The 65,303-nt window shown below is 48.4% G+C and overlaps 1 protein-coding gene across 2 annotated transcripts; it reads left to right on the top strand.

Moving 5' to 3' along the window:
• The first annotated feature begins 28,719 nt into the window (after window positions 1–28,719).
• STIP1 (stress induced phosphoprotein 1) lies at window positions 28,720–61,839 on the top strand. 2 transcript variants are annotated; one of them, XM_077287611.1, is made up of 14 exons: window positions 28,720–28,852; window positions 31,418–31,627; window positions 32,955–33,096; window positions 33,177–33,318; window positions 40,091–40,259; window positions 40,884–41,010; window positions 41,526–41,628; window positions 42,689–42,809; window positions 43,262–43,358; window positions 44,553–44,677; window positions 57,347–57,383; window positions 57,992–58,095; window positions 58,305–58,477; window positions 61,463–61,839. In XM_077287611.1, the coding sequence occupies exons 1-14, from the start codon at window positions 28,844–28,846 to the stop codon at window positions 61,533–61,535; spliced, it is 1,632 nt and encodes a 543-aa protein (XP_077143726.1). In that variant the 5' UTR covers window positions 28,720–28,843; the 3' UTR covers window positions 61,536–61,839. The 2 variants fall into 2 exon arrangements, with proteins under 2 accessions (XP_077143726.1, XP_077143727.1); XM_077287612.1 differs by having other exon boundaries at window positions 28,845–28,923.
• Window positions 61,840–65,303: the final 3,464 nt, after the last annotated feature.

The following is a 65,303-nucleotide window of genomic DNA, read 5'->3' as shown; positions in this document are numbered from 1 at the left end:
ATAACGCAGAGCCGTGAAAATAAAAAATAATTTTTCTTTCCACAAAAATTATTTTTAGCCCGGAATTTTTTATTTTCCCAAGGGTAACAGGAGAAATTGGACCCCAAATGTTGTTGTCCAGTTTGTCCTGAGTACAATGATACCCCATATGTGGGGGTAAACCACTGTTTGGGCGCACGGCAGGGCTCGAAAGGGAAGGCACGCCATTTGGCTTTTTGAATGGAAAATTAGCTCCAATCATTAGCGGACACCATGTCACGTTTGGAGAGCCCCTGTGTGCCTAAACATTGGAGCTCCCCCACAAGTGACCCCATTTTGGAAACTAGACCTCCCAAGGAACTAATTTAGATGTGTGGTGAGCACTTTGAACCCCCAAGTGCTTCACAGAAGTTTATAACGCAGAGCCATGAAAATAAAAAATAATTTTTCTTTTCTCAAAAATGATTTTTTAGCCCACAATTTTTTATTTTCCCAAGGGTAAAAGGAGAAATTGGACCCTGAAAGTTGTTGTCCAATTTCTCCTGAGTACGCTGATACCCCATATGTGGGGGTAAACCACTGTTTGGGCACACGTCGGGGTTCGGAAGAGAAGTAGTGATGTTTTGAAATGCAGACTTTGATGGAATGCTCTGCGGGCATCACGTTGCGTTTGCAGAGCCCCTGATGTGCCTAAACAGTAGAAACTCACCAAAAGTGACCCCATTTTGGAAACTAGACCCCCAAAGGAACTTATATAGATGTGTGGTGAGCACGTTGAACCCCCAACTGCTTCACAGAAGTTTATAACGCAGAGCCATGAAAATAAAAAATAATTTTTCTTTTCTCAAAAATGATTTTTTAGCCCACAATTTTTTATTTTCCCAAGGGTAAAAGGAGAAATTTGACCCCAAGAGTTGTTGTCCAGTTTCTCCTGAGTACGCTGATACCCCATATGTGGGGGTAAACCACTGTTTGGGCACACGTCGGGGTTCGGAAGAGAAGTAGTGATGTTTTGAAATGCAGACTTTGATGGAATGCTCTGCGGGCATCACGTTGCGTTTGCAGAGCCCCTGATGTGCCTAAACAGTAGAAACTCACCAAAAGTGACCCCATTTTGGAAACTAGACCCCCAAAGGAACTTATATAGATGTGTGGTGAGCACGTTGAACCCCCAACTGCTTCACAGAAGTTTATAACGCAGAGCCGTGAAAATAATAAATGTGTTTTCTTTCCTCAAAAATATTTTTTTAGCCCAGAATTTTTTTATTTTCCCAAGGGTAACAGGAGAAATTTGACCCCAAGAGTTGTTGTCCAGTTTCTCCTGAGTACGCTGATACCCCATATGTGGGGGTAAACCACTGTTTGGGCACATGCCGGGGCCCGGAAGGGAAGTAGTGACGTTTTGGAATGCAGACTTTGATGGAATGGTCTGCAGGCATCATGTTACGTTTGCAGAGCCCCTGATATGCCTAAACAGTAGAAACCCCCCACAAGTGACCCCATTATGGAAACTAGACCCCCCAAGGAACTTATCTAGATGTGTAGTGAGCACTGTGAACCCCAACGTGCTTCACAGAAGTTTACAACGCAGAGCCGTGAAAATAAAAAATCATTTTTCTTTCCTCCAGAATGATGTTTTAGCAAGCAATTTTTTATTTTCAGAAGGGTAACAGGAGAAATTGGACCCCCATAGTTGTTGCCCAGTTTGTCTTGAGTACACTGATACCCCATATGTGGGGGTAAACCACTGCTTGGGCACACGTCGGGGCTCGGAAAGGAAGTAGTGACGTTTTGAAATGCAGACTTTGATGGAATGGTCTGCGGGCGCCACGTTGCGTTTGCGGAGCCCCTGATGTGCCTAAACAGTAGAAACCCCCCAAAAGTGACCCCATTTTGGAAACTAGACCCCCCCAAGGAACTTATCTAGATGTGTGGTGAGCACTTTGAACCCCCAAGTGCTTCACAGAAGTTTATAGCGCAGAGCCGTGAAAATAAAAAATAATTTTTCTTTCCTCAAAAATTATGTATTAGCAAGCAATTTTTTATTTTCACAAGGGTAACAGAAGAAATTGGGCCCCAATATTTGTTGCCCAGTTTGTTGTGAGTATGCTGGTACCCCATATGTGGGGGTAAACCACTGTTTGGGCGCACGTCAGGGCTCGGAAGGGAAGTAGTGACATTTGAAATGCAGACTTTGATGGAATGGTCTGCGGGCATCACGTTGCATTTGCAGAGCCCCTGATGTGCCTAAACAGTAGAAACCCCCCAAAAGTGACCCCATTTTGGAAACTAGACCCCCCCAAGGAACTTATCTAGATGTGTGGTGAGCACTTTGAACCCCCAAGTGCTTCACAGAAGTTTATAGCGCAGAGCCGTGAAAATAAAAAATAATTTTTCTTTCCTCAAAAATTATGTATTAGCAAGCAATTTTTTATTTTCGCAAGGGTAACAGGAGAAATTGGACCCCAATAGTTGTTTCCCAGTTTGTCCTGAGTATGCTGGTACCCCATATGTGGGGGTAAACCACTGTTTGGGCGCACGTCAGGGCTCGGAAGGGAGGGAGCACCATTTGACTTTTTGAACACAAGATTGGCTGGAATCAATGGTGGCGCCATGTTGCGTTTGGAGACCCCTGATGTGCCTAAACAGTGGAAACCCCTCAATTATAACTCCAACACTAACCCCAACACACCCCTAACCCTAATCCCAACTCTAGCCATAACCCTAATCACAACCCTAACCCCAAAACACTCCTAAACACAACCCTAACCCTAATCCTAACCCTAATCCTAACCCTAATCCCAACCCTAACCCCAACTTTAACCCCAACACACCCCTAACCATAACCCTAACGACAAGCCTATTCTTAACTCTATTTCCAACCCTAGCCCTAATTCCAACCCTAACTCTAATTCCAACCCTAAGGCTATGTGCCCACGTTGCGGATTCGTGTGAGATTTTTCCGCACCATTTTTGAAAAATCCGCAGGTAAAAGGCACTCCTTTTTACCTGCGGATTTACCGCGGATTTTCAGTGTTTTTTATGCAGATTTCACCTGCGGATTCCTATTGAGGAACAGGTGTAAAACGCTGCGGAATCCACACAGAGAATTAACACGTTGCGGAAAATACAACGCAGCATTTCCGCGCTGTATTTTCCGCACCATGGGCACAGCGGATGGTACTGTAAACCTGATTGAACACTGCTACGAATCCACAGCGGCCAATCCGCTGCGGATCCGCAGCCAAATCCGCACCGTGTGCACATAGCCTAATTCTAACGCTAACCCTAGTTCTAACCCTAACCCTACCCCTAACCCTACCCCTAGTTCTAACCCTAGTGGAAAAAAAAAATATTTTCTTTATTTTATTATTGTCCCTACGTATGGGGGTGATAAAGGGGGGGGGGTCATTTACTATTTTTTTTATTTTGATCACTGTGATAGGTTTTATCACAGTGATCAAAATGTAGCTGGAACGAATCTGCCGGCCGGCAGATTCGGCGGGCGCACTGCGCATGCGCCCGCCATTTTGGAAGATGGCGGCGCCCATGGAGAAGACGGATGGACACCGGGAAGCTCGGTAAGTATGAGGGGGGGGGATCGGAGCACGGGGGGGTGATCGGAGCAGGGGGGTTGGGATCGGAGCACGGGGGGAGCGGACAGGAGGACGGGGGAGCGGACAGGATGATGGAGGGGAGCGGAGCACAGGATGGAGGATTGGGGAGGTGATCGGTGGCGGTGGGGGGGTGCAGACCAGTGTTTCCAGCCATGGCCGATGATATTGCAGCATTGGCCATGGCTGGATTGTAATATTTCACCAGTTTTCATAGTGAAATATTACAAATCACTCTGATTGGCTGTTTCACTTTCAACAGTCAATCAGAGCGATCGTAGCAACGGGGGGGTGAAGCCACCCCCCCTGGGCTGAAGTACCACTCCCCCTGTCCCTGCAGATCGGGTGAAATTGGAGTTAACCCTTTCACCCGATCTGCAGGGACGCGATCATTCCATGACGCCACATAGGCGTCACAGGTCGGATTGGCACCGACTTTCATGACGCCTACGTGGTGTCAAAGGTCAGGAAGGGGTTAAAGGGTGATACTCCGGCAGAGGGTTATGGCCTTTGTATCTATGTACAGTGCCTTGCGAAAGTATTCGGCCCCCTGGAACTTTTCAACCTTTTCCCACATATCATGCTTCAAATATAATGATACCAAATGTAAATTTTTGGTGAAGAATCACCAACAAGTGGAACACAATTGTGAAGTTGAACAAAATTTATTGGTTATTTTAAATTTTTGTGGAAATTCAAAAACTGAAAAGTGGGGCGTGCAATATTATTCTGCCCCTTTAACTTAATACTTTGTTGCGCCACCTTTTTCTGCGATTACAGCTGCAAGTCGCTTGGGGTATGTCTCTATCAGTTTTGTACATCGAGAGACTGAAATTCTTGCCCATTCTTCCTTGGCAAACAGCTCGAGCTCGGTGAGGTTTGATGGAGATCGTTTGTGAACAGCAGTTTTCAGCTCTTTCCACAGATTCTCGATTGGATTGAGGTCTGGACTTTGACTTGGCCATTCTAACACCTGGATACGTTTATTTGTGAACCATTCCATTGTAGATTTTGCTTTATGTTGAGATCATTGTCTTGTTGGAAGACAAATCTCCATTCCAGTCTCAGGTCTTTTGCAGACTCCAACAGGTTTTCTTCAAGAATGGTCCTGTATTTGACTCCATCCATCTTCCCATCAATTTTAACCATCTTCCCTGTCCCTGCTGAAGAAAAGCAGGCCCAAACCATGATGCTGCCGCCACCATGTTTGGCAGTTGGGATGGTGTGTTCAGGGTGATGAGCTGTGTTGCCTTTACGCCAAACATCGTTTGGCATTGTTGCCAAAAAGTTCAATTTTGGTTTCATCTGACCAGAGCACCTTCTTCCACATGTTTGGTGTGTCTCCCAGGTGGCTTGTTGCAAACTTTAAAGGGACTCTGTCACCCCCAAAATCGGATATGAGGTAAGCCCAGCATCAGGGGCTTATCTACAGCATTCTGTAAGGCTGGAGTCACACTAGCGAGTTTTACGGACGTATGAACGCAGAAAATACGTCCAGAAAATACGCATTGCACACGGCCCAATGATTCTCTATGGGGCAGCTCCTATCTGACGTATATTACGTATCCGTATTATACGGTCTTGTACGGCCGTAGAAAATCGCAGCATTCTGCGTTTGTCAGCGTATTGCGCAAAAAATCCGCCAATGAAAGACTATGGGGGCGAGAAAATTACGGATTACACACGGACCATGCGTGTGACTTGCGAGAAATACGCACCGGTGTTCTATAGAAAAGCCGGCAATTCAGTGCGGTGTACAGTAAAATCACACTGACAGGTTAGAATTGGTAGAATAAATGTGTACACATAGAATAGGTATATATATATATAAATATATATATATATATATATATATATATATATATATATACACATATATATGTGTCATTGAGACACATATTTATATTTAATTCAGCACTAGATAGCAGAAAAGCCGGTAATTCAATTGCCGGCTTTTCCTATCTCCTTCACAAACCCGACAGGATATGAGACATGGTTTACATACAGTAAACCATCTCATATCCCTTCTTTTATTACATATTCCTCTTTACTAATCTAAGAAGTGTCTCTGTGTAAAATTTTGGGGCTCTAGCTATTAAATTAAAGGGTTAAATCCCGGAAAAAAATTGGCGTGGGCTCCCGCTCAATTTTCTCCGCCAGAGTGGGAAAGCCAGTGACTGAGGGCAGATATTAATAGCCTAGAGAGGGTCTATGGTTATAGGACCCCCCTGGCTAAAAACATCTGCCCCCAGCCACCCCAGAAAAGGCGCATCTGTAAGATGCGCCTATTCTGGCACTTAGCCTCTCTCTTCCCACTCCCGTGTAGCGGTGGGATATGGGGTAATGAAGGGTTAATGTGACCTTGCTATTGTAAGGTGACATTAAGCCAGGTTAATAATGGAGAGGTGTCAATTATGACGCTGAATTAAATATAAATATATATATATATATATATATATGTGTCTCACTGACATATATATCTATATATATAATTGTCTAAGGGTTTTTCTGTCTGTCTGTCTGTCTGTCCTGGAAATCCCGCGTCTCTGATTGGTCGAGGCCGCCAGAATCGGGCCACAGTCTAGTATATATATATATATATATGTATATATATATATATACAGTATATATATATATATATATATATATATATATATATATATATATATATATATATATATATATATATAGACTGTGTATATGTTTTTAAGAATATTTGAGCCGATGGATCCATGATATGTCCATTTTGCAAGCCTGCGAGAAAAAAACGCCGCACGGAAGCCATACGGATGACACACGGATAAATTTGTGCGTAAAAAACGCATCCTCGCATTGAATACGGAACAGTGTTTTGGGACAATTACTGCGTATTACGGCAGAAAAAAAAGGATCGTATTTCCATACGCTGAGTGTGACGCCGGCCTAATGCTGTAGATAAGCCCCCGATGTATCCTGGAAGATGAGAAAAAGAGGTTAGATTATACCCGCTGCGGTCCGGTCCGATGGGCATCGCGATCCGGTCCAGCGCCTCCCATCTTCTTACGATGACGTCCTCTTCTTGTCTTCACGCTACAGCTCCGGAACAGGCGTATTTTGTCTGCTTTGTTGAGGGCAGAGCAAAGTACTGCAGTGCGCAGGTGCCGGGAAAAGTCAGAGAGTCCAGGCGCCTGCGCACTGCAGTACTTTGTTCTGACCTCAACAGGACAGACAAAGTACGCCTGCGCCGGAGCCGCAGCGTGAAGACAAGAAGAGGACGTCATCGTAAGAAGATGGGAGGCCCCGGACCGGACCACGACGCCCATCGGACTGGACCGCAGTGGGACCGCCTGCACAGGTGAGTATAATCTAACCTCTTTTTCTCATCTTTCAGGATACATCGGAGCTTATCTACAGCATTACAGAATGCTGTAGATATACCCCTAATGCCGGTGAGCTTAGCTCACCTTCTATTTTGTGTGTTCCCTTTAAACAACACTTTTTATGGATATCTTTGAGAAATGGCTTTCTTCTTGCCACTCTTCCATAAAGGCCAGATTTGTGCAGTGTACGACTGATTGTTGTCCTATGGACAGACTGTCCCACCTCAGCTCTAGATCTCTGCAGTTCATCCACAGTGATCATGGGCCTCTTGGCGGCATCTCTGATCAGTCTTCTCCTTGTTTGAAATGAAAGTTTAGAGGGACGGCCGGGTCTTGGTAGATTTGCAGTGGTATGATGCTCCTTCCATTTCAATATGATCACTTGCACAGTGCTCCTTGGGATGTTTAAAGTTTTGGAAATCATTTTGTATCCAAATCCGGCTTTAAACTTTTCCACAACAGTATCACAGACCTGCCTGTTGTGTTCCTTGGTCTTCATGATGCTCTCTGTGCTTCAAACAGAACCCTGAGACTACCACAGAGCAGGTGCATTTATACGGAGACTTGATTACACACAGGTGCAGGGCCGGCTCCAGGTTTTCATGGGCCCTGGGTGAAAGAGTCCCATTGCGCCCCTTTAACACATACCACAATTCATAATGCACCGATACGGCAGAGAAATAAAGGTATAGTACAATGACAAAGATTTCACTTCTTACATTACATGAGTGATATCTATTGTACATTCTACATTAGCTCAGAAACCGGACAGTATAGTCCTCTATACAGAATAATGAGCTCCATATATTGCTCCAAACAGAATAATGAGCCCCATATATTGCCCCATACAGTATAATGGCCCCATATAGTGCTCCATACAGTATAATTGGCACCACATAGTCCTCTATACAGAATAATGAGCTCCATATATTGCTCCAAACAGAATAATGAGCCTCATATAATGCTCCATACAGTACAATGGGCACCACAGAGTGCTCCATACAGAATGAGCTGCATATATTGCTCCATACGGAATTGACCCCATATAATGCTCCATACAGTATAGTGAGCCACAAATAATTCTCCATACAGTATATGATGGACCCCATCTATTACTCCATATATAATGGGCCTCATATAACGCTCCATACAGTATATTATCGGCCCCATACAGTATACTAAGTCCCATATATTGCTCCATACAGAATGGGCCCCATATGATGCTCCATACAGAATAGGCCCATGTAATGCTCCAAAAATAATTGGCCCCATAAGATGCTCCATGTATAATGGGCCCCATATAATGCTCCATATATAATTGGCCATATAAAATGCTCCATATATAATTAGTCCCATAAGATGCTTCATATATTACTGGCCCCATATACTGTTCCATATGTAATTGGCCCCATATACTGCTCCATATTAAATTGACCCGTATAATGCTCCCTATAGAATTGGCTTCATAAGATGCTCCCTATATTATTGGCCCCATAAGATACTCCATGTAGAATTAGCCCCATATATTGCTCCATATATGGGCCCCTTCTGATGGTCCCCATATATTGCTCCAAATATTTAAAAAAAAATGAAATACTCACCTCTCGTTGCTTGTCGCTGCTCTGGACTCCTCACCGTCGGTGTCTTCCTGCTCTCTGTGCTGCGACTGCTCAGGCAAAGGGCGCGCACTGGTGACGTCATTGCGCCCTCTGACCTGAACGTCACAGTCAGAGGATGGAAGACGCTGCAGCGCTGGAAACGGGAGAGGTAATTATCGCAAGTGCCGGAGCCCGGAGCAGGCGGGGGGTCCACTCGCGGGGGCCGGCACTATAGCGTGCCAGTGTTCCCGACGGTATGTCCCGCTCCCGCATGGTCACAGTCGCATGCTCTACGACCGCGATCGTTAGCGCCCCTGTTTACCGCTGTTTCGCCTTATTCAAATAAATGTCCTAGGACCTTAAAATATAATTTTACCAAAGTGCGGTATATCTTACATGTGTGAGAAGACCTGGAAAATCACATTCAGAGGCATGGACGGCAATAGGTGCACTTGATAATGCAAAAGTACAGTATGTTTAGGATTTTTGTTATTACTTGTACTACAGCCCCTCCTAGTGGACGCTCTCTGTCCGTACCAAGTGTTAGACTACTGTGTTCAAATCTGAACAAGAGGATTTGGGGGGGCGGGTTCTTCATCATATCTACGGGGAAAAAATACTCTATAAAATGATTATTTTTGCACAAAATACTTTGAAAAGGAAAACACTAAAGTGGCCAGGAAGAACTTCTGGCAATACAGCAACTTTATAAAAGCTCAACTCAAAAGTGTTGGCATCCTTGAAATTGTTCCAGAAAATAGAGTATTTCTCCCAGAAAATTACTGCAATTACATGTTAATGTTTTGTTATACACATGTTTATTTCCTCTGTGTGTATTGGAACAACAAAAAAAGAGGGAAAAAAAAGCAAATTGGAAATAATTTCACACTTAACCCCAAAAATGAGCTGGACCAAATTGTCACCCTCAATGTAATATTTGGTTGCACACCCTTTGGAATAAATATCTGCAATCAATCGCTTCCTATAACCATCTACAAGTTTCTTACACTTCTCACCTGGAATTTTGGACCACTCTTTTGTAAACGGCTCCAGGACTCTCACATGTGAAGGCGCCTTCTCCCAATAGCAATTTTAGGATCTCTCCACAGGTGTTAAATGGAATTTATATCTAGACTCATTGCTGCCAATTCAGAATTCTCCAGCGCTTTGTTTCCATCCATTTCTAGGTGCTTCTTCTTGAAGTGCTAGATGGTGGCCCGATTCTAACGCATCAGGTATTCTAGAATATGTATGTATGTATGTACGTATATATATAGCAGCCACGTAGTATATAACACAGCCACGTAGTCTATAGCACAGCCAGGTAGCATATAACACAGCCCACGTAATATATAGCACAGCCCACGTAATATATAGCACAGCCCACGCAGTATACAACACAGCCCACGTAGGATATAACACTGCCCTCGCAGTATATAACACTGCCCACACAGTATATAACACAGCCCACGCAGTATATAACACTCCTCACGTAGTATATAACACAGCCCCCGTAGGATATAACACTGCCCACGCAGTATATAACACTGCCCACGTAATATATAGCTCAGCCCACGCAGTATATAACACAGCCCACGCAGTATATAACACTACCCACGTAATATATAGCACAGCCCACGCAGTATATAACACAGCCCACGCAGTATATAACACTGCCCACGTAATACATAGCACAGCCCATGCAGTATATAACAGCCCACGCAGTATATAACACTGCCCACGTAGTATATAACACTGTCCACGTAGTATATAACACAGCCCGCATAGGCTATAACACTGCCCACGCAGTATATAACACTGCCCACGCAGTATATAACACTGCCCACGTAGTATATAACAGAGCCCACGTAGTATATAACACAGCCCACGTAGTATATAACACAGCCCACGCAGTATATAACACTGGCCACGTAGTATATAACACAGCCCATGTAATATATAGCAGCCACGCAGTATATAACACAGCCCACGTAATATATAGCAACCACGCAGTATATAACACAGCCCACTGTCACACTCACGCCCTGGCTGATGGGCGTGAGCTCGGGGGATTGTGGCCCCACTGTGCCACAAACCAGAGTACCCTGGAAGGAGCGTCACTCTGACAGCTGCCTGGGTTTTCACTGGAGCCTCTGATGGTGAGGTCAGGCTTGTGCAGCAGGCAGCTGCCAGGTGCTACTCCAGGGTCGTGTCTGGCTGTGGCTGATGATCCCACTTGGGAGACAGGAACACAAGGATTGGAGCTGACATCAGGCAGGAAACACAGCACTGGCTAGAACGGCAGGAACACAGGACTGGAAGGCACAGCAGGAAACACAGGACTGGAAGGCACGGCAGGAAACACAGGACTGGCTAGGACGGCAGGAACACAGGACTGGAAGGCACGGCAGGAACAGCAGGACTGGCAGGAACACTGGATTGGAAGGTACGGCAGAGAACACAGGACTGGTTGATGTGGTGTATGAAGCAACAGGTAGGGACCTGTTCACATTGGAGGTGCAGGTACGGATATGTAGTATGGAGGAACAGGTAGGGACCTGTTCACACTGGAGGTGCAGAAACGGATATGAAATATGAAGGAACAGGTAGGGAGTGGGACCTGTTCACACAGGAGGTGCAGGAAAGGAAACAAGCAGAAAGGAATGAGGTATGAAGGAACAGGTTGGGACCTGTTCACAAAGGAGATGTAGGTACGGAAACAAGCCAGAAGGAAAGGAGAATGAAGAAACAGGTTGGGACCTGTTCACACAGGAAGAGAACCACAAATCTGCGGATAGGAATGGTAGAGCAGCAAGAGATAGTGTAGCAACAAAAGCTAAGCAGAGCAGAACCACAAGGAATACGGAGAGGAGCTGCAGCGAGAGGTTTCTGCAGCAAAGCAGAGCGGAGCCACAAGGAATGAGGAGAGGAGCTGCAGCAAGGGATAACTGCAGCAGCAGAAGAAGATAAGCAAAGTAGAAAGGAGCAGAACCGCAGGAGTGCGGAGCAGAGGTAAAGCCACAAAGGTACAGAGCAGGCAGAGCCGCAAGAGTGAGGAGTGTAAGCAGACTGAGAACACGAGGAAAGACACAGCAGGGAAGGAAGCCACAGACGAGACCGAGATAAGACTAAGTTCAGACAAGAAAATGGAACAAGACAAGAAACAAAGACAAAGACACAGGGACCAGGATATTCTGCCTCCTGGAGGGCTGACAACAAGATCAAGGCAATAAGACAGAGAAAAGCCTCCAGAGAGGGAGTAACTCAGAGCAAGGCCTGGCAAACTCAGAAGCTAAACACAAACTGAGCTAACACATTGCACAGGCCCAGTCCACTGGGTGGAACTGCACTAAATACTGGAGGCCTCCTGGCAATTGGTCAGGAACAGATTAGACAGATGCACCTGATTCCTATAAGAACCAGAGAGTTCAGGCGCTGCCCCCCTATACACACAGCCATGAAGCATGCAGAGAGCAGAGACACAGAACATGGAGCTGGCATGAAACAGAAACCACATCATGACCTGGAGCAGTGGGTAAGATAGTGTGAGAGATGAGAGGCCATGCCGTGATGCCAGCAGAGTTGTTACACCCACGTAGTATATAACATTGCCCACATAGTATATAACATTGCCCACGCAGTATATAACAAAGGACACGCAATATATAACACAGCCCATGTAGTATATAACATTGCCCACGTAGTATATAACACAGCCCAAGTAATATATAGCAGCCACGCAGTATATAACACAGCCCATGTAATATATAGCAGCCACGCAGTATATATCACAGCCCACGTAGTATATAACATTGCCCACGTAGTATATAACACAGCCCACGTAGTATATAACATTGCCCACGTAGTATATAATATTGCCCACATAGTATATAACAGCCCACGTAATATATAGCAGCCACGCAGTATATAACACAGCCCACGTAGTATATAACATTGCCCACGTAGTATATAACATTGCCCACGCAGTATATAACACAGGCCACGCAGTATATAACACAGCCCACGTAGTATATAACATTGCCCATGTAGTATATAACACTGCCCACGTAGTATATAACACAGCCCACGTACTATATAACATTGCCCACGTAGTATATAACATTGCCCACGTAGTATATAACACAGCCCACGTAATATATAGCAGCCACGCAGTATATAACACAGCCCACGTAATATATAGCAGCCACGCAGTATATAACACAGCCCACGTAGTATATAACATTGCCCACATAGTATATAACATTGCCCACGCAGTATATAACACAGGCCACGCAGTATATAACACTGCCCACGTAGTATATAGCAGCCTCGCAGTATATAACACGGGCCAAGTACTATATAGCAGTGTGGGCACCATATCCCTGTTAAAAAAAAGAATGAAAATAAAAAATAGTTATATACTCACCCTCCGGCGTCCAGCGATGCTGTTCCGATGCGCGCGATGCGGCCGCCAGCTTCCGTTCCCAGCTGGGAATGGAAGCTCGTGGTAGCCTCACGCGCATCGGTGGATGATGGAAGGTGAGAATAGCACGATTTTTTATTTTTTTTATTAATTTTAACATTAGATCTTTTTACTATTGATGCTGCATAAACAGTTGGTCACACAGGGTTAATAGCAGCGTTAACAGATTGCGTTACACCCCGGCATAACGCGGTCCGTTAACGCTGCCATTAACCCTGTGTGAGCGCTGACTTGAGGGGAGTTGGAGCGGGCACTGACTGAAGTAGGGAGGGGCTAATTTGCGGCCGGGATTTGCGCGGGATTTCCGTTACAGGCAGACAAACAGACGGAAGTACCCCTTAGGCAATTATATAGATAGATGTTTGGGGTCATTGTCCTGGTGGAAGACCCTTGACCTAGGAAGCAAACCCAGGTTTCTGACACTGGGCACTACATTGCAACCCCAAAGCCTTTGGTAACCTTCAGAATTCTTGATGTCTTGCACACAGGCAAGGCACCCAGTGCCAGAGGCTGCAAAAAAAAAAAAAAAACATCTTTGCACCTCCACCATATTGGACTGTAGGTACTGTGTTCTTTTCTTTGTAGGCCTCATTCCATTTTCGGTAAACAGTAGAATGATGTGCTTTACCAAACAGCTCTATCTTGTTCTCATCTGTGTGCAAGACATTTTCCCACAAGAATTTTGCCTTACTCATGCACATTTTGGCAAACTGTGTCAGCAGTGGGGTCCTCCTGAGTCTCCTGCCATAGCATTTCATTTCATTCTAGTGTAGACGGATAGCTCGCACTGACACTGATGCACTCTGAGCTGTAGGACAAATTGAATTTCTTTGGACCTTCATTGGGGCGGCTTATCCACCAGCCGGACTATCCTGCGTTGCAAAACTTCCATCAATTTTTCTCTGCCGTTCACGTCCAGGGAGATTAGCTACAGTGCCATGGGTCGAAAACTTCTTGATTATGTTGCGCACCATGGACAAAGGAACATCAAGGTCTCTGGAAATGGACTTGTAACCTTGAGATTGTTGATGTGTTTAAACAATTTTGTTTCTCAAGTTCTCAGACAGTTCTCTTCTCCTCTTTATGTTCTCCATGCTTAGTGTGGAACACACAGACACACAATGCAAATATTGAGTCAAATCCTCCCCTTTTCATCTGGTTCAGGTGTGATTTTTATATTGCACACACCTGTTACTTGCCATAGGTGAGTTTGAATGAGCATCACATGCTTGAAACAAAGTTGTTTCCCTGCAATTTTGGTAAGGTGACAACAATTTTGTCCAGCACATTTTGGGGGTTTTGTGTGAAATGATTTCCAATTTGCCTTTTTGCTTTGTATTTTTTTATGTTAGTCCAATAACACACAAATTAAGTAAACATGTGTGTAAGGCTACTTTCACATTTGCGTTAGGATCCGCAGCGTATCATCTGCAACCGCAAACGCATGCAAAAACGTATGCAAACGTCTGATAACGCAGCTTTTTTTTATCCGCATCAGCTTACACATGATGGTAAAAAAATGCAGCGTTTGCATGCGTTTTTACATGTGTTTGCGCTTTTTATGCACCTGCATTTGATATTTCCAGGAGGGTGTGTCTTTAATGGGCATGCGCAGTCCGAAGTACGCAAACGCATCAAACGCATGCGTACGCAAAGACATGTGTACGCATGCATTCCCATAGAAAGCAATGCGTTTTTTTGCCGCATTCCTTGCGCTAACAACCGCATCCGTTTCTAGTCGGCAAATTGACGCCTCTAAAATTACTACATGTTGCGTTTACCGCGCCAATCCGCAGACGACGAAACAACGCATGCATCGTCAAACGCGGCAACACGCAACCTATCACAGACTCATGCGTCCCTAATGTTAAATATAGGAAAACCCAACGCATGCGGATTATTGTGGAAGAAACGCTGCGGACACAACCGCAAATGTGAAACCGGCCTAACAAAACATGTGTAATTGCAAAAATTTTACTTAATTTTCTGGAACAATTTCAAGGGAGCCAGCACATTCGGCCATGATTGAATAAGAGTTGTCAGAATAAGACAAACTCAGATAAAACTACAAGAAGACCTGGTGGGGAGCTGATTGCTGACAGGACCGCTTACCGCTTGCAGTTCAGAAAATGAGTTACCATTTTGTTCTTTTCAGTGGGAAAGATTCCCTTTGTAGAAATCGTTCATCAGTTGTAAGGGCTGTCCTTTTTGAAAAATTTACTAGTGCATAAGTTCAGTGATCTATATAATAACAAACTGAGTTTTACTCAACCTCCCCGGGTCCAGCACTGCCTCGGTGACAAAGCTCCGGTCTTTGTTGATCAACTGCATCACTGAGTTCAATGACTCATCAAATGTGGACGGCACTAGCTGCTGAGCTTAGTGATTGGCAGCAGCGCTGTTGATGTAATGTCACTGCAGCAAAGACTGGAGCAGCAGTGGAGAACCATTGTTGGACCCGGGCAGGGGAAGTAAAGTTGAACCTGTGGACTTAAAGAGGTTGTCTGGCCTTGGGGTACAAGTCTGCAATCACTCTATGTGACTGCAGACTTGCGAACACGTCACATCTGAATGAGCCCTTTGCACTGTTTGAAGCTGTCCAGGATTGCTGGAGTATGCTGTTACCTCTTTAGTGGTCGGTCTTTAAGGCAACGAGCTGTAAACAAAAGTGCTACGATCTCAAGAACAGATGCAAATTTTAATAAGCAGTAAGTTACAAATGTGCTTGTCTGACATTATCCTATGAAGATGGGAATAACTATTTAACCAATCTCCCGATCCCATACTGAATTCTTCTGAAACTTCACGGAAAGAAACACTTCTAGACGGTAACTTTCATGGAGGGGTTGAAGAAGAGTTATGGGCTGAGGAAGAGGTGTTACTATGGGGAAACAGTTGTGCTCGGTGCAGCACATACAGCGACCTCCTGAACGATGTTGCCTAAAGATTGAGCTATCTGAATCCCACCCCTGACCACTGTGCAATGATGCAGCATTGAGCTCGTGGATCCCCAAAGCTTAGGGACGCTGTCCTAATTGCTACAGCTGTAACCCCAAACAAATGTCCCATTGCTTTATTACTTGTGACATATATATTTTTTCCTTTTGTATACGAGTAGCCGCAAATTTGGAGAAGCAAAGAGATAGTATGAAAATGTATTACGTGGCTGGCATCTGGCCCTGTTATGGAGTTACTCTGACTATTCCTATAAGGAGACACTTTTGGAAAGTACATAGCTGCTCTTTTAACCCCCCTATTTATCTGTCATTGGGGTATATGGGGTATCTAGATAGAGGTAGCACCTCTGGTGGAGTGCTTGCCGTGTCCTTTTTGGACAGCTCTTCCATCTTTGGTCCTCATCTGATGCTCAACTCTCACCAGTACTTCCAAGTAGCTGCTAGCATGCGGCAGCGGGTACACCCCAGAACACTGCCTCGGCAAGCGGGCCAAACCAGGTGAGGGTAGCTGTTGGGTTTCTTTGAGACCTACGGTGATTTTCAAGGGTTTGCCTACCCTTGCATGTGAAGACTGGACATGGCAGACTGTGTGGAAGAAACCAAGATTAAACGGACAGACAAGCGATTCCCAGCACAGCGTTGTGGAGCGCTGAGAGGGCGCAGCGAGGCACATATAGGACACTGCTGGCCATCCATTGAACCCTGACCTATCTCCAGTTGTCTCGCCTAGTTCTTGCCACTGGGGCCCGATAGGTACGGGCGAGAGAGTGAGGTTGACGACTGTGCAACTCTTCCTCACTTTAATCCAAGTCAAGCGCAAGTCATGACTTCAACCACTGCGTATCAAAAGTCCTGTGGCGATGGGAGAGTGGCAAAGCAGCAGGTGTAGAGTCACTGGAAGCTGTAGTCACGAACCTGCACGCAGGCGGCTCAGGCCGTATGGTCGCTCTCCACTGGACCAAAGCAGCAGTGGAGTTCGGCAGCCTCCTGGGTGTCTGAGCAGTCCTGTTCAGGATCACTCTGCTCACCTCAATCGAGGACGGGGCTAGAAAAGGTGCCCCAAACATAGTCTGCTTCATTTCACCTGGCCAGCCTACCGCAGCTGGCGGGTTTCCCAGACAGCGGTCGACACACAATAAAGAAAAAGAAAATGATGGTACTCAACCTTGGCACATGGAATGTGAGAACTCTGCTGGATAATACCAAGGCAGACAGACCAGAGAGAAGAACGGCATTGGTTGCTCGGGAGCTAGCTCGTTACAAGGTTGATATAGCAGCTCTCAGCGAAACACGCCTGGCAGACAAGGGTCAATTGACAGAGCATAGTGATGGATATACATTCTTCTGGAGTGGTCGAGGCAGCACTGAAAAACGAGAAGCAGGCGTGGGATTTGCTATCAAAACTCATCTTGCTCGTAAACTTACCAGGCTTCCGGAGGGCATCAAGGACCGTCTGATGACATTTCAGCTCCCACTTACAAACAAGAAACACGTGACTCTGATCAGTGCCTATGCTCCCACGATGACTAATCCGGATGACATTAAAGATAAGTTCTACGATGAACTTGACACACTTATTTCAGCAATCCCACAGGCAGACAAGCTCATTATACTTGGAGACTTTAATGCCAGAGTGGGAACAGACCCCCAAAACTGGGAAGGGGTCATTGGGAGACACGGCACTGGCAAGTGTAATAGTAATGGCCTGCTGCTCCTCAAGATGTGTGCCACACATGACCTTGTCATCACCAACACTTTATTCCGCTTACCCACATGCAAGAAGACCTCATGGATGCACCCACGCTCGAGGCATTGGCATCTCATTGATTACATCATTGCCAGGAAAAGGGATGAGATGGACTTTAGAGTGACGAGGGCCATGTGCGGTGCAGACTGCTGGACTGACCATCGCCTCATTCTGTCTAAGTGCAGGCTCCGCATCCTGCCTGCGAGGAGACCCCAAGGGCAGAAAACGACAAAGAGGCTGAATATCTATAAGCTGCAAAATAAAAGAATTGCAAGGTAATTTGCCAATGACCTTGATGGCAGACTGTTAAATATACTGCAGGCAGAGGAGATCGGCGTTTAGGAACAGTGGACAATTATGAGAGATGCTGTTTATAATACTACTCTGGAGCATCTCGGATCATCAGCCAGAAACAATCAAGACTGGTTCGATGAAAACGACGAGGAAATAAAGACACTCCTAGAAGAGAAACATCAGCGGTACAAGGTGTATCAAAATGACCCTACGTCGTTAGCTAAGAAAGGTGCCTTTACCAACATAAAAAGAAAGGTACAGATCAAGCTACGCGAGATGCAGGATATCTGGTTTAGCAAGAAGGCTGACGAAATTCAGGGCTATGCAGATACCCATGGCCAGAAACGCTTCTGTGATGCGCTCAAAGCTGTATATGGACCCCAGTCATCAAGCTCTTCATCTCTGCTTAACGCAGATGGAACTAAGCTGCTGACAGAAAAGAAACAAATTCTGGAACGGTGGGCTGAGCACTTTAATAATATTCTAAATCGCCCTGCCAATATCAATGATGAAGCTATTGCTCGCCTGCCCCAGGTAGAAATCAACAAGGAGCTTGATGTTCTTCCAAGTGGAGATGAAGTCAGAAAAGCAGTAAAACAACTTTCTTGTGGAAAAGCACCCGGAAATGATGCTATACCTGCTGAGGTATATAAAGCTGGCGGCCCTGCTCTGATGCAAACGGTGACCAAACTATTCCAGTATATGTGGAAAAAGGAACAGGTTCCACAACAGATGAAAGATGCCAGCATAATTCACATATACAAGAGGAAAGGTAATCGCCAATCTTGTGACAACCATCGAGGCATCTCCCTTCTGTCCACTGCAGGCAAGATATTGGCTCGTCTCTTGCTCAACCGCCTTTTACATCATCTTGAGCAAGGACTATTACCCGAAAGCCAGTGTGGTTTCCGTGCTAAGGGTATGTGCACACGTTCAGGTTTTTTCGCGATAAAAACGCTATAAAAACTAATTAAAAACGCATACATTATGCATCCCATCATTTAGAATGCATTCTGCATGTTTTGTGCACATGGTGCGTTTTTTCCGCGAAAAAAACGCATCGCGGTAAAAAAGCAGCATGTTCATTAATTTTGCAGATTTTCTGCATTTTTCCTGCAACTCTATGTATTTGGAAAAAAACGCACAAAAAAAGGCGTCAAAAACGCATGAAAAAACGCGAAAAAAAACGCATGCGGATTTCTGGCAGAAATGTCCAGTTTTTGTCAGGAAAATTTCTGCTAGAAATCCTGACGTGTGCACATAGCCTAAACGTGGAACAGTAGATATGGTCTTTTCAGCACGTCAACTTCAGGAAAAGTGCCAGGAGCAACACTGTGACCTTTATGTAACTTTTGTTGATTTGACCAAGGCTTTCGACACAGTCAGTAGAGACGGCCTGTGGAAGATCATGGCAAAATTCGGCTGCCCGAGCAAGTTCATCTCAGTCATCCGGCAGTTCCATGATGGCATGATGGTGAAGGTTCTGAACGATGGAGACGTATCTGTGGCTTTCCCAGTAACAAACGGCATAAAACAAGGCTGTGTGCTTGCTCCAACCCTGTTCAGTATGCTGTTCTCTGCAATGTTAAGTGATGCTTTTAACAACTGTGAAGATGGAATCCAGGTTAGGTACAGGACTGATGGCAAGCTATTCAACCCAAAACGCCTGAAGGCGGTTACGAAAGTGCATGAGACTGTTATCCGTGAATTATTATTTGCTGATGACTGTGCACTTAATGCTAGCACGGAACAGCAGATGCAGCATGAAATGGACTGTTTTTCGCAAGCTTGCGACAGTTTTGGTCTCGAGATCAACATTAGAAAAACCGAAGTCATGTATCAACCGGTTCCAGGAAAACTGTACAAGGAGCCACGTATCACGGTGAAGGAGCAAAACCTCAAAGCAGTCGATAACTTCACCTACTTAGGCAGCACACTTTCCCGTGAAGTAACAATAGACGCTGAGGTTAATAACAGAATTGCCAAAGCCAGTGCCGCCTTCGGGAGACTGCGTAAGAACATCTGGGAGCGAAGGGGACTCAGCCTTACCACCAAGCTGAAGGTCTACTGCGCGGTGGTCCTCACCACACTTCTCTATGCTAGCGAGACCGGGACAGTGTACAGCCGGCATGCTAAACAGCTTAATCAATTCCACATGAGTTGCCTCCGCAGACTCCTCCACATCAGGTGGCAAGACAATGTCCCGGACACGGCAATTCTGGAACAAACTGGGCTCTGCAGCATTTACACTCTCCTGCTGAAAGTCCAAGCCAGGTGGGCTGGACACGTGGTTAGAATGCCTGACAGCCGACTACCGAAACAACTGCTGTACGGAGAACTGTGCCAAGGAAAGCGAGCAGCTGGGGGGCAGAAGAAGCGCTATAAAGACTGCCTTAGGGTGTCTCTCAAAAACCTGAAAGTCAACACCAATGAATGGGAAGAGCTTGCCCTGTATCGTCCAGGTTGATGGGGCAGGATCACCTCAGGAGCACGTGCAGCTGAAGATAGGAAAATCTTTGATGCAAAAAGAAAGAGCGCTGTATGCAAGGCACAAGTGGAATCTAGTGTACTGACCACATCTGCTTCCTTATGTCAAGTGTGTGGGCGAACCTTCAGGGCCCGGATTGGACTTATCAGCCACCTCCGGACCCATAACTACTAATTCTCTTCTAACCCTGAAGTCATGGTCATCTTCGAAAACGAAGGACGAACATTGCAGCGCCCCCACTGCCGCAGGGCCGAGGGGTACCCGGTACCGGGCCTCTGAGTCTCTGCTCTGGGGTTGTCACGGTGGCTAGACCCGGTCCGTGACCCTGCTGAGGGGCGCCCAATGAAAGGGTGTGCGAGATGGTGGTGATGTTGTAGTGGTGCGGTGCAGGTTGCAGTAAATAACGAGGACACCAGGTTGCAGTCTCTTTACCTCTTTACTGAAGGCTTCAAGATCCTCAATCCGGAATATGGTTAACTGGGCTGCACAAGCCTGGTCGGTCTGATGGCACATCCAGAGTTCCCTTTGCAGGTGGAAATCTGTGCCTACCCTCTAGCGCTTGTGTGTTGTAGTCCTTCCCTGCTGAGCACCACGGGATAGTCCTCACAACTGTTGTGTCTGTTTCTCGTGTTCCCTCACAACTCGATTCTGATGTTCTTCCACGTCCCCCAGATCTTATGGTTAGGACGCACCCGTATGACGGGGAGGCTCGGAGCTCTTCCGGGACTCTAGCGTCGCCCCACTCCTGTTGTTACCCCCCTGTGTCTTCCTAGGTCAATTGGGTGAGAAAGCCTGCCTATAACTGACTGTCCTGCCGTAGGTTTGAAGTTTGGCTTGGAGCTCTATACTTCCTCGGCGTTCCGGCCACCGGTTATGCGCCTCAATAGGATGTTGCCTCGTCTTACAGCACGACTCCTACTGGTATTCTCCTTGTTGCGTTGATCTTGTTTCTCACTCAGCACAATAAACCTCGCTTCTTATCCTTTCTTGGGGTACCGCCGCTATATCGTGCAGGCGCGGTCCCGTAACGTTCTCTCTGTTTGCTAGGCCTCTGTCAGGATCCCACCCCTGACAGGGACCCCTCCAAATCTTCCCCTACAACACCCTCTGCCACAAGGTGTTGCCTGGTTCCAACCCAGTCAGCTTTCTCTTCTAACTTCCTGCCTAACCCCCAGTTTTACCAGATTGTGAGGAGTGGCCTAATAAATAGAACCCTTAGCTCCCCCTGGAGGCCAGACTGTGAAATGTATTGGTGTCTGTGATACCTGGTCAGATGAACTCCTTCAGTGCCATCAGACGTACCATAGCCCCCCTTAGCGGCGGAGCAACAGTACTGCAATGACCAGGACTCTGGGGCGCTGCACTCCCCCCCGGTTAAATCCAGTACTCCTGGACTGGGAAGAAAACAACAATACATGTCAGCAAAAGGACATACAATTTTGAAAATGCAAGTACAAGTAAACTTTTTAACAGAGCTTCCCTTTATGGGAGGTGAGGACACTTGAACGTTACAAACACGGTTAAATACTTCAATTAACATACTATAAATACTTTTCTTACCCAACCGGGTATTCTACTAAGTGCAAAATCTTTGAACAATAATTTAACATTGCCTTTAAGGACGTACTCGCTGGATCCACTAAAGACCTTCTTATAACACATTATAAGGCTAAACAACTTTTATGCATTCTCCTTCTTTAAATCTGCCGGACCGCCTGTCCTAACTGCTCCAGACCTACTGCCTCTCCTTTCTGTTACAGGACCGCCCCTTTCCGCCCGGGCCTACTGTCTTTCTACTACTATACACAGTATAGAACATATCATCCATCTTTCAGTTCGGATTACTGAGCCATCTCTGTATGGCTCCTAAGAGGACTCACCACTAACCCCTACGGGTTCACTTCCTGTCCTCATTTTCTAGCACATTATTAAACATTTTCTATTAAATACAACATTAACCTTCCTTTATTACTTTCTTACTGACTTGTATGCAGGACGCTATGTCTACCCCTATGGGTCTGCTGCATCTTTCTTCTAGCTTTCACCTTTACAGGACTTTATTTCAGAGCACATTACCAACATTTCTTACAATCAACTAGTTAGTTACATTTAACTTCTTCTTTCAAGACATTATTGCCATTTAACCATCTTAAGGCAACACTGTTCATAAGTGCAATATGTGAACATCCCCTTTAAGAGGGGACCAAGTCTCTATGAGGTAGTGCAACTTCTCAAGCTGCAAGTCTGTTCGCAGTAAGGACTCCGGTGCTGGTTCCAAAACCAGTGTCTTCGCAAAGAGTCCTTTCTTTATGTAAAACCAGTAGAGAGCACCTTTAAGAAGGTACAAACTATTTACAACATCAGTTTGTGAATCATTCACCGTCCATGATTCGGCAGTCTCTTAATAACTTGGAGCAAAAGTGGGTAACAAACAAAAAGCAATAGGGATCCCGGGTCAACAAAGGGATCCGTTTAAGAGTTAACCCTGGACGGGTTTTAGCAAACAGCAGGAAAACAATGAACTATTTACATTCTATAAAGCATTTTTGCTTACTTAGTCTTCTTGTGGTGCAGGGGGTGGTCTCCTTCCAGGCCTCACCCGGCCAACGGGTCGCGTTGGTGCAGCAAGGGCCGGTCCCGGCTCCAGCAACGACAGGATCCCTCTGCGGGATGCCCTCCTTACTCGGGGGCAAGCGCGACCCAGGGGCACACGGTGAGCCCGGACTTCCGGGGGTTCCATGGAGACAGGTTTCATCGCCTTCTCTGCAGGGAGCTCGTCCTCAGATGCCCCGGTATCGGCCTGGAGTGCGACACACCGCTGAACGCCCCGAGCTATCCAGCCGACCTCCCTCCTCCACCGGGTGTAGGTCACCGCGTCGCCAGGCTCCAGGTCGGAATCGTACCTTCCCCCGCAGGGCTCCACTTCTTCCCGATCAACACGGACCTGTAGTGGCTCCCCGATCTCCTGGATAACTCTCCTTCCCTTCCGGGAGTTGAAGGACACCACAACACCCCAGTGTGACGGTGGAGTCTCCGCGACGCTTGTTAGATCGACCTGGGCCGCGGGTTGGGGCCTGTTCTGCCACTCTGTCATCAGGCGCTGCAGGTGTTCCGCCTCCGGCAGGATCCTCAGGCCCTGTGCCTGCAGCTCACACTCCGCCGCAGTCGGGATGAAAGAAGCGGGGGACACCGGAGACAGGCGGACCTCCGTAGGTTGGCCCAGCCGAGCGATCACACGGGCGTCGGCCTCTAGGCGGTAGGCTATCTGCCGGGCCTCGGCTGCAGCCACACACTCCTCGGACGGCGGCCAGGGGGGTCGGCCCATCGGTAGCTCCGCAAGGGTCAGTTCCCGCATCGATGACGTGTCCGGGGCTGTGTCGGGTTGTGCAGCCTCTCGCTGAGTCGGGTCATTCCCACGCGGTGCTCCCGGCGTCGCCATCTTCGCTTCCTCTCCAGTGTCCTCTTCCCGCGGTCTCTTTCGTGGGCGGCCCCGTCTCCATGGTCTCCATCCTCCAAAGAGAATAAGGAGGCGGACCTCGGCTGCTGACGGGCACGTCCTCAGGACGCAGAAATACTTAGACTGGGCGGCCATTGTCTTTCGCGCTCTCCAGCTTGTTTACGCCCACTCCACGCCCTTCTTCTTCTCCTGCGCTCTCCTCAGCGCTGTAATGGCGGATTTTGGCGGCAAGTGGCGCGGCACAGTCTTTGCAATAAATCACAGTCCAAGTATAATAAATCACAGTTCCAAGGCACACATGACCTGATTCTTCAGGCTTAAGTAGATCCTGTTCGTGACGCCAAAATTGCAGCGCCCCCACTGCCGCAGGGCCGAGGGGTACCCGGTACCGGGCCTCTGAGTCTCTGCTCTGGGGTTGTCACGGTGGCTAGACCCGGTCTGTGACCCTGCTGAGGGGCGCCCAATGAAAGGGTGTGCGAGATGGTGGTGATGTTGTAGTGGTGCGGTGCAGGTTGCAGTAAATAACGAGGACACCAGGTTGCAGTCTCTTTACCTCTTTACTGAAGGCTTCAAGATCCTCAATCCGGAATATGGTTAACCGGGCTGCGCAAGCCTGGTCGGTCTGATGGCACATCCAGAGTTCCCTTTGCAGGTGGAAATCTGTGCCTACCCTCTAGCGCTTGTGTGTTGTAGTCCTTCCCTGCTGAGCACCACGGGATAGTCCTCACAACTGTTGTGTCTGTTTCTCGTGTTCCCTCACAACTCGATTCTGATGTTCTTCCACGTCCCCCAGATCTTATGGTTAGGACGCACCCGTATGACGGGGAGGCTCGGAGCTCTTCCGGGACTCTAGCGTCGCCCCACTCCTGTTGTTACCCCCCTGTGTCTTCCTAGGTCAATTGGGTGAGACAGCCCGCCTATAACTGACTGTCCTGCCGCAGGTTTGAAGTTTGGCTTGGAGCTCTATACTTCCTCGGCGTTCCGGCCACCGGTTATGCGCCTCAATAGGATGTTGCCTCGTCTTACAGCACGACTCCTACTGGTATTCTCCTTGTTGCATTGATCTCGTTTCTCACTCAGCACAATAAACCTCGCTTCTTATCCTTTCTTGGGGTACCGCCGCTATATCGTGCAGGCGCGGTCCCGTAACGTTCTCTCTGTTTGCTAGGCCTCTGTCAGGATCCCACCCCTGACAGGGACCCCTCCAAATCTTCCCCTACAACACCCTCTGCCACAAGGTGTTGCCTGGTTCCAACCCAGTCAGCTTTCTCTTCTAACTTCCTGCCTAACCCCCAGTTTTACCAGATTGTGAGGAGTGGCCTAATAAATAGAACCCTTAGCTCCCCCTGGAGGCCAGACTGTGAAATGTATTGGTGTCTGTGATACCTGGTCAGATGAACTCCTTCAGTGCCATCAGACGTACCATAGCCCCCCTTAGCGGCGGAGCAACAGTACTGCAACGACCAGGACTCTGGGGCGCTGCAAACATCATCACATAAGGACAGGTCTGGGCGCAGACAGTCATTACCCTGACGAAGAGGGCTAGAGCCCTTGAAACGCGTTGGTTGGCTGTCCACAGCACACCTGTCCCACATAGCTCGGTGAAGTCACCCCTAGCTCCACCCACCCTTCTCGACCGCTACCTCGGCTCTCACCGCAGCTTCACCCGCAATCTATCTCACAAATCACTGCGGTGACCCGCTTGCGATCTGCACGATATCCAGGCCCTACAGCACGGGGAATCAGGGGCACGATATCCAGGCGCTGCAGCACGGGGAATCAGTGAGTATTTGTCAGTGCAGTGGGCACTATACACATGTATGCATGTTGACCCGTATGTTATATTAGCACATTCACTCTATCAGGGAGACGATCCTCTAAAATCAATTACACAGGACATATACCCTGCTCTGAGCGCCTCCCACTAGCTGATGATTAGCATTCTGACCCCCTATTAAGAGTGAGTACACCCAAACCCACATTTCTAGGCGGTATCTGGACTAGTGAAATCATAATTTAAAAGGTGTATATTTATCCCTCGGGGAACCGTAAGACGATACAAGAACGAACATTCTCAAACACCTGAGCATCTGCAAGTAGCACAGTGCCCATATTGGCACTATTAACTTATAACGCCACCTGCAACGGGCACCAAACAGGATCCGGAGTCTATCCATATTTTTCCAACATTAACAAATTGTAAGTGGTTTTTAACCCATATCTTATTTCTACATTTTTACCCTATTGTAGTGAGCGCAGGTGAATATTACTCCTACTAAAAAAAAAATATCTATTGTGAGGGGTTGACTCACTCAGCTGCTTTGCTAGGTAAACACGTGATCGATTCGGGTAGTAGTTCAACTGGTGGTTTATTATGGACAGCTTAAACCTTAGCAAGGTTCTGCAAAATTAACAAAGCCTTTCTGGCATAATGGTAAAACAAAGATAAAGTCCATCAGAGTCCTTTCCCTGCAGGCTTCACCGCAGGTAACACACACAGCGTCCTTAGCTCCTCCTGGAGCCACGTGGGAGTTCCTCCTCTCCCAAGACACAACACACTGACTCTCTAGACCAGCTTTTTTTTAAAAAAGACCATGTGATGATCATCTGACCGTGATATCATCCCACGTCCTGCCAGTACACATGCCAGTGTCGGCTCTGCAGATGGAGACATGGTGAGCACCCTCCCACTCTTATGAGTGCCCACAAAAAAAGCAGCCCATGTATACAACTTTAAATTAACATTCTCCACAAGAAGTGTGCTGGAGCAAAAGTATTCTGGTTTCACATCACTGATGCTAATATGCTCAGTGACACGTCTCCTCTTATACACTGTGCGAGTGACCCTGTCACTATATACACTCACCGGCCACTTTATTAGGTACACCTGTCCAACTTCTTGTTAACACTTAATTTCTAATCAGCCAATCACATGGCGGCAACTCAGTGCATTTAGGCATGTAGACATGGTCAAGACAATCTCCTGCAGTTCAAACCGAGCATCAGTATGGGGAAGAAAGGTGATTTGAGTGCCTTTGAACGTGGCATGGTTGTTGGTGCCAGAAGGGCTGGTCTGAGTATTTCAGAAACTGCTGATCTACTGGGATTTTCACGCACAACCATCCTAGGGTTTACAGAGAATGGTCCGAAAAAGAAAAAAAATCCAGTGAGCGGCAGTTCTGTGGGCGGAAATGCCTTGTTGATGCCAGAGGTCAGAGGAGAATGGGCAGACTGGTTCGAGCTGATAGAAAGGCAACAGTGACTCAAATCGCCACCCGTTACAACCAAGGTAGGCCTAAGAGCATCTCTGAACGCACAGTGCGTCGAACTTTGAGGCAGATGGGCTACAGCAGCAGAAGACCACACCGGGTACCACTCCTTTCAGCTAAGAACAGGAAACTGAGGCTACAATTTGTACAAGCTCATCGAAATTGGACAGTAGAAGATTGGAAAAACGTTGCTTGGTCTGATGAGTCTCGATTTCTGCTGCGACATTCGGATGGTAGGGTCAGAATTTGGCGTAAACAACATGAAAGCATGGATCCATCCTGCCTTGTATGGAGCATCTTTGGGATGTGCAGCCGACAAATCTGCGGCAACTGTGTGATGCCATCATGTCAATATGGACCAAAATCTCTGAGGAATGCTTCCAGCACCTTGTTGAATCTATGCCACGAAGAATTGAGGCAGTTCTGAAGGCAAAAGGGGGTCCAACCCGTTACTAGCATGGTGTACCTAATAAAGTGGCCGGTGAGTGTATATATATATATATATATATATATATAACCCTAAAAACTCCTTTTGCAGGCAGTTAGTGCTGTTGTTTTACTGTATTTATATATTTTATCTTTTCTGTTTTTATTCAAATTATTATATTTATAGGAATAAATATAAAATATATTATATAATATTTTATATATATATTAACAATCATATATTTTATAGATTTTATATATAAACACATAAACATAATGTGAATAGCAATAGAAAAAAAATCAAGCATATTTGGAGTTGCTGTGCCCTTAATCGCCGTATCTATAAAAATATAACATTATGTCACCCATAAGGAAAACAATATAACAAGAAAAAAATATACATAAGACAAGATTGCTGTGTTTTTGGTTGCTACATTACCTTTAAAAATGCAAGAAAAAGTCCCCCCCCCCCCAAAAAAAAAAAAAATAGAATAAAATAAAAATAAAAATTGACTGTATCCCATAATAATAATGAAAACTGCAGCTAGGCACACAAAAATAAAAAAGAAAGAAAAAAGGTATGTTTTTTTGAAAAATGGGGTCTCAAATAATTATTTTTATTTTTAAATCTTTTTTACAAAGATCAGATTTTTTTCATTACAAAAATGATAAAAATCAATCATATACATTTAGTATCGCTGTCATTGTATTGACATGAAGAGTCGCGTACAATGAAACGTTCCTCCAGGATGACGTCACTAGAACGATCACTTCTTTTGCATCTTCGTGAGGTCACGTTTTTTCAATGAAGAATATGGGCGGGGTTTAAGGAATGACCGGAACACTGACCAATGACAGGCGGCGCTCGTGACGTCAGCCAATCCCTTCAGTGGAAGCTTCCAGAATTCACCGGCCAATTCCACCCAATTCACAATAACCGCCCCGACCAATAGCGTGCCAGCTCTCCGAGGGGCGGGGTTTACTAGCACCTGGCACCGCCCAGCAAGGGGAAGAGAGAGGAGCTGCTTGTTGATTGACGTGGGCACTGTCCAATCAGCAGCGTTCGTTTAAAGACTCCTGCGAATGGAGTGGCGCTGAGTGGGCGGGCGCAGAACTGTCATCTTCTAGTAGGTTCGAGAAGACGCGTGGAGAGGCCGGAATACAGTGCAGCTATGGAGACGGTAAGGGGCAGCGGCAGAAGTTACTGGCAGCGGCGGGAGTAGTCGCGGAGTCTAAGCGTAGTGGTATAATGGTGAGGAGAAGCGGCTATACCGGTGCGGAGACTGCGAGCTGTCCTACAGACAGTCACCGGCCTGTGTGTGAGGAGGCAGGAACTGCACGTCCGCTCTCCTGCTGCTCTGCCCGGGAGCAACATGGCGGCGGAACTGACCCCTGTGTGGCTGGTGTTAGCGAAAGATCTGACCTAACATGCCCTGCCTGGAGGGGGCGCTGCGGACGGGCCCCTGCCTGGAGGGGGCGCTGCGGACGGTCCCCTGCCTGGAGGGGGCGCTGCGGACGGGCCCTTGCCTGGAGGGGGCGCTGCGGACGGGCCCCTGCCTGGAGGGGGCGCTGCGGACGGGCCCCTGCCTGGAGGGGGCGCTGCGGACGGGCCCTTGCCTGGAGGGGGCGCTGCGGACGGGCCCTTGCCTGGAGGGGGCGCTGCGGACGGGCCCTTGCCTGGAGGGGGCGCTGCGGACGGGCCCCTGCCTGGAGGGGGCGCTGCGGACGGGCCCCTGCCTGGAGGGGGCGCTGCGGACGGGCCCCTGCCTGGAGGGGGCGCTGCGGACGGGCCCCTGCCTGGAGGGGGCGCTGCGGACGGGCCCCTGCCTGGAGGGGGCGCTGCGGACGGGCCCCTGCCTGGAGGGGGCGCTGCGGACGGGCCCCTGCCTGGAGGGGGCGCTGCGGACGGGCCCCTGCCTGGAGGGGGCGCTGCGGACGGGCCCCTGCCTGGAGGGGGCGCTGCGGACGGGCCCCTGCCTGGAGGGGGCGCTGCGGACGGGCCCCTGCCTGGAGGGGGCGCTGCGGACGGGCCCCTGCCTGGAGGGGGCGCTGCGGACGGGCCCCTGCCTGGAGGGGGCGCTGCGGACGGGCCCCTGCCTGGAGGGGGCGCTGCGGACGGGCCCCTGCCTGGAGGGGGCGCTGCGGACGGGCCCCTGCCTGGAGGGGGCGCTGCGGACGGGCCCCTGCCTGGAGGGGGCGCTGCGGACGGGCCCCTGCCTGGAGGGGGCGCGGCGGACGGGCCCCTGCCTGGAGGGGGCGCGGCGGGCGGGCCCCTGCCTGGAGGGGGCGCGGCGGGCGGGCCCCTGCCTGGAGGGGGCGCGGCGGGCGGGCCCCTGCCTGGAGGGGGCGCGGCGGGCGGGCCCCTGCCTGGAGGGGGCGCGGCGGGCGGGCCCCTGCCTGGAGGGGGCGCGGCGGGCGGGCCCCTGCCTGGAGGGGGCGCGGCGGGCGGGCCCCTGCCTGGCCGCCCCCCTTTCCTGCATGGCTAATTCTGTGAGACATCAGCGGCGAGGCCAGCCCCCTCTGTCCTGCAGGGCTAATGCGGTGAGGCCAGCCCCCTCTGTCCTGCAGGGCTATCAGCACAATAAATCATGACCTGACATTTGCAGAAAAGGCTGCAGGGACGCGTCCTGGCCATACTGCTCCCTCCCGCCGACATAACAGTACGGTTTATCATATATGTGCAGCGGTTTTTGCACTTTGTACCAGGAGCCGTCACATAACTGATTGCTAAAAATTTCTCTGTGCTCCTAATTTAATCCGGTCTCTGAGTGGAGACTCCTGGATTGTGGACGTGCTCCATATGGGCTGATGGCTGGTAAACTATGAATGCCTACATTGTTTAGCAATGTATGCAGCTTGTATTAAGGGGACGTATAAAATACCTTTTAAAGCTAAACAAAAATTTAGATAAGTGCCTTTCCAAATCTCCCCATCTTTAGCAGCATCACGCCGGTGGTCTTTGTGATGATAAGCCAAACACGCATCAAGGCTTTAGTGGTGATTCTTGCATGCCAGTCCATTGAGGTCAGTGATTAACTGCAGCGGTGATATGCATGCACTGCACATAATCCCGCAGCACCAGAAAACAGGCAGATGTGGACCACCATAGCGGCGGTGCTGGAGCTGTAAGGGTTTGTACAGGTGAACATTGATTTTACAACTTCTCGGCACGTAAGGGGGTAACTCCAGACAAGATGTTCTGCAAAATCGTTTGGCCGATTGTAATGGAAACGGCTGCAAGATCACGAAATGCAAAGATTGCAGCGACCTCTCTCTTAGCCAAAGCAGCCAAAGATCTCAGACAGCCCCTTTAACTGTAGCTGCTGTTGATCTCCTTCCTGCTAGATCTTGGCGTAAGTGGGGAAATTATAGTGTAGCCTTTGCTTTGGATAATTGCTTTTCAGCTCCGGAATTGTACGGTCCTCCGCAGAAAAGAAATCGTTCAAACTGTTTTGTTTTTTTTTCTATCCAACCCACGCTGCCCTGAGTGAGTCAGTGCGGGGGTGGTAGTGTTGGGGGACTGTAGAACACAAGGGGTTAAGCCATGATGTGCAAACTATAGCAGGGCTGGCTTCATGTGTGCCGATGCCAATTTAAATGTTTGCATTGGTGCATATGTGCAGAACATGGATCCAGGGCAAATGCCGGGAATGTGGAGAATATTAGCCGGCCTCGAATTATAAGGGGTGATAATCCAAGCTCTGCGCTCATTCACCTCTGTGTCGTTTTTTCTCTCTTTTTATCAGGCTAACGAATTAAAAGAGAAGGGTAACAAAGCTCTGTCAGCCGGGAATGTGGACGAAGCGGTGCGATGCTACACAGAAGCCATCAAACTGGACCCCAAAAACCACGTGTTGTTTAGTAATCGCTCAGCTGCCTACGCCAAAAAAAGGGAGTACTCCAAAGCCCTAGAAGATGGCTCCAAAACGGTGGAGCTGAAACCAGACTGGGGCAAGGTATAACTGTATTAACACGTATGGATGAAGCTGGTGTAACCTACATCTACTGCAGGATTTAAAGGGGTAGTCCAGTAGGTAGACGTTATTGCCACGGGACACTCTTATCCCCATTACAATGGAGCCTCAGTTCACAGGTCTTGGCACTGCTCCATTCATTCTCTATGAGACTGCCAAAGTGCTGTATTGGTTTTTCTCCATTAGTCCTACAGAAAATGAATGGAGCATCTGAATGGCATGTGTACTGCAGATCCATTCTGGCACTCTGGTGGGGGGGTCGGGAGCTGATTAGTTGTGGCCCCTAATAACCTAAAGGTTATCCCTTATCCTGCTGATAGATGATACCTTCCAAAACTGAAGAGAACACAGCGCTGTAATTGCCCCTTCGCTCTCAGGATCTGTGGAGGTCCCAAAGGTCTTGACAATTTGCCATCATTTATTATAATGGGAATACACCTTTTAGATGACACCAGGCTCTTGGGTATTAGTTTCCATCCTGTGGAGCTACAACTTTTAGGGAACTTTGACTCTCAGCAATCTGGACACCAACCTTTGTGGCATGCTGGGAGTTGTAGTTGGTCTCATACACTTTGAGTGAAGCAGCAATCTGACCTCTATTCTGTATGGACTCGTCTGAGCTGCTCTCCAACCTCTTGCTTGCTACGGTCATGCAATGATGAACATGATCTCTGGGCTATTGTTCTACTAATCATTGGGGCTCCCTGACATCTGATGATCAGGCACCCTCCTCTCGAAGTGACTGCAGCTTCCAAAGCATTGGTGGCGTTCAAGAACCTGCCCTGCAACAGTACCTCTCACCTCTTCTGGGGATCAGAGAAGGACTATTAGTGTGGGCAGAACATTGCTGCCTATCTGGTAGAAAAGCAGAAGCTGCATGATCAGGACTCTGGCTGATCAAAAAAAAAAAAAAAAAGTTTGTGTGGAGAGGCCCAGAAGATGTAAAACTTGACAGATCACAGAGGGTCCCAGAGCCCCACAAACGTGGCACTAACAGTGGCTGAAGATAGGAAAAAAGATGCCCAGAAATAGCAGGATAGTTCAGGATGCCGTTGAACAGGGGGAATATAGAAGAGGTAACCCATAAAACTAAGCCCACCGCCAAGGCATGGGGGCATAAGACCTTACAGGCATCCTTAGGAGAGCCCACCCATTATTATTACCCCTGAATTCCAATAAATGTGCCTTCCATGCTGTACTTGTAATTATAATGGTATTTTATGTTTGTAATAAAATTGAAAGTATTTTTTTTCTGCCTACATAGAGCTGGTTGATTAACCATAAACATAATGTCCCCCTTCTTATATAGGGATATTCCCGAAAAGCTGCAGCCTTGGAATTTCTTAATCGCTTTGAAGAAGCCAAGAAAACCTATGAAGAGGGTCTAAGACATGAGCCTACAAATGCACAGCTGAAGGAGGGCCTGCAGAACATGGAGGCACGGCTAGCAGGTACCAATTCAGTTCACAAGGTCACCAATCATTTAGTTATTTTTTAATTATTTACTAATTATATTTCCCTTTCTTTGCAGAAAGAAAGTTTATGAATCCTTTTAATTCCCCTAACCTGTTCCAGAAACTAGAGTCCGACCCTCGTACACGAGCCCTCCTTAGTGACCCCAGCTACAAGGAACTTATAGATCAACTGAGAAGCAAACCATCTGACCTCGGCACGTGAGTACAAACCCATCTATAATTAATGGAAACCGTAAGCGTTTATGGTTAAAGGCGATAAACTCTCCACATGTCCACGGATTGTGTCACGCAGTGAGTCGAGCTGAGCTCCAATGCCACTTACAAGCTGCGGATAGGTGTGGCACAGCCATGTTTTTCTAACCCTGCATTACCCCTTTTAAGTTATTGCTCCCAAGGCACAAGTGGGTTTTCTTGCGTCAGTGTGGGTTTGCTTAACTCAAGTGCACTAATCCATATATGCACCGCTGTGTAACTAGGAGATTAAAATGGAAATAAAACAAGTGTGTGTTTTTAAGTGCTTCTGTCACTTATAATATGACGCATAACTTTATTGACCAAACAACCTTTACCGTATTTTTTGGTCTGTTAGATGCACTATTTAGCAAGAAAAAAAACTTGCTAAAAAGTGCGTGCGACTTAAAGTACAAAAGAAGTTTCTTCTGCATCTTTCTTCCTAGTCACCTGGGAGAACTATGCAGCACACTGATCTTGCTGCCTTCCCAAAACTGATCTATCTGATCAGAGCCGGGCAGTAGAGAAAGGTAAACTATCTTCCAGGATATCAGTCCTGTGATCAGTTGCACGCCTTCAGGAAACTGGAAAGTATAGGGAATAAGAAGATTTCCCTCCTGGTATTAAACTACTAATGAATACAATCTGTAAGATGCCTACAGCAGAGATGTGTGTGTGTGTGTGTGTGTGTGTGTGTGTGTGTGTGTATAGTATATTTATATGGTTGTATGCAGCAGAGCTCTAAGTTTACTTGCATAAGTAGCTATATTTTGTGTGTGCCCAGTGCAGCAGAGCCAAGTGTGTAGAATGTGAATGCTGCAAAAAAACATTAATAGTAGTTTTCTGTAATTCAGACCACCTATAACTTCTTCAGAGCAATTTGACACCACTTCTTAATTAAATCTTCCCTGATGGTGTAAATATCAGCAATTTCTGAGCCTATTGGGTGTCTTATAGTAAGGTGCATCCTATGGTCCGGAAAATGCCGCAATGTGTGTATCCAACATGCCATGTTACGTGATGTGAGAGTGACTGTATGTATAATTTCCACATGATATCAAATGCTTGTTCATTTTAATGAGTCCGCATCGAGCAACATCATGGGGCTGACAGAAGGGGGGGGGGACTCTTTGCTTAGTCTAACCTCCATAATGCAGTAGTAAAAAGTATAATTTCTCCTACGCCTCATTGGGGGACACAGACCGTGGGTGTTATGCTGCTTGCCACTAGGAGGACACTAAGTGATACAAAGAAAGTTAGCTCCTCCCCTGCAGTATACACCCTCCTGCTGGCCCTCAGCTAACCAGTTCTTGCTTAGTGTCTGTAGGAGGCACTTGGGTCTGTTTTCAGACCCCAACTTTCTTATTTTAATTTTAATTTTAATTTTTCTGTAAATTTTCATTTTTTATTCAACGGAGTGAAGGGGGCGACGGATCCTTTTTTATGGGACCCGCTCTCCCCCGAACCAGCAACAGGCGAGCACGGCGAGTATACCTCCCCGTCCCTCTCCTGCGACGTTGGAGCACGCCAATTTTTACTGGGGCAACGGGTTTCCATCTTTGGTCCCGATTTCCCTTCCCCCTGCAAGACGGCGAGCACATAGAGCCTGGCTCTCATGTTCCTCTCCGGGGGCCCGACATACAAGGCCCACATTACATGGCGTTGCATACTTGCGGCTAGAGCCCAAAGGGATTACAGAAGAGGATGGAGCGCGCAGGTACAGGGGGACCTGCATTACAGGACTGTGAGTATATCAGGAGTTCCCCTCCTGCGCTCCAGATCACTTTGCGGCCGCACACCGCCGGGCAGGCCGGAAATTTAGTCCCCGGCTTTTCAGCCGGAGTAGGCCGCAGTGGCCTCTATGGGGCAGGCGCCGGCGGTACTTGCGGCAGAGCCCCTGGGGACAGGCGCCGGCGGTCGGGAAACTGCGGCGGTTAGCGTCGCTCCGTTGCGGCCGCCGCGCATCGCCAGGCAGGCCGAAAATTTAGTCCCCGGCTTCTCAGCTGGAGTAGGCCGCAGTGGGCAGATCCCTCCCACGGCCGTAACCCCGCCCCCTATATCGGCGCTTCTCGTCTGGGACGAGAGGCGCCCTGCAGATCTCGGGGGCCATTCTTCCTCACGCTGCCTGCGTGGAAGATGCGGTCCTGGGGGTGCCACTGGCCGGTACGCCAGCGGCAATCATTCGGCGCGCGGCCCGCCGACGCACTCCACCGGCAGGCTCCAAAAATTTAGTCCCCGGCTTTTGCAGCCGGACTAGGCCGCAGTTGAAATCCCTTTCAGGGGCGAAGGTGCCTTCATGGTCCCGATGGGCTGAACTTCGTGGATGTACAGAAGCCCCCCTCCATGGTCCGGGCAGCCCCCACTATCCCACCACTGTGAAAGCGGATGGCACAAGGAGGCAGACGGTTCCTCTCCACCTCCCTAACAAAGGGATGATGGATTGAGGTTTATCTCTCTATCCCTGCACCGTCCACGCTGCAATACCCGACATCCGCGGCAGCTCCATGCCGGGACGCGCACCGTTGGTAAGTGGATCCTGCCAGCAGTGGGCTTCTGCAGCGGGATATTGACAGGCAGTCTCAGACTTCCCTGTGGCCACCTCCCTGAGGTAACGCTCCAGCCGGCTAACAAATTTAGCTCCCGGCTTTGGCCGATGTGTAGTCCGCACCCCAGAAGCGCACCGTGTCGTTTCCTGGCGCTTAGCGCCTGACGCGGAAGCGCTCAATTTTCTCGAGCAACGGGTGACCACCCCTAACTTCTACGCTGACGCCGGCTGCAGAAATTTACGCCCCGGCTGGGGCCTATTCATGGAAGTTTCGAGGCTCCGCCCACGTCGTGCCTGTGGCTCCGCCCCCTGAATTGGCGCTTCTCGCCCGCTGCGAGATTTTACCTAAACCCGCATGACCAGTATTCCTGGTCTTAAAGTCACACGACCAGTATTCTCTGGTCTTAAAGGCACGTGACCAGTATTCCCTGGTCTTAAAGGCACGTGACCAGTATTCCCTGGTCTAAAGGCACGTGACCAGTATTCCCTGGTCTTAAAGGCACGTGACCAGTATTCCCTGGTCTTAAGGGTACGTGACCAGTATCCCCTGGTCTTAAAGGCACGTGACCAGTATTCCCTGGTCTTAAAGGCGCGTGACCAGTATTCCCTGGTCTTAAGGGCGCGTGACCAGAATTCCCGGGTTTTAAAGACACGGGACCAGTAAGTATCCCCGGGTCTTAAACGCACACGTTCAGCATTCCCTGGTCTTAAAGGCACACGTCCAGTATTCCCTGGTCTTAAAGTCACACGACCAGTATTCCCTGGTCTTAAAGTCACACGACCAGTATTCCCTGGTCTTAAAGGCACACGACCAGTATTCCCTGGTCTTAAAGGCACACGACCAGTATTCCCTGGTCTTGAGGGCACCATGACCAATCCGAAACTGGTCATAAATGAGGAGCCCTCTGCCGCTGATCCCAGTTTATCCCAGTGTAACTAGTTCCCTCAGCCTAAACTCCCTCGTAGAGCTTTTGCCATCCAGTCCGGATATGCGATTCACTGGACAGAAGCCTCTACGTGGGACGCTATGCCTGGTCTGATTTTTAAGGGCGACAGGCACTTTAAAGGGCGCCAGTCTCCCCACACCATCAACAGACGGGCACTCGAAGGTCCAGGCCTAACGCCAGACAACCTGTCCTGTCCACCCGGAGACCTGCACTCTGTGGATGTACAGAGGCATCCTTTTTTCGGGCGTCTGAGCACCCCCCTCTGCATCACCAAGGCGAATTTCCCTCTCCACTTCCTTGTTAAGAGGATGGTGGATTGAGGCTCCTAATTTTTAACTCTGCAATGACCTGCTGGAAGCAGCGGCGCATTCTGCCACTCGGCAGATTAACCGGGTACAATCTCCTGTGGTTTACCTACCAGTATCCCTGCCCGATATGTCCTCCATTAAAAATGCCACGATCTGTCAAATAGCACATCTGGTTTGTTCCGTTTGGCAGCTACGGGTCCAGCCCTTTAACCTCCCTATCCGCCGCATAGATTGCTAGAGCAACGGTCTCCTGCTTGGAGTCCTTAACTACTTTGATTCACACCAGTATCCCTTTCCTGAAGACAGTTCAGCTGGTCAATCATATTTTTGAGCGGGAGACTAACGAAGAATCGTACGTTTCCGCAGCCCCGACCAACAGTAAAAGGGTTGTCCAGGACAGTCTAGATCTAAGGGATCTTGGTTCCTAAAAGGGGGAACGATAAGTAGGACCGATCCCAGACCTCAAACTTCTAACAATCTTTTCACAAGGTTCTTCTTCTTCGATTGGAGTCTCATCCGCTCAGCCATTACTTCAACAAAAAAGGTGCAGTTTCTGGCATCCATCGACATTCGGGATGCCTAACCTCTTCAAAAATTCCTTTGCTTTTCCATTCGTGAACAGCATTTAAGTCACGACCTTGTTCTTCGGCCTTGCTACCGCATCCAGGGTGTTCGCAAGGGTCATGGCGGCTGTCATCTTGCACCTAGAGGCGTGGTCGTCTTACCCTGTTTGACCGACTGTTTACCCACCCTTGCAGGACTACGCTAAGTCGTCTATATCACTTGCGATACCCTCTCACCTGGGCTGGTGGCTAGACTTAGACAACTCCTCATTTCCAGTCCAACAGATATCCTTTTTGAGGATGATCCAGTATTCTTCCAGAAGGGTGGTAAATCTCCCTCCAGACAAGGTCATGGTTTTTCAACAGGGAGCTCGCGCTCTTGCTCACTCATCCCCTTATTTCATTCGATTTGCTGGGAGGGTTCCAAAAAAAAAAAAAAAAACGGAGACGACAATGGAAGCAGTTTCCTTTGCTCCGTTAGTTTTCAGCAAGTCAAGCAGCCTTTCAGACGATAGTCTCTGAGCTCCTTCTTCATCCGGAGTTTTTTCTCCCGGTTCCATGGTTACTAGTAACTTCCAATGCCAGTCCTCTTCTCCCGATCATTGCTCTGGAGATCTCAAGGGTAGTCCTATAGTAGGTCCACTCCTTATGGCGGGTCAACCCATCCGAATTCAATTGGACAACGCCACGGCTGTGTCATACGTCAATCATCTAGCGAGTACCCACGTTCAAGCACCATGGCCAAAGTACCTCACATGGGCCGAGATCTATCACTCGGTGATCTTGGCAGTACATATCCCAGGAGTAGAACTCTGGGCTGCGAACATATTTAGCCGTCAGGGTTTCACCTCAAGTGAGTGGGAACTTCACCGGAAGTATTCCATCAGACCCGCCTTCACTGGAGCTCTACAGTTGTAGCTCGGATGGCGTCCTGACTGATCGCCTGTGTACTGGAGTTTGTTGTTCGGCCTCGAGATCCAGGAGCCTTCGCACTGCATGCTCCGGTTATTCCGTGGTACCAGTTTCCACTTCCGAAAGCTTTTCAGAAGCAGAAAGGGCCCCAGTGATCCTCGGAAATCCGCACTGACCACGTCAGTTCGCTTGCGGAGCTGGTAGCTTTCTGTCTTTCTGCAACAAAACTGCAAGTAGGGACCACCTCGCAGGATGTTTTTCACATGTAGTTCTTCCCTATTGCATACCGTTAGATCATTGGGATCTATTCTATTAGGGAAGGTTGCCCCCTTTTCTCTCGGCGATATCCTCATCCTGACGAGTCTTCGGTGCTAACGGGTCTTTTCAGACTTTTTTCTCTTATTTCCTTCAAGGCAAGGTTGTCCTCAAGCCTTCCCTGTCCCTAGTTACCAAGGTGGTATTGTATTACTACTGTCATGAGGGCATAGTTCTTCCCTCATCTCTTTTGGCACCACTCCACAAAATGGAATGAGGTCCCCATATTCCGGACAGAGCAAGTGCTCTGAGTAGGTATGTCTTGAGGACGGCGTCCTTCCGAAGGTTGGACACTGTATCTTGGGTTTCCTACCGGTAAGAGGAAGGCTTCCTGACTTTTACAGGAAGGGTTTGGCCGTCTCCATCGGCCATTTAGCCTGGTGTATTCTTTCACCATCCAGGAGTCCTTCCGTGTTAGATGACAGCCTATTTTCCCGTCTATCGTGGGTTCCAGGCACCAGGCGTCAACAAGACACGCCTGCAAGCTTGCGGATTCGTCCAGTCCGCATGCATTCTTGAAGCATTATAATTCCCAGACTTCCACAGATGTGACTCTGGGCAGGCGGACTCTGCAGGCCGCGGTGGCGCACTTGTAAGTAGCAGTTACACAGAGCCTGATCTGACGTTGTCCCCACCCAGGGACTGCTTTGGTACGTCCCACGGTCTGTGTCCCCCAATGAGGCGTAGGAGAAAAGGAGATTTTTGTTTACTTACCGTAAAATCTTTTTCTCCGAGCCAATCATTGGGGGACACAGCTCCCACCCTAGTATTGGCTTATGCTTGTTTTTACAATCCGATATGCTATACTCTCATATATAATATGACATGCTGTAAGCTAATATGTTGTTACTGATCTCCTACTGCTTTTTGCACCGAACTGGTTAGCTGAGGGCCAGCAGGAGGGTGTATACTGCAGGGGAGGAGCTAACTTTCTTTGTATCACTTAGTGTCCTCCTAGTGGCAAGCAGCATAACACCCACCGTCTGTGTCCCCCAATGATTGGCTCGGAGAAAAAGATTTTACGGTAAGTAAACAAAAATCTCCTTTTAAGAAGTGAAACTCCCAAGATAGGAGTGTTCTGGTATTATTCCTGTGAGGATTAATAAATTAGTGAATATATATAAATTTTTTTAAAAAATTTTTCTGCAGAAAGCTGCAAGATCCGCGAGTCATGACTACACTAAGTGTGTTACTTGGAGTGGAACTTGGAAGTGTTGATGATGATGAAGAGGAACCGCCTGCACCACCTCCCCCTCAGCCCAAGAAGGAGACTAAGCCAGAGCCAATGGAAGAAGATCTCCCAGAAAACAAAAAACAGGTAACCATGAATTCCATCTATTAATTTCCCACCTGCTCGTTTTCACTCTATCTCCACCCAGCCCTCTTTGATTGACAGCTCTGGTTTCATAGAGCCAGAGAAGGGTGGAGATAGATGGAAAGGTGCCCTTAAATATTGATCCATGTCATGTTGAGCCCAGCGCCTCTACTTGGTTTGAACAGTTATTCTGTGCTGACGGACTCACTTTAAAGGAATTATATTAATATCACAAGTGGATGGATGATTAAGTGTCTGATCGTTGAGGCTTCCAACACTTGGACTCCTACTGAACACAAGAACAAGGGTCCTGAGTTCCCTTGTTTAAATAGCTATGAGGTTGAACATGTGGACTGCTGCTCTATTCAGACAGACAGACATAGATATAAAGCTCAATATTCTGAAAACTTCGTCAGTCTCTTTGACTTTTAATGAAGCAGCAGTAGACACGCTCCATCTCCTCTTTATTGCAATGGATAACTTGGATACCCTTGTTTATTTAAACGTTGAGGGACCCTGAGTTATCAGATATTTATATATTTAGGCTATGTGATCCAACTTTTTTTTTTTTTCCTCTTTTGGTTCTTTAATGGCTTGACAAAATGTCAAACTTTCTCATACCCTCAGGCTCAAAAGGAGAAGGAGCTAGGCAATGAAGCTTACAAGAAGAAAGAGTTTAACGTTGCCCTGAAGCATTATTCTGAAGCCCAGAAACTTGATCCAACTAACATGACTTATATAACTAATCAGGCTGGTAAGTTCCTACTTCGATCCTCTTTTGGAAATATGTATATGTTGGATTTCAAAGAGGTTGCCTGACATTATTTTCTTCCCTTGGGTGTGGGTTGGTATGACATAACAAATGGCTGCATAGTCGCCTGCTGTCACCCCCTGGGGATTCAGCGCAGCTTGCTCTAGTGGTCAGCGCCACTTCCAGAAGAAATGGTTACGCAGTCCAAATGTCACCACTGCGCTGGGCCAAGTGATTGGCGGCAGCGTTCAGGTGACTGGAGCGGTATTCCATCAGAGAATCTGCGTACTTCTCCAGTCCCTGAATACTGCGCAAGCTTCGGTGGTCCTGTGACATCCAGAGGATCCTGTCATGGCGTGCAACCAGAGATGCCTTCACTGGATTCCCAGTGGTGGCAGAATGTTAGTTTCTCCGTGCATAAGAAATTGGGGAATAAAAATTGGCACTGGGCAACTACTTTAATTACAATGTAAATCATTTTCCAAAATCTCACTGACCGCCATTGATTTGTTATTCAGCTGTGTACTTTGAACAAGCGGATTACAATCGATGCCGAGAGCTATGCGAAAACGCCATTGAAGTAGGAAGAGAGAATCGTGAAGACTACAGACAAATTGCCAAGTGAGTTCCAGTGGAGTGATGTGTGCGCATATGTCCTTATGTAGTCTGTTGTGTGACGATCCATGGAACTGTGACTTATGTAGCTAAAATATAACACAATTGATATAAATGTACCACATTTTGCGCACTATAAAACACAACGGACCATAATACGCAGCCCAAATTTTGGGGAGGAAGAAAAAAAAGTGGCGCGTCGTAGTCCGATTTTACGGTAGCTTACTAGGAGCAGGCGGCTGCAGTGACATGGGATCACAGGAGCCAAGGATGTTGCAGGACTGGGGCGATGCTGAGATCTCATCTCCTATATCTCAATCTACGTGGCCATTTTCGTTAAGTCCGCTGTAGTGAAAACAATGGGAAGTGCAGGGACTGCACCGACATTTTGTGGAAGCCTGGGCCCACCACATCCTCGCACCCATTCCAACTAGCTCGGTGCCCGCAGCATTGCTCCACTTGTGCCTTCATCGCCAGCTTCCTGCAGCAGCGACCCTGCCTCCTGTGACTCCTCTCCACTGGAAAGCTACATTTGGATTATAACGCACCTCCATTATCCTCCCAAATATGGGGAGGGGGGGAAAAGTCCGTCATATAATCTGAAAAATACGATAATACAAAAAAATATATAATTGTCTGGATTCACAACTTTGTATTGTAACTAGAGCTAAGCAAGTAGATTAGTAGCACCGTGTGACGGGCCTGGTCAGTATTCTGGATAGGAGCCCTGCAAACCGCTTCCTATGTTGATGGCATCGGTGGCTCTTTTGATCAGCTTGTGTGATGCACACCCAACATTGCGCCAGGCTGGCTAACAAAAAGAGGAGCTGCAGATGTTGACAGGTAGGTATTTCACTTCGCTCCTATGTAAAATACTGACCTGGCTGCTGGACCAGAGTCCTGGGGTCCTGCAAATGTATTCGCTTATCTCTAATTGTAACATGTAGACAATTTTGTTTTTTATTTATTTTATTTTTTTTTCCAAAGACACCTCTTATCAAAAATATTGCTCTGTTATATTGGATTATATTGCCTGCTAAAATCCATCTCTTCCTTCTTTCTGCAGAGCTTATGCACGCATTGGAAACTCCTATTACAAAGAAGAAAAGTGCAAGGAAGCAATTCAGTTCTTCAACAAATCTCTGGCAGAGCACAGAACACCAGATGTTCTCAAGAAATGTCAGCAGGTCGGTTTTCATAGAAGCAGAAGGAAAGAAATGTGAAATGCCCACAGACAATGCAGGATTCTCTTAATTGTTGTGTACAAATAAGGCGTGTTATGTATATACCATGGCAGCGGTGCCCTGGTATTGCACAGCTAAGAAATCTGTTCTAGTAGAAAAATAGTTACGCTGGTGCAATTTTCCGAGTTATTGGTGTTCTTTCATGAATGAGTTGGGCTTGGCACAATTTTATGGTCCCATAAACTTTTTCCAATACATGGGTTGAAAAAAGTGAAGGGGCTTTATACATATGTCATATTTTTCAATGTATTTATTCCAGAGAGGTGCTCTAAATTCATTAATATATCATCTGTTCTGATAAATATTGAGACAAGTCATTGTGATTTCCCAATGTTTGAAATGTACAAAACAGGTAATTTTCTTGTATATGAATTTTATCATTGTTTTATGTGCAGGCAGAGAAAATACTGAAAGACCAGGAGCGACTAGCATACATCAATCCTGAGCTAGCGCTAGAGGAGAAGAATAAAGGCAACGAAGCCTTCCAAAAAGGTAAAGCCTGTTAATTTGCAAACCCCATGGTCTGCCCTAGTCTTGAAGTATTATTACAGTGTGCATCGATGTAGATTAAGTTGTCTCTTGACCGCAGGCAATAAACTTTTGTTCTGTAAATGTAACTAGGGAGCTGCTTTAAAGGATTTCTCCTCTTCCTTCAGTGCTCCTTGCCCAGGAGACTGACCACCCCGAGACTGCAGGGTGACCGATAACCTGAGCCATGAGCAGTACCCACCAGAATCTAGAAAATGTTTTCATAGAGGAAATTGCAAAGTTGATTTGTTTTTAAAAGTACTTTGCAATTTTTACATTGCTCGGGTCCATTGCTGAGTCTCCATGGCTGCTTCCGGTGTTTGGTCTTGTGTGCAGTGCACATCATGGCTCTGTGCAGCTCGTACCATCTACATCGGGAGAGCTGCTGAGCTTATCGCTGACCGAATCGCTGCAGAAAAGAACACACTGGGAGCAGCTATGGAGACTTTGAGCTGGACCAGGGGATGTGGAGTGAAGCACATGATGCACAGAAAGCTGTCAATCAGTGTTGGCGGAAGGGTTCTACCGAGCTGATTAATATGGGGGATTACCTGGCAGGATTAAAAGGGATGTCCATTACTAGGACAACCCCTTCTTGATCTAAATGTTTATCCCTGGGCACCAAGTGTCACAACCGCACGAGGGCCACTGGACTGGGAATGCCGATACTGTAACGGAAGGCGAGTATAAGCTTTTTTTATTATTATTATTTTATTGGGCCAAACATTTAGATCAAGCAGGGGTTGTCCCAAGTAGTGGACAACCCCTTTAATAGTCCTCTAGTGATAATCTGCTGCTAAAACCGATTTTGAGAACTTCCGCAATCAGACCAGTAAGTGACACAACGCTGGAATTGGGGTCTTGACTCCTACATTATCCTGCTCTCAGATTAGGTGGCAAAATACCTGATGACAGAAGCACAAAAATAAATGAATATAAGCCGCTAAGAGTTTGCATTGTTGCAGCTCTTCATATTAAATTCATGATAGTGTTTTGATGGTGTAGATGTGTGCAAATAAATGCAATTTTCGTAGCATTAGGGTTGGAAAGGCCCAAGCGAAAATAGTGCAAAAAATGCTAGAAAAACTATTTCTATGCAACTTGTGAACACCTACTGTATACAAGTAATACATCTAGATTTTCTGTTCTGTCTCACAGGAGACTACCCAATAGCAATGAAACATTACTCAGAAGCAATTAAGAGGAATCCAAAAGATGCCAAATTGTACAGCAATCGTGCTGCATGCTACACAAAGCTGCTCGAGTTTCAGCTTGCACTAAAGGTAATGAATATTGGCAATATAGCCAACAATGTAAATTCAACTTTCTCCTATGCCTCATTGGGGGACACAGGACCATGGGTGTTATGCTGCTGCCACTAGGAGGACACTAAGTAAACACAAAGAATAGCTCCTCCCCTGCAGTATACACCCTCCTGCTGGCTCTCAGTGAACCAGTTCTTGCTCAGTGACTGTAGGAGGCACTTGGGTCTGCTTTCAGACCCCACCGTCTTTATTTTATCTTTTTACTTTTTATTCTATTTTTCCTTAACGGAGCGAATGAGGGCGACGGATCCTTTCTAGGTTTCGATCTCCCCCGAACCATCAACAGGCAAGTACGTGGAGCGTTCCTCCCGTATCCTTTCCTGCAACGTTGGATGCCAGCCCTGAGCTCATATTACGGGCGACGGTTCCTTCGCATTTCGATCTCCCCCTCCATAGCAGGCGACCTCCATCTACCTCTCCTGGAGCCAGGTGCATAGCCGGACATGATATATATATATGGCGTCCGTGCAGCCCCCCTCTGCATCACCACTGATATAGCGGATGACGCATGGCGGCAGAAGCTCTCCACCCCCTCCCTGACTATGGCGACGGTGAATTGAGCACCGGCCCACCGCATCTACCATGAGTACACTGCGGGGGCCGAGGCGCTAGGGGGGTCCTGGTCCCTGGGGTATGGGAGGTCCACACCTTAAAGGGCCACTGTCACCCCCTCCAGCCGTTATAAACTAAAAGAGCCACCTTGTGCAGCAGTAATGCTGCATTCTAACAAGCTGGCTCTTTTAGTTTTTGGTGCATGTATTCCCAAAATAATGCGTTTTATAAATTCTCCAAAATACCTTTCTTTCGCCAGGGAGGCAGGTCCTCACCACCCTGCTTGAAACGCCACACTGCCGTCATTCAAATCTTCAGGGGCGCCGCCCCCATCGCGCTGTTTTCCCATGAAATCCGGCGCCTGCGCTGTGTAGTAGTGTCTGGTGCAGGCGCAGTGAGCTCTGGCCCTCTGACGTCACAGCCAGGCTTGCAGACTGCACCTGTGTAGCCACCCACCTTGTGAATCCCAGCCCTGCAGTGTCTTATGCATTATGCAGAGTGCGGGGCTGGGATTCACAAGCAGGGCGGCCGCACAGGCGCAGTCTGCAAGCCTGGCTGTGACGTCAGACGGCCAGAGATCACTGCACCAGACACTACTACACAGCGCAGGCGCCGATTTCATGGGAAAACAGCGCGATGGGGGCGGCGCCCCTGAAGATTTGAGTGACGGCAGTGTGGCGTTTCAAGCAGGGGGGTGAGGACCTGCCTCCCTGGCGAAAGAAAGATATTTTGGAGAATTTATAAAATGCATTATTTTGGGAATACCTGCACCAAAAACTAAAAGAGCCACCTTGTTAGAATGCAACATTACTGCTGCACGAGGTGGCTTTTAGTTTATAACGGCTGGAGGGGGTGACAGTGGCCCTTTAAGCCTGTGTCCGTGGGTGGTCCGTAGTGCGGCAACCCCATGGAGTGCAGCTAATGATGGCGCTAATAGCAGTTGTGGCGCTGCAGGCCGCAACCGCAGAAGAAAGGAGGAAAAAAAAATTCTCTCAATAAAGGTCTGAGTTTTGGCCCCGCCCACCAGCAGTTAGCCCCACCCACTTTTCCTGGCGCTTCTCGTTTCCTGTGATGAGCTCCCACTTCCTGGTCTCGGTGGCCATCTTGGGACACCCACAGCCCTGATGCTGCAGCACTGCTCCAGCATTTCCTATCACAGCCCTCAGGACTAGCGTTTTTCTCTGCCTACACTGCGGATCTGCCCTGGGGACTCAAGACACAGGACCTGGGTAAGCTGCAGACACATAGCTTAACCCTTCCCCCTGCTAGTAAGCGCTTTCTTCCAGGCTTTACTATGTCTCAACCAAAGCCTCACAAAAAGTCTGGGAAAACCCACACTGAATTTTTCGCTGCATGTACCTCTTGTAAGGTATCATTACCCCGGGGTCACAATACTGCATTGTGCACAGCTTGTGAACGGCTCAGGAACCAACTGCTGCTGATACTGAACCCAGTGAGTCTAGTCCCCCTGAGTGGGCTACCTCCCTTACCCAGTCTATGGCATCCCTGGCAAAAGCGTTAGACTCGTTCCGAGACCCTTCCTCTAACCAGGGCACTAATACGGACGACACTTCCGATGATCAGAACCCCTCGCATTCTAGGGGTCGTACCTTGCCAAAGAGTTCTCACTCTTCCAGGAAAAGGACTTATGCCATATCCCCAGACCATCACCGGTTTTCAGGTTCTGAGCGCTCCATTTCTCGCTCCCCTTACATTGGGGCTAGTCGAGAACCTGTTTCAGAGGACGATTCTGACACGTCCCTAGATCAGGAATTTCATCACGATCAGGAGACGCTCGACTCTCTAATTGAGTCAGTGAATAAGGCTTTGAAACTTGAGGAGGAACCCTTTATCTAAAACGGATCATGCCGTGTCCTTTAAGAGGACCAAACAAGCTCACAGAGTGTTCGCCACTCATCCCGAGTTTAAGCAAATTGTTGAATCTCACAGGATCCGTCCAGATAAATGATTCACAGGGCAGAAGCCCATGGAGTCCAAATATCCCTTTGCCCAGGATCTAAGAAAAGATTGGTCACAATCTCCCCCAGTAGATCCTCCGGTATCGCGCCTGGCTAAGAAATCTGTTTTATCCTCCTCGGAGGGCACTTCTCAGATCGACAATATGGCGCGTTCAGCCTTTTGAAGCCTCAGCAGCCGCACTCTTTCCATCTTTTGCCGCTACGTCTGTGGCTAAGGCTATGACCCACTGGGCTGAGGTCTTGTCTTCAGCAGTACTGGATACCAATCTCCCCCCCCCCCCCCCCCCCCCCCTGAGATAGCAGACCTCGCTACTACCGCGTACCTGGATACCGCTGACTGCCCTTCTCAAGCAGCAAATGCCGTCACCATCCGGAGGTACTTATGGCTCAGGGACTGCTGGCGTGCGGATTCTACTTCCAAAAAGTCATTGACTTCTCTCACATGTCAGAGCGGTCGCCTTTTTGGCGAAAAGCTCGACCAGTTAATTTCTGACGCCACTGGAGCTTCCCTCCAGAAGTAAATTTCTTCCACAACAGAGACCCTCTCGGCCCTTTCGGAACCTGCAACCACAGGCTCGGTCCCGTGTTTTTTGTTTTTGGTTGTTTTTTTTTTCCCCCGTTACAACTCAAACTGGTCCTCTACTTCCACATCTCCTTGTTCTGGCCGGGCACAACGTGGAGACAGAGGTTCACAGGCCTCTTTTAAGCCTTCCCCTTCATGGAGAGGCAGGCCAAGGCAGCTGGGATCCAGAGGCGCCAGAACGGGCAGACCTTCCACACAATGACTCCCTGCGGTATCCGGGGGACACCCTCAAAGTAGGCGGCCGCCTGCTTTCCTTCTGTGCCGCGTGGCTCTCGGTCGTTCACGACGAGTGGGTCCGCGATCTAGTGTCCTCTGGATAAAAGATAGATCTCTTATCTCGTCCTCCAAACCGTTTTTCTTTCTCGCTTCATTGGGGGACACAGGTAACCATGGGTGTATGCTGCTGTCACTAGGAGGCTGACATTATGCAAATAAAGAAGTAACTCCTCCCCGGCAGTATACACCCTCCGACAGGCACCTGGCAACTGAGTTTTTGCTTAATGTCTGTAGGAGGCGGACCTGGATCTAACCCCAGAATCCGCATTTCTTTTACAGGGATTTGTCGTTTGTTATTAATCATTTCCCCCTTTCTTTTTCAGATACTTTCTTCAGGGTAACAGGGTGCAGTTTTACTCACCCTGTTTTCCTCCTTTGAACGACCGAGAGAGCAGTGTGGTATCACCCACATCGCACCCTCTCGGACCCGCTGGGCAGGACTTTGTCCCCTGTCACCCATTCGGGTGTTCGGGGTGATTTTTTCCTCAGTGGCCAGTCCTGCCCGTTTCCCCTCCTCATCCCTCTCCTCGGAGAGGGCTGAGAGGAAGACTTCTGCGCCGGAGTTCGTGGCGCGAGAAGGAGGACTTCTTCCAGGACCCTCTACTCTACAAGGGATCCTGATGTGTTCCTCAACTGGAGGTAGGGAATCTTCAAGCAACAGTACAGGACAATACCTCTCCACCTCCCCCTCCCGCCCTGCAAGCGGTCTCCTCAGGGTGTCAGAGCTTACCAGGGCCTCTGTTTAATAGGGGAATGGACTGCGACACTCCTTTTCTAGAGTCGGGATGCGCTATCGCCACACGCTGGCATTTCTTTTTTCCCTCCTTTTATTTAAACCTGCGGGCGGGCGCGCGCCCGCCATTTTTCTCTTGGCTATTTCTCCTTCATTCGGCACCCGGCTTACATGCCCCCTTGCGGCGCCCTGCATTACGCGGCCGGGAGTTCAGCGCTCTTGGGGGCGTTTCTTCTGCTTCCCCCTTCGGCGCTTGTGGACGCCCACAGCGTCGCGCTGTTCCCGCGCTCTTTCAGCGACTTCCTGCTCCCTGTCAGCGACTTCCTGCTCCCTGTCAGCGTCTCCTCACCGCGTGGGACACGAGGATCTCGGGGGAACACAGACTCCTGCGGCTACCGCTGTCGCTGTCCTGTCAGCAGGCTCAGCAGTACTGCTCTCTCGGGCTCTACTCCTCCCGGCAGTACTTTTCCACTCCTGGACAAGGTAATATCTCTACCTATGTCCGACCCCACTACCGCCTTTGCCACTACGGCCATCCATTACGCCTGCGCTCTCTGTAAGAAAAAGTGGGCCTCAGGTCAGTCTTCTCCTTTCTGCCCGTCCTGCGTTCCTCCCATCATGTCAGCCCCTCAGGAAGCTCCTAGGTCTCGGGATGAGGGCACCCCCCTCCCCTGGAGTGGGCTGTTGCAATGTCTCAATCAGTGTCTGACCTGACTAAGGTGTCTCAGTCCCTGGTCCCGGCACTTGAACGTATCCCGCTTCTGTCTAATGCCACCAGTGCCACGAACGCCTCACACGGCGATTCGCTCGCACCTGTCCAAGACCCTCACAGAGGCAGACCGGACAAAAGAGACAGAAAAAGGACCTTATCTAGATCCTCTTCCAGTTCCCTGGACCTCACCGGGATTCCCCTATCTGCCCGTTCCCCCTCCTAGCAGGCGGACGTCGGGTCTGATCTATCCTCTCAGTCGGAATCTGACTCTGATGCAGATCAGACTTCCGGAACACAGGAGATGGTTGATAGCCCTATTTCAGCTATCATTCAGACGCTTGAACTTAAAAGAGTATGAGGCAAGCTCTCAGGATGTCTCCGTTGCGTTTAAACGGATTAAACGTCCCTCTAGGGTTTTTCCTAATCACAGGGAGTTCGACAACAGTACCTCTACACACTAGGAAAACCCTGGTAAGCGTTTCCCGGGCAGGAAACGACTAGACGTGTTATACCCTTTTCACTCCGACCTTGTCTCCAAATGGTCCGAGTCTCCTAAGGTCGACCCACCTGTGTCCAGGCTATCCTGTCAGACGGTTCTGTCTATCCTGGACGCGGCTTCCCTTATGGACCCCACGGACAGACAAATCGAGGCATTAACAAAATCGGCATTTTAGGCTTCCGGAGCCTCCCTCTGCCCTAGTTTCGCCTACTCCTGGGTAGCCAAGGCGGTGTCAGCCTGGGCTAAAACCCTGCGCAGGGGCATTTTGGCCTGTGCTCCTGCTAAGGAACTGTCTGATTTGGCGGATCAGATTTCTTGCGGGTAAATACCTCATGAATGCCTCCCTTGATGCGGCGGCCTGCTCCACCAGGGCTAACAGCAACATTGTGGCCATTCGCCAGATTCTTTGGCTAAAAGCATGGAACGCTGGTCCCGCTTCTAAAAAAAAAAAAAAAAAAAAATCCCTCACTGGTCTGCCCTTCCAGGGTTCTAGACTCTTCGGCATGCAGCTGGATCAAATGATCTCGGACGCTACGGGTGGTAAGAGTACCTCCTTACCCCAGTCCAAGCCTAAACGTTCCTTCAACGGGAGGGGCCCCCAGTCCTTTTGTCCCTTTCGGTCCTTCGCCTCCTGAGGAAGCCCCTCACAAGGGGACCGAAGGAAACCTTCTTTCAGGCCTCCACAGCACTGGAGGGCCAAGAGCCACCCCGTGAAACCATCTGGATCTCGGGGCCACATGTTTTCTAATAAATGACGGGTCGCCCCAACCTGGAAATCCCTCCAGGGTGGGAGGCCGGCTTCTTCTGTTTTCAGAGGTTTGGCTATCGGTAGTCGACGACGCCTGGGTCAGGGAGATCGTCACGTCAGGCTACAAAATAGAATTTTCTTCGCCTCCAGGAAGTCGTTTCCTACTCTCTCGTCCTCCCAAACAGCCCTCTCATCTCCCATGGCTTCTCCAGGCCGTCGATTCGCTCCTCGCCTCAGGAGTCGTTGTTCCGGTGCCTTATCGCGAGCGGTTTTCGGGGTTTTACTCAAACCTGTTCGTGGTTCCAAAAAAGGACGGCTCTCTGTCCAATTTTGGATCTCAAGCAGTTGAACCGCCATCTCCGGATTCAGGATGGAATCTATACGCTCTATGGTCGCGTCCATGGAACCGGGAGAGTTTCTGTGTTCTGTGGACATCCGAGATGCGTACCTTCACGTTCCTATTTGCGTACGGCATCAGAGATTCCTCCGGTTCGCGATCCAAGAACATCATTATCAGTTCACGGCTCTCCCTTTCGGTCTGGCGTCTGCGCTCAGGGTCTTTACGAAGGTCATGACACGCTTCTTCGCCTTGGCTGGATAATCAATTACCAGAAGTCTTCCTTGATTCCAACTCAACGTCTGGAGTTCCTGGGCATGGAATTCGACACCTCTCAGGCTCAGGTTTTTCTCCCCAAGGAGAAGTTCCTTTCTCTTCGTCGGGGTGTCAGAACACTAAAGAGCCCGAACCCTCTGTCTCTCCGCCTCGCTATGAGGGTTCTGGGGAAAATGGTCGCTTCTATCGAAGCGGTCCCCTATGCCCAGTTCCACTCCCGTCCCCTCCAGCTGGCCCTTCTGTCACTACCCACTTTCCCTGGATCGCCCGTTTCGCCTCTCTCCCAGGGTGAAACAGTCTCTCTTGGTGGATGCTGTTCACCTCCATTCTGCGCGGGAGGTAATTTCTCTCTCCCCGCTGGCAGGTTATCACCACCAACGCCAGCCTCCAAGGTTGGGGAGCGGTTTTTCTCCACCTCACGGCCCAGGGCCGCTGGACTGCTCAGGAGGCGTGCCTCCTTATCAACCTCTTGGAAATCAGAGCCATCTTCCTAGCCCACATCCGCTGGGAGTCTCTCCTCTCAGGAAAACCGGTCTGCATTCAATTGGACAGCGCCACAGCCGTGGCTTACATAAACCATCAGGGAGGGACTCGCAGCAGACAAGTCATGAAGGAAGTGGCAAAAATTCTGCGTTGGGTGGAGGGTCACGTTCCCTCTCTGTCAGCCGTCCACATCCCAGGGGTGGACAATTGGGAAGCCGACATTCTAAGTCGCCAGGGCATCGTGGCGGGCGAGTGGTCTCTTCTTCCCGCAATCTTCAGCCAGATTTGCCAGCGGTGGGGCGTCCCAGACGTTGACTTGATGGCCTCCCAGGCAAACCACAAGGTTCCCAAGTACGTCTCCAGATCTCGGGATTCGACGGCCGTCGGATGCGACGCTCTCGTGATCTCGTGGACCCAGCTCCAGATGCCCTATCTGTTCCCACCCCTCCCCTTGATCCCAAGGGTCATAAAAAAGATCAAGACCGAAGGGGTCCCCGTTCTCTTGGTAGCTCCAGATTGGCCTCGCAGGGCCTGGTATGCGGAACTGGTGAACATGCTATCGGACGTTCCGTGGAGGCTTCCGGATCGTCCGGACCTTCTTTCGCAGGGGCCCCTCTTCCACCTGAATTCTCGGTCTCTGAATTTAACGGTATGGCCGTTGAGGCCATGGTCCTGAAGGACGCGGGTTTTTCATCAGATTATGATAAGAGCGAGAAAGCCGGCTTCCTCGCGTATTTACCACAGATGTTGGAAAGCCTTTTTCCGGTGGTGTCAGGACAACAATCTGTTTCCTATGACTTTTTCCCTTCCATCCCTTCTCAGTTTCCTTCAAGCGGGTCTAGATTCAGGTCTTTCCCTTAGCACCTTGAAGGGTCAGATTTCCGCTCTGTCCATTCTTTTTCAAAGAGACCTGGCCTCCCTGCCTCAGGTGAGGACCTTCATCCAGGGGGTCGCTCATATAGCTCCCCCTTATCATCCTCCTGTCGAGCCTTGGGATCTCAACCTCGTGTTAGACGCCCTCCAGCGTGCGCCTTGTGCCCTTCCCCGGTTCATCCCTTGGAGAAATCCCTTCACAAGTTGGATGTGGTCAGGGCTATCCGGATTTATCTTTCCAGAACTGCTTCCCTTCGTCAGGCCGATCCTCTGTTCATCGTCTCGGAAGGTCGTCGAAAGGGGCTCTCCGCCTCCAAGTCCACAATTGCTTGTTGGATCCGTTCGGCGGTTCTGGAGGCATACTGTGTCCAAGACAAACGGCCTCCTTCGGGGGTGAAGGCTCACTCTACCCGGGCTGTGGGAGCTTCGTGGGCAGTTCGTCACCAAGCTTCGGCCTCGCAGGTTTGCAAGGCCGCAACGTGGTCATCCATTCACACCTTTGTCAAATTCTACAAGGTGCATACTCAGGCTTCTGCGGACGCGAGCCTGAGTAGGAAGATACTGCAGGCGCCGGTTTCACCGGCCTACCTAACTCCTCTTTTTCTGCAGAATATCCCGCCCTAGGGACTGCTTTTGGACGTTCCATGGTTACCTGTGTCCCCCAATGAAGCGAGAAAGAAAGATTTTACGGTAAGAACCAAAAATCCCTCTTTCTTGGAGCCTTCATTGGGGGACATAGCACCCTCCCTTGAAGTTGTACCATGTTGGCCAACAGGCCGTTGTTGTGGGTTGGTACATAGGTTGAGTTTTATATTACCTGTTCCTACTACTGCTTTTGCACCAACTGAGTTGCCTGGTGCCTGTCTGAGGGTGTATACTGCCGGGGAGGAGTTACTTCTTTATTTGCATAGTGTCAGCCTCCTAGTGACAGCAGCATACACCCATGGTTACCTGTGTCCCCCAATGAAGGCTCCAAGAAAGAGATTTTACGGTAAGAACCAAACATCCCTCTTTTCCGGTCTTCTCCTCCCAGGGCAAAAGCATCAGAGCTCTCCAAAGCTATAAGCTCTCTGAGAAAAGACGGAGTTATTATTCCGGTCCCTCAAAGCGAAAGGTTTAAAGGTTTTTTATTCAAACCTCTTCATTGGCCCAAAGAAGGACGGTACAGTACGGCCCATACTGGACCTAAAACTGCTGAACAAGTTCGTCAGCGTATGACGGTTCTGGATGGAATCGCTTCGTTCTGTCATCGCCTCCATGGAAAAAGGCGAGTTCCTGGCGTCTATAGACATCCAGGACGCGTACCTCCACATTCTTATTTTACCTTCTCACCAAAGGTTTCTTCGCTTCGCGGTTCAAGAATATCACTTCCAGTTCGTTGCTCTGCCCTTCGGCCTCGCCACCGCTCCCAGGGTATTCACCAAGGTCATGGCGGCTGCCGTGGCCATACTCCACACCCGAGGAGTGGTGGCGCTCCCATATTTAGATGATATCCTCATCAAAGGCCCCTCTTTCCGCTCCTGCAAGGAAGCCGTGGCCATCATAATAGATACCTTTTCTCGCCTGGGTTGGAATATAAACTTCAAAAAATCTTCCCCAGTGCCGGCTCAGCGAATTTCCTTTCTAGGAATGATACTCGACTCGTCCCGGGGGTTGGTTCTTCTTCCCCCGGAAAAGATCTGTCTTACAGCAAGAAGCTCAGAAGCTCTCTCAGCCTCGCTCTCACTCTCTGCGCTTCAGTATGAGAGTCCTCGGCAGGATGGTAGCAGCTATGGAGGCGGTTCCATTTGCCCAACTACACCTCCGTCCTCTACAGCATGCCCTCCTGGCTGTTTGGGACAAGAACCCGTTCTCCCTAGACCGTCGGTTCCTCCTTCCCCAGCGAGTCAGACAGTCTCTCAGGTGGTGGACATTGAAATCCTCCCTGAATCAAGGGAAGTCTTTTCTTCCAGTACACTGGCTGGTTGTGACGACAGACGCCAGTCTTCTAGGCTGGGGAGCGGTGTTCCTTCATTACACTGCTCAGGGCCAATGGTCCCCCCAGGAATCACGCTTTCCAATCAACATCTTGGAAGCCCGGGCAATCAGGCTGGAACTTCTCCAGTTCCATCCCTTCCTAGCAGGTCGCCCAATCAGGATTCAGTCCGACAACGCCCCTGCAGTGGCATACATCAACCGCCAAGGGGGAACCCGCAGCAGGGCGGCCATGACAGAGGTAGGCCACATCCTCCGATGGGCCGAGGAAAACCGCTCAATGATCTCTGCGGTTCACATCCCGGGAGTGGACAATTGGGAGGCAGACTTCCTCAGTCGGCAATGCCTCGAGTCTGGGGAGTGGTCTCTCCATCCGGAGATCTTCCACCAGATCTGCTGTCGTTGGGGAACCCCGGACGTGGATCTGATGGCCTCACGGCTGAATTCCAAGGTACCCAACTTCATGGCTCGGTCCCACGATCCGGCAGCCATCGGGGCAGGCGCTCTTGTACTCCCGTGGCATAATTTTCGGCTTCCGTACATATTTCCCCCGCTTCCTCTCCTGCCGAGAGTCATCAAGAAAATCAGCGGAGAGGGTACCAGTAATTCTGATCACGCCAGATTGGTCGCGTCGGGCGTGGTACGCGGAACTAGTTCAACTAGTTGCCGACGTTCCCTGGCGATTACCGAGGCCCTGTGTTTGACGGCATGGCTGTTGAGTCCTGGGTCCTAACCCAGGCAGGTTTCTCTCCAGAAGTCATAGCTACCATGATCAGCGCTAGAAAGCCTATGTCTCTGCGTATCTGTCATCGCACTTGGAAGACTTTTCATGGTGTAGCGACCGAGGACGTTCTCCTCTACATTTTTCCATCCCTTCCATTCTCGAGTTCTTACAAACGGGTTTGGACTTGGGTCTCGCCCTTAGTTCTCTCAAGGGGCATATCTCAGCCCTGTCTGTTCTCTTCCAACGCAGGATTGGCAACAGATTAGAGGTCAAGATGTTTATTCAGGGGGTCTCCCATCGGGCGCCCCCCTATAGGATGCCGTTGGAACCATGGGATCTTAATCTGGTCCTCGGAGTCTTGCAACAGGCTCCTTTTGAACCTCTACAGGAGGTTTCCCTGTCTCTTCTTTCATGGAAAGTTGCTTTTCTAGTTGCGGTCACCTCTATAAGACAAGTCTCTGAGCTGGCGGCTCTGTCCTCTCAAGTTCCGTTCCTGAATTTTCATCAGGATAAGGTGGTTTTGAGGACATCCCCCTCTTTTCTACCGAAAGTTGTATCCTCTTTTCATCTCAGAGGAGATTGTCTTACCGTCACTCTGTCCGGCACCAGTCCATCGCATCGAGAAGGCCCTTCACACACTGGATTTAGTGAGAGCTCTTAGGAGATACATCTCGTGGACACCGTCTTTCCGCAGGTCAAATGCCCTATTCGTGCTCCCGGAAGGACCGAGGAAAGGGTTTCCCGCTCCCGGAATGGATCCGTTCGGCTATTCAAGAGTCCTACCGAGTCAGAGATCTTCCTGTCCCAGCAGGGATTAAGTCTCACTCCACTCGGTCAGTGGGTGCGTCTTGGGCCATCTGGCACCAAGCTTCGGCAGCACAAGTTTGTAAGGCTGCGACTTGGTCCATCCTGCATACCTTTACACAAAGCATTACCACATTCACTCTCAAGCCTCGGCAGATGCGACCGTCGGCAGACTAATTCTGCAGGCGGCTGTGCCACATCTGTAACTTGTGGGTGCAAGTAGCAATTGCAGTTTACTGTTTCCCACCCAGGGACTGCTTTAGGACGTCCCATGGTCCTGTGTCCCCCAATGAGGTGTAGGAGAAAAGGAGATTTTTGTGTACTCACCGTAAAATCCTTTTCTCCGAGCCAATCATTGGGGGACACAGCACCCACCCTGTTAGCCTATTGGCTTTGGTTTTTGTTGAGTTAACTTGGTTTTGGCATAGTTCATCCTTGTTAAATATTAAGCTGCTACTGCTTTGTTACCGAACTGGTTTACTGAGAGCCATCAGGAGGGTGTATACTGCAGGGGAGGAGCTATTCTTTCTGTGTTTGCTTAGTGTCCTCCTAGTGGCAGCAGCATAACACCCATGGTCCTGTGTCCCCCAATGATTGGCTCAGAGAAAAGGATTTTACGGTGAGTACACAAAAATCTCCTTATTACCCAAATCGCTGTACCTCTAGTTTTAAATATGCTTTCATTGATCTTAAATGTAAATACTACAAACACCTTTTGACATAAGGAAAATTGAAGTTTGCAGCCTGTTTCCAAGTTTCAGATTTATCTCTTGTGAGTGTCTCTCCCAGTAATATAGGCTGTATATGAGCTCTCTGGTTCTCCAGGGTTCTGCTGAGTTCCTTAGCACATATATTTGCACAGCTCATTTCCTGCACTTTTTTTTTCTCCCGTGTACTTTCCTCCTTCTCTATAGTCTTGTTTTTGTTTTGTTTCTTGTTGTTTTTTTTTGTCTGCCATTCCGAAGATACTTTTCTCTTCTCTCCACTTTGCCATTTTAGGGGTTAAGTACTAATGTCCCTTAATACAACCAGATCAGAAGGGTTTTAAGTGTTATTTCTCATTGATTATTCCAGGACTGTGAAGAATGTATAAAACTAGAACCCGCATTCAGTGAGTATTTTCTGTTTTTGTTTTTCTGTTTTTCTTTTTACCATTTTGCTGAATTTGTACAGAATGAATTCCAAAACATCTGGAGAATACAATTTTTGGGGGATAATTTGAATCCACCCTAACTTGCTCATCTCTACCTCTCCATAATGGGAGCCATGATGCCAGTAGTGGGGCATGTGACCGTCGTTTAATATAAAAAAAAAAAAAAATAGATAGATAGATAGATATATAGAGAGATAGAGATATATAGATATAGAGAGATATATATAGATAGATATAGAGAGATATATATAGATAGATATATATATATATATATATATATATATATATATATATATATCTATCTATCTATCTGAGAAACTCACTTTTTAAATAAAAAAGGATAACTGGAAAATACTGTGCCAAATCTGTGTATGTGAAACCAGGAAAGATGGTAATTCTGCATAAAAATAGCTACTTGTAGGATTCTTGTATGTTCCAGCCCTGAGTATTATCTACTTTTGGGGGCTACTGCATATCAGTTTGGACATCCATGCCTATGTCTTTCTTTGTATATGGTATCTAGCTATCATGCATGCATTTTATTTTTATTTTTTTTAAACCCTCAGTTAAAGGTTATACTCGCAAAGCTGCTGCACTAGAGGCCATGAAGGATTACACCAAGGCTATGGATGTCTATCAGAAAGCACTAGATCTGGACTCCTCCTGCAAGGTACGGTACAAAACCTGCCCAAGGCTTCTAATTGTGCTTTCTCAGGACTCGTAGAGGGGTCTTGTATGCTCCTTGTCCAGTGGTTTGGGTCTCTGTGCCTCTTCTTTTTAGGCTTTATACATGCTGGGAAGTGATTTAATAAGTCTACGATTGCAACACCAGAAAATTTGAAAATAAAATGCTTTATTTGTGGTCATTTTTGCACGCAGGAAGCCACTGATGGTTATCAAAGGTGTATGATGTCACAGTACCACCGAAATGACAGTCTCGAGGATGTAAAGCGCAGAGCAATGGCCGACCCGGAAGTGCAGCAAATAATGAGCGATCCAGCAATGAGACTTATATTAGAGCAGATGCAAAAGGATCCACAGGCCCTGAGCGAGTAAGTAATCGCAGACGATTTAAAGAAGGTTAGAATTTAATAGCTGCTTTCAGCAGCGGTTACAAAACCCTTTGTGGACTAGTTGGCCTCTTATCATAACAGCAAAATGTTATTCAGGCTTCCACATTTTTAAAGGGTTGTATCCTCATTTGTTTTCATGAGCACACCACTCTACAGGCTTCCATCTTTCTGCATGCTGAGTGGTGGCGCACTCTGATAATTGACAGTTCTGACCAGCGACATGGTTGCCCTGCTTTTTGGAGGAGCTCAGGGCAATAAAACTGGCCGGATGCTGAGCAGCGCTTAAAAGCTCTACAGAAAAGAGCCTGTGAACACTAGGCTCTCTGCCTAGGAAACCGGCCACTGCTAATACACTGCAGAGGTGGCTGGTAACCTAGGAGCTTTTTGTAACTACCACACAGACAGTATCAGGCTCTGCAAAGCCCCATTTTTCAGGCCCCTTAGGGGGTGCTAATGGTTGGATCTCCTATGAATGGGGCTGGCGGTCATTTTCATTACTGGGAACATTTATTTAATCCCTTACTGACATTAGACACATTGGTATGTCCAATTTTAGACTCCCTGGCATTAATGTGGGCTCAGGAGCTGAGCTTGCATTTTTCCCGACAGTTGATGACTGTGTTATTATTCATCCATCAGCCGCACATGTAGCAGAGCTCTGCCCTTTGATGTTAAAAGCATCTATCCGCCTGTATCAGTGGCATCTAAAGCCCTCATCCCGGGGGGGGGCACTGTTCTAGCCGTCCTTGTGGAGCATCAATGAGATGCTATGACATCACAGTTTCCCATCCCAAAGACCCCTGACAGCACTTGAATTCCATCCTGTGGCTGGTGTTCATATGAGACAGATTATAAGTGGGCTGAAAGTGCCCCTTTCGGCTTATATTCGAGTTGTTGTCCCAGGGGGTCGGTGGGGGAGTGGGAGTGGCGGCTGTCACATACTCACCTGCTCGTGGCGCGGTCCCTGCATGTCCATGGTCTCCGGGCGCCGGCAGCTCTTCCTGTGTTCAGTGGTCACGTGGTGCCGCTTATTAAAGTAATGAATATGGATGCATATTCATTACTTTAATGAGCGGTATGTGACCGCTGAACATAGTCTCCGGGAGCCCGCAGCATCTTCCTATCTGACAGTGAAACGCTGTCAGGGACCGTGCCCGGAGCAGGTATGTATGGGGCATAATGTATGGAGCATCTTATGGGGCCATAATGTGTGGAGCATCTTATAGGGCCATCAACCTTTATGCAGCATTGTATGTGGCAAATGTTTCTATGGAGCATTTTATGGGGCCATTATTAACATTTGTGCATCATTATATGGGGCATATTTTAATATGGAGCATCTTATGGGGCCCATCATGAACTGTATGGAGCATTATATGGGGCTCCTGATTCAATATGGATATTCAAAAACACTTAACCTACTGATGTCTCAATTAATTTTACTTTTATTAGTATCTATTTTTATTTTTCAAATTTACCAGTAGCTGCTGCATTTTCCACCCTAGACTTATACTCGAGTCATTAAGTTTTCCAAGTTTTTTTTGTGGCAACATTAAGGGTCTCGGCTTATACTCGGGTTGGTTTATACTCAAGTATATACGATATATGTATGTATGTGTATATGTATACGTGTGTGTGTGTATATGTATATATATATATATATATATATATATATATATATATATATATATATATATATATATATATACACATATATACACATATATACACATATATATATAATTTCTAGATGGTGGCCCGATTCTAACGCATCGGGTATTCTAGAATATGCATGTCCACGTAGTATATTGGCCAGCCACGTAGTATACAGCACAGAGCCACGTAGTATATTGCCCAGCTATGTAGTATATTGCCCAGCCACGTATGTCACAGGTTAAAAAATAAACATATACTCACCTTCCGAGGGGCCCCTTGTAGTTCTGTCGCCTGTGTTCGGTGCAGGCGTCAGCTTCCGGTCCCAGGGTGTGATTACGTCGCGGTCACATGACCGTGACGTCATGGCAGGTCCTTCTCGCAGACCATCCTTGCCAACGGAACCTGCCGCTTACATGGACCGGTCACCGGAGCGTCGCGAGGAGCGGGAAAGGCGGCGGAAGGTGAGTATATAATTTTTTTTTATTATTATCTTTAACATTAGATGTTTTTACTATTGACGCTGCATAGGCAGCATCAATAGTAAAAACTTGGTCACACAGGGTTAATAGCGGCGGTAACGGAGTGAGTTACCCTCGGCATAACGCGGTCCGTTACCGCTGGCATTAACCCTGTGTGAGCGGTGACTGTGGGGAGTATGGAGCGGGCGCCGGGCACTTGACTGCAAGGGAGTAGGGAGGGACTAATTGGACTGTGGCCGTTGCTGATTGGTCGCGGCAGCCATGACAGGCAGCTGGCGCAACCAATCAGCGACGCGGGATTTCCGTGACGGAAGTTGCCGACAGAAAGACGGAAGTACCCTTTAGACATATATTTTTTTTTTTTAGGTTCTGCAATAAGAGGCAATTAAAACATCATTTCTATCCCAAAATGGTATCAATGTATACATCTGTTTATGGTACAAAAACACAAGCTTTCACACCGCTCCATCGACTGAAGATTGAAAATGGCAAATTACACAAATATTAAATTTTTTTCACCACTTAAACACCTATGCATGTCTGGTATCTCCATAATCATACTACCGGGAAAATCATACTGCCAGGTTCTTCTTACTGTATAATAAATCGTGTACATGGCACAATTTCAGAATTTTTATTTATTTTTTTTTTAAATATGTTTTGCACTCTTGCAAATTTTTATTGCAACTGACCAGTTCATCTGCAAAAAAAAAAAAACTCACCTAATTGGGAAGGGGTTAAGGATGGATCCCCATCGTGAACTAGGGATTGCAACTACATGTTAGTTCAGCATGCATTGTTTAATCTTTTTTTTTTTTTTTTTTTCCAGTCACTTGAAGAACCCAGTAATTGCCCAGAAAATTCAGAAACTGATGGATATTGGATTGATCGCTATTCGGTGATGAATTCCATGCGCCTTCTTTTTCTCCATTGTCGGTATCCCTCCTTCCTTCTGCTACTCCTTTTATTGCTCTCCACATGTTAGGAAGCAGCCGAGATCTGAAGGAAATGCTGGAGAGGTCCCTGTTAATTCAGCAGAGTTCAGGGGGAGAGATCCATACGCCAGACACTCTACTATTGCGCTGTTGTCCCGTCAATCTCTCCCTGTTGTTGCGTTTATTGATCTGTAATAATAAAGAGCAGCACGTGACATGAATTTTGATCACTCATGTAAATGTTCTGCTTGTGCAACTATCCAGAATGAAATACTGCCTATTGTTTGGTTATTCCGTTCTTTACTGCTAGAGGGCGCTGCAGTACAGGCTTCACTAGCGGGCCCTATGTTCTAAGGTGATCGATTACTGATCATATCATGTAGGCCCTGGGTATCTCCATACAGTAAAGAGGATTTTCCTTCCATAATTAAAATCTAATTTAACCCACTCTTTTCTACTTTGGAACAATTGTTTTAAAGCTCATTATGAATTCCCTACTTGTTCCTGTTAGGACTCTGTCGCGTGTCCTGTACCAGGGGCTTCTTCCCTGTCTCTAATGCTAGAGGTGTCTTAGCTTGCCCTGTTTCCCGGATTACTTCTGATGGTGAAGAGGCCGGGGCCACGTACCTTGCCTTAGCGCCTGAGTCCGCCCTCAGTCTGTACCCCTCCCCCACCCAGGGAAGAGAGGAGTTGTTTCCCAAACTCCAGTCCTCACGGACCCCACGTGTCATGTTTTCAGGATTTCCATAGTTGCACAGGTGAGACAGTTCCCGATGCCTTTATGATACTTCCACTACTTGCGCAATACTAAGGAAATCCTGAAAACATGACCCGTGGGGTCCGTGAGGACTGGAGTTTGGGAAACACTGAACTAGACTATCCCGGTTTGTATTACCTTGTTAAAGGAAAATACCAATAATACAAATACACTCACACAAACAGAGGTAAACACCGGCGGGTGGAGGATGGGGAAAAAAAAAAATCAAAGTAGAAGGGGATTAGTGCACACCCAAAACCTCACCAGTCTCTGATAAATCCATCAATCGCCTTCTCAAACAACAACCACGAACGACCATCTCTAACCATACAGCATAAGCTAACCCTGACAAAGAGTGCATGAGAAAGCCCAGATTATATAGGAGACGGGAGTGGCTAACCGTGAACAGCTGAGCCTTAATGCAGGAAAGCCTCCAGGAGCTCTCAACTGAGCCGATTTCTCAGGTATTTGCGATCACCCCCACGGTAGGCGTACTGACTTGCCCAACTCTGCAGGGCCTCCTTACATTGATACTAGGTGCATCCTGTCATAGCAGTCTCTGCTAAATTGTCCTTATGAACTTTAGGGAATACCCATCTCTAATAGGTTGTCACAGGAAGCCTGACAAACTCAGCTCTGCTACATTGCTGTTTTTTTTTTTTTTTCTAAACATTGCTAATCTACTTGGCTCTGCTACATATAATCCTGAACTGCGTCTTACTAGGATTTGCTGTAAAAAAAAAAAAAAAAAAAAACTATTATAAAAGAAGTGCTTGTTTCAAGGGGCAATATCCACTGGAAGCCTTCTCCTCCGGCTGAGCCTATACACAGAGCCAGAGACCTGTCCGTCAACATGACATTATTATATCAAATTAAGAAGATCTAGAATTAAATGCAATAGCTTAGAGTTTCTATGAAAGAAGGCCGTTCCCTTTCCAATAGTAAATGAGGAATTTATGTAAAAGAGGAAGAAGCAAATGTTTCCATAGACAAATATATTTAGTAATTCATTTAGATGTTCCCAAAAGGTTAATCCAAAAAAAGGTAGATAAAAAGAACAATAAATACCTGCCTAATAAAGATAAGAAATGACCTTGTGTATGAAGGAGCGGCTGCTGGAAGATGGCGAATTTCTTCTACTGTAGCTTCTCTGGGGTCTTGAAGAGCAAAAATAAATTAGAATCATTGTTGTCTTTTATCCAGGATCAACTTTTCCTGGTCGTGGTAGATAGTACAAAGGAAAGATAGTAGAGAACCATACGGTAGAAACTCATAACAGCCCCATACACCATAGTCGTCGGCCGAATGATGGCTGCTATCCAGTGGCAGACAGATGGGGGGCCATTTTCAAACCAATCTTGTGTCTATGACAGAGGCTTGTGGCATTTTCGGAGGTGAAAATGAGCCCCCTCAACCCCTGGGCACAGGTTGCATCAATGATAGGTCTGTCCCGATTCCTCCAGCTATCAGAGTGCTTGCTCGGACCGAAGGGCTCCTGTGTTCTCTACAAGAGAGCAGCTTATCTTGCGGGAGAAGGATTAGATAGGCCGGATCCAGCAGAGCCTAAGTTTAACCTCTATTGTGGGTAAATATGTTAAGGTTTTCTAAAAATTTCTGTTCTAAAGTAACTCCGTGATAATAATCTTATAACCAAGCATCAATAGGAGGTCATGAGGAATAGGAACTACCAAATGTATCAATAGTATCAAACGTATCGGATTAGGTTCTATGAGAAGGTAAGTTCCAGACTGGAACACAGTAAGGGAGTGGATGTCGTGTTTTTAAACTTTATAAAGACGTTTGATATAGTGCCATATAAAAAGTAAGTAGAAGTAGGGGGAAAAAATATATATATATATATATATATATATATATATATATATATATATATACTAGATGGCAGCCCGATTCTAAAGAATCGGGAGTCTAGAATCCATATATACTTTATTCAAATGTAAGAATAATTTGGTTGGTGGGGCCCCACGGCCTCCGATTTGGTGGGCGGGGTCCCTCTGCCTCCGCTTTGGTGGGCGGGGCCGCTCGGCCTTCGATTTGGGTGGCGGGGCCCCTCGGCCTCCGATTTGGTAGGCGGGGCCCCTTATCCTCCGATTTGGTGGGCGGGGACCCTCGGCCTCCGATTTGGTGGGCAGGGCCCCTCGGCCTCCGATTTGGTTGGCGGGGCCCCTCGGCCTCCGATTTGGTGGGCAGGGACCCTCGGCCTCCGATTTGGTGGGCAGGGACCCTCGGCCTCCGATTTGGTAGGCGGGGCCCCTTATCCTCCGATTTGGTGGGCGGGGACCCTCGGCCTCCGATTTGGTGGGCAGGGCCCCTCGGCCTCCGATTTGGTGGGCGGGGCCGCTCGGCCTTCGATTTGGTGGGCGGGGCTCCTCGGCCTCCGATTTGGTTGGTGGGGCCCCTCGGCCTCCGATTTGGTAGGCGGGGCCCCTTATCCTCCGATTTGGTGGGCGGGGCCCCTCGGCCTCCACTTTGGTGGGCGGGGCCCCTCGGCCTCCGATTTGGTGGGCGGGGTCCCTCTGCCTCCGATTTGGTGGGCGGGGACCCTCGGCCTCCGATTTGGTGGGCGGGGACCCTCGGCCTCCGATTTGGTGGGCGGGGACCCTCGGCCTCCGATTTGGTGGGCGGGGACCCTCGGCCTCCGATTTGGTGGGCGGGGACCCTCGGCCTCCGATTTGGTGGGCGGGGACCCTCGGCCTCCGATTTGGTGGGCGGGGACCCTCGGCCTCCGATTTGGTGGGCGGGGACCCTCGGCCTCCGCTTTGGTGGGCGGGGCCCCTCGGCCTCCGCTTTGGTGGGCGGGGCCGCTCGGCCTTCGATTTGGTGGGCGGAGCTCCTCGGCCTCCGATTTGGTTGGCGGGGCCCCTCGGCCTCCGATTTGGTGTGCTCTGCCTGGGGCCACTGTGCTCTGCCTGGGGCCCCATATGCTGCCTGGGGCCCCTGTGCTCTGCCTGGGGCCCCAT

Source organism: Ranitomeya variabilis, chromosome 2 (genome assembly GCF_051348905.1).
Source record: "Ranitomeya variabilis isolate aRanVar5 chromosome 2, aRanVar5.hap1, whole genome shotgun sequence".
Lineage (NCBI taxonomy): Eukaryota > Metazoa > Chordata > Amphibia > Anura > Dendrobatidae > Ranitomeya > Ranitomeya variabilis.
The sequence above is the reverse complement of the archived record's forward strand: the minus strand, read 5'-3'. Positions and strand labels throughout refer to the sequence as shown.

Excerpts from the sequence above, each read along its gene's own strand:
- STIP1 (XM_077287611.1), top strand. Across the intron at positions 58,096-58,304 it reads ATCTGGACTCCTCCTGCAAG|GAAGCCACTGATGGTTATCA; the intron begins GTACGGTACAAA and ends TTTTGCACGCAG. Across the intron at positions 58,478-61,462 it reads GATCCACAGGCCCTGAGCGA|TCACTTGAAGAACCCAGTAA; the intron begins GTAAGTAATCGC and ends TTTTTTTTCCAG.